Here is a 61740-nt window from a genome sequence, read left to right on the forward strand (position 1 = left end):
GAAATTTCCTTATTATCAACAATTATCTCAAACATCTAGTGATTATATTATCATAATGTTGATACATAGTTGGTGACTATAAGCGCCTCTTTATTTCCTCTATCATTTGTAAATTAAGTGATAGTCATTTTTCATTTGTGGTTTCTTGTCCATGTCGACCTTGTATAGATCAAGGTACAAAGACTCTAATATCATTACAATCTCAACAATGTAGTGTGAAAATCTAGTAGGTATCATAATTATTTTATCTCCTCACCCTCATTAGTACTAGAGTACCTAGAAGCTTCTCAGTTTTCAAAAGTGAACATGGCCTTCAATTAGACTTTTTTTAGGACGATGACTTTAAGGAGTAAGTGGATTATAAACCTAATTGCTCTCAATTATAAAATCTCAATGTAACATATTTCCTTATTAATCCATGAACTCAAGGAATTTTGTTAAAGATTACCTTTACAATACCTTCTTTGTTATATCAAGTTTATCGCTTCTTTATTATATGAGTTTATCGATATCCACCATCATCAAGTCAATGCAGTGTATTTATTACATTAGGGCATCTCCTACAGAGGTTTTTGTAAGTTTTTTATGTTTCATTTTCCTATGAGTCATCTAAAATTAAGAAGCTATGTTCGATTTTTCAAACCCAGCTTCTTGTCTTTTTCTTCCTTTTGTGGTGGGGGCCACAAAAAACCCTCCTTTACTGCAAAAGCGTTGGAGATGCCCTTAGGTGTCTAGAACAATGTTAGATATTCTTAGTTTAATCTCTCTCCAACCCTTTCAAAGTTGACAACATTATTTGTGACAACCTGCAATATATATACCTATCTCTCAAGCTATATTATCCATTATATGTAAGATGCATCATGATATTATATGATTGCATTAAAAATTTATGAAATACTTGTTATTGTAGTATAAACGAAGTTAATAATGCTAATCTACATGAATTTTGTCCAGCTATTTCATATTAATGTAATCCTACATGGGCTTCATTGCCTCCTGCAAACAAAATCCATGTCTTGATTTTCTTCATTTATTCATATAGTACGAACCGACAATTTCAAAAGCAGTCAAATGTTAGACACCAAGATGTGACGTTTGGATGTTGAACACCATATACAATAGTACGTATTATTCATTACAATAAAGGGAATTCCATTAAAATGGGAAAAAATACAATGGATTTTCTTCTCCCTTATGCAGGTATTATCAATCCTTTTATTTGTCCACTCAAGGAAGATCATTGGATCAATATCAGCACACGCTTTCATCTCATGAAAGGAAATAAATGACTAATACCACCTTGTGATAAGATAACACGAACACTCCACTCCTTTAAAATGTTAGTGCAACGGTTGAACCACTTCCACTAACACTATTTATGTCACCACCATATTGCATTTGTTGTTAATACTCATATTCAACATAGGAGGCACGAAACACAAAGAGAAATTCTTAGTCACAGCATTGTCATGACCTTCAAATTCATTGTAGACAAGTTTTGCAGAGGCTCGTCTATCAAAATCTTCATATTATTGTGATTTCTACTTTGATATTTTTAGGCATCAAGTTCCTCCTTGACGAATTTCTTTTGGCAATTTAGGACACTTTGAAAACATCCAAATCCACCAAAAATATGTTGCTTAAGGCATGTGATCCGACTGTCACATCTAAAAATATCACAATGTAAATTGCCAATAAAATGAATATTTAACTAATGTGTGTGTCTCCAAGTTAGTTTGTTTTAGTATCTCATTGAGAAGAACATCAAAAACAATATTAATATAGCTATCACATTTTCCACACCATGTAATCTCACTAATACAATATTTACTAAACATGAAATTATTTTGTCAATTCACAAAATTATCTAATTAACAAATAATTAATTAATATAAATAATATATCAATTATATAATAAATTATTAATTGCTATACAAATATAATAATTAAATAAGTATTATTATTTAGTTAGTTTATATAATTGTTATATATAATTCTTATTAAATGTTATATATATAGAATAGTTCCAAATTGTAATGTCTAGTAATCTTGATCTTGCGATTGTCCACAACTGCGCTCCCACCCCCAAATGCCCTTCCATATTAGAGGCGTTTTTATTACTTGGTTCTTCCACGTGCCACCTTCGTTCCCTATTGCTCTCAATGCATCCACACCACCACTGCTAGCAGCCTTCTAATATCATCATTATCCAGTACTCTCCCTTAAGCCCCCACACTATTTAAATTCCTTCTGTAGCCTCTCATGCCAGGCAAGCATGTGTTAACTAGGAGCACGCGTAACTAATAATGGGAATGCTCATGCGCTACAAAGCCTTGTGCTAAAATTTTTCATGTATCGACTTCACACTAGAATGATATTTTTTGACCATGTTAGGCGACACAACTTGGTACTTTACACCATGGATAAGTCAATTACATTTTACTAATGTTATGTAAAACTAATAACCCAGTGAAATGATTCGAAATTCAAATTCAAGCACGAATCCAACATGTCATCCAATGTTTTGTCACCAAGATGTCATGCAATGCTTGAGAAATTTTGGACCAACAGAGAATCAGGAAGTTTAAAACCTTTATATCAAGAGACATAAATAGTATTTACAGGTCAGCTACAACAAAAGCTGATGAAACCAGATTGTTCGTTCTGTAAATGACACAAAGAAGCAAGAATCAAAGTCCATTAGATTCAAGAATCTGATACCAAGTTAATTCCAATTATCAAATACGAATGATCATCAGATTTTGCACTGACATTGGTATGGGTAAGAAAATTATATCAAGTCCAGATTATTTCAAAGAAAACCTATGTCACATAAGTTCAAATGATTTCACAGAATAAGCAAAACAAAAAGAAGAAAGATGAGCCCGAAGTTAATTCATTTCCCTAATGTTGCAACTGTAATTAAGTACGATAATAGCTACAAAATATCCCCTAAATTGGAGGTGTAATATGAAACATCACACCACATCTTAATCACTAAATATGGTTGGAAATTTCATGTCATGCTAGACGGCACAACCAAAATTATCATTTTGGTGAATTGTCGAAATTTGACACGGTTGAATACTTCCAAAGATTCCCTTGATTGTAAGGATTTAGATTCCCTTGATTGTAGGGATTGAGATTGATTTTTTTTCGATACCTACATGTAAGAAGATTAATAGTAATATAGAGAGATTTTTTCCTCCTCTTCTACATGGTATAAGAGCAAGGTTAACCATTCTCTAACCTAGTTTTTCTTTTCTCATTTCTCTGTCACCACTACCAGAAACCCTAATATTGCTGAGTCGCCTGTTGTTGCGTCACTACCAGCCCTCTCCTTTTGGCCTCATCTAATCTATTGGAACTTTTTGATCAACCGGCTGCTTGATCTCAAGTATTGGATCGCTGGAGAGGGAATCAACCAATACTATTCTGATCTATTACTACTCATCTCTGAATTTTTCCTATGATGATGTCTTCAGATTCTAAACCTAATTTGGTAAAAGGACAGTCCGGTGCACGAAGTTCTCGCCATGCGGGGTCGCGAGAAAGGATCCATTGTACGCAGCCTTATCTTACTTTTTGCAAGAGGTTGTTTCTAGAATTCGAACCCGTGACCTTTTGGTCACAAAGCAATAACTTTACCGTTGCGCCAAGGCTCCCCTTCAAAACCTAATTTGGTACCACTATCAAATTGAATAGGACCAACTATCTCCTATGGTCGCGTTCATTTGAACTATTCCTAGGTTCTCACAAGAAGGATCATATTCTGTCCGGTCATCCTAACTCTAAAGATCTGAAATATTCAGATTAGATTTTGGACGATTGTTATGGACGGGCTTCTCAACAGTATGGAGGAGTCCGTAAGCACTAATGTTATATTCGTAGGAACTGGCAAAGAGATGTGGGATGTTTTATGTGGCATGTATTTGAATGACAAAAATGTTTCTCAAGTCTTTGAATTATATGAAAAACTCTTCTCTCTTCGCCAAGACGGTAACTATTTTTCTACTCTTAAGGGATTGCTGATGAAATTTTGCTAAACTATCCTCTCTCTTGTGATGCGTAGACTTGAAAGAATCAGTGGGAGGAATTTTTGGTCGCAAGGTTTCAATCCGATTTAGATTCTACTCTACGATTCGTTCGAGATAATCGCAAGTGATAGTATTCTCACGTTATCGAATGTTATCTTGGATTCTTCATCTTCAGACATTTCGACTATGGTTGCTCGTGGTCGGGGGTTCTTTCGGGGTCACGGTCGTGGTCATGGAACTGATACCACCCAGAAAAGTCATTTGTGTGTTCACTGTGGCTGGTCCAACCATATCTTAGAGAAATGTTGGGTGGAATTTAGTAAGCCTGAGTTAATAATGCATCTACCGAGGCGATCACAGTAATATGATCTTTATTTCTCATACTAATTATGAGAAATCGCTTCGCTCTTCTGCTAGCACTCCCTCTGCCACTGCTGCCTCATCCTCTATAAGTGTGTTTGCGGTCTTGGATGTTGGATTCCGTTGTTTCTGTAAATATTACTAGTAACAAGTCTGTTTTCTCTTCCTCTTTTGTTTCCTCATATTTATCCTCTGTCCGTCTAAACCAATGATACATATTCTCTGATTACAAGAACAAGTGTTGTCGGGCCCAATGCAAATATTACCCTTAATAACGTTCTCTTTGCACCTAAATTTCCTGTGAATTTACCGTCCATAAGCCAACTAACAAAAACAACTGTTTTGTATCATTATATCCATCCTATTGTATTTTTCAAGATCTGCAAACGAAAAGGATAATTAGTGGAGGACATGAGCATGATGGCCTATACTATCTGGATTCAGTTACACCTATGAGTTTCCGGACACTCTCAGCAACTGTCTCCTTATTGGTGGCATTGTCATCTAGGTCACCGATCTTCTTCCACTCTTAAAAGTTTAGTTCCTGTTCGGTATTTCACCATCGTACTTTTTTTCCTTCTAGAATTGATAAGCATAGTTCTTTTGTATTTGAACTTATTCATTGTGATGTTTGGAGACCTAGTAGAGTTGAGTCTAGAGAGGGCTTTCAATATTTTATAATTTTTGTTGATGATTATTCTCGTATGACGTGGTTATATTTACTCACACATAGGAGTGAGGTTTCTAAGATGTTAATATCATTTTATAATGAAATAAAAACCTAATATTATGTTGTCTTGCACATTTAACGTAACGACAATGCATTGACTGTGTCTATATTCTGTGATTCTCATAGCAAAATTCATCAAACCTCTTACTCATACACTTCCCAACAAAATGGCGTTACTGAACACAAACACCATCATATTTTAGATGTAGCTCATACTGTTCTAGTCACATGCATGTTCCTAAGTTTTGTGGGGTGATGCATGAGAAAAACCTACTTTCTCATAAATAGGATGTCTACTGTTAAATGGGGATATCTCTTTCTCTTATCTTCATCTAACAAATCTCTTTTCTCGGTGCCTCCTCACGTATTTGGTTGTGTATGCTTTGTTAATAATTTTACTCTAGTTTGGATAAATTGTCTCCTCGCTCTATTAAATGTATCTTGCTTAGATATTCTCATACACAAAAGGGATATTGTTGTCGGATATTCTCATACAAAAAAGGGATATCGTTGTTGGATATTCTCATACACAAAAGGGATATCGTTGTCTTAAGCCACTCACAAAAGACAGTTATACCTATGTTGATGTTACATTTTTTTGAGTCTCGACCATACTTTTCTCCACATCTCGATCAGACACATAATACATTGGCATCTCCTCCATTACCTATCCCACCATCCATATCTCCCACTACAAATACTCCATCTACTAGACCATTACATGTTTACACAAGGCATGCTCGGCCAAAACCAAATCCATGTCCCTCACCTCCTCTTCCTGCAGCTCGTGATACTCCTCGCCCCTTTAATATTGATTTTCCTATTACTTTTCGTAAAGGTTTTCGGTCTTGCACTATTCATCCTTTGTCTAATCATAGCTCGTTTGGTTACCTTGGTCATGCGTTCCACGCTTTTCTTATTTCTCTATCATCCACGGAAGTTCCAACTTCCTGCTCTGAGACTTATCAACACTCAACTTGGCGAACTGCAATGAAGGATGAAATGTCTACCCTTATCTCTCGTGGTATGTGGGAGTTGGAAGCTACACCACATTCGATTAATATTGTTGCCTTAGTGTTTACTCTGAAATTTAAAGCTAATGGTAGTATTGATCAATACAAAGCTTGTCCGGTGGCCAAAGGATTTACACAACCTTATGGTGTTGACTACTTTGAGATATTCTCTCCTACTATCCGCCTGAATTCTATTAACTGTCAATCAATCTTGGCCAATGTATTAGTTAGATGTGAAGAATGCCTTCCTTTATGGCGATTTACACGAGACCATTTTTATGGAGCAACCTCCCGGGCATATTGCTCAAAGGGAGAGGAGAATGCTACTATGGTCTGCAGACTTAAAAAGGCTATTTATGGACTTAATTAAAGTCCCAGAGCCTAGTTTGATAAATTCAATAATATAATCGGAGTTGTTGGCTTCAAACAGTACAAATCTAATCATTTTATGTTTGTATTCTTATTATTTATGTTAATGACATCCTAATATTCAGGAGTGATATATATGGGATAGACGAAAGTAAGAAATATTTGCAGGAACACTTTGTGACAAGGGATATGAGGCGCCTAAGTATTTCTTAGGAATTGAAATTACTCACAGCAAATCTAGAATTTCATTATGCCAACCGATGTATGATATAGATTTACTCAAAAAAAATGGGATTGCTTGGGATAAAGACGGTTGATACACCTATGGATATCGATTGGATATTTATTTAAGTGTTTGGAATGATATTGGAGAGTTCTTTGAGCATAAGGCAAAATATAGATGGCTTGTTGGGAAACTCATCTACTTAACAATAATGAGATCTTACATCTCTTTTGCAATCGGAATAGTCAGTCATGTTAAGGATAAGCCGAAGCAAGTTCACTGGGATGCCGCTACCAGGATTCTTACGTACATTAAGAAATCTCTAGGAAAAGAGTTGTCATTTAAGAGAAATGGGCATCTAAAGATCGAAGTTTATTCTGATGACGATTATGCTGGATCTAAGACCAAAAGAAAGCCCCCTTCCGGGTATTGTACTTATGTAGCAGGAAATCTAGTAACATGGCAAAGTAAAAAAACAGACTGTTGTTGCTAGGTCGACTATTGAAGCTGAGTAGAGAACCATGGCTCACACCGTAACCGAAACATTATAGCTAAAGAATTTGCTTGAAGAATTAGGGTTCACCTACAATGAACCTCTACCAATGTACTTTGATAACCAAGCAGCTATTTACATTGTAAGTAGCCGGATTTTTCATGAGAGGACTAAGCATATTGATGTTGACTATCATTTTATTCGCGGGTGTGTAATGAGCCAGAAAATTACTTATTCATTCACATCATCATCCAACCAAGTCGACAATGTCTTCACTAAAGCATTAGGAGAAAAATAACTCTTATAACTTTGTGACAAGTTGGATATGATTGACATATATACTCCAACTTGAGGGGGAGTGTTGAATCCTTCCGAAGATTCCCTTAATCGTATGAATTATGATTGATTTAGATTCCCTTGATTGTAGGGATTGAGATTGATCTTGATTATATTTCCTTGATAGTAGAGATTGAGATTGATTTTTTCTTTTCCCTCCTTATGTATATAAATACCTACATGTAAGCAAATTAATAGTAATATAGAGAGATTTTTTCCTTCTCTTCTGCAGACACTATCAACACTACGATTTTTTCATGTGTTGCTTTCACTAATAGCCAGAACCCATAAATTGGAAGTGTAATATGAAGCATCATACCACATCTCGATTGCTAAACATGGTTGGAAATTTCATGCCATGTTAGACAGCATGACCGAAATTATCATTTTGGTGAATTATCAAAAAACCTGATAGTCACTATAGACACGGGTAGTCTTTCATGTGTTGCTTGTATCAAATATCATACTTATGTTGATACTCAGCATGCTTCAACACACTCCAAAGCATGCCAAGGTGAATTGTCAACACACAGAATTGCATGTTGAAGTGTGTCAAGTGAAATAATATGATTTGATTCATTAAAATGTCCATCTTTATTTTTTAAAGTAAAAAAAAAAAATAAAGTGAAAGAAAATTTTAAAAAAAAAAAGTAAAACTCAGTATTCATCTCAACATGCTTAGCCACGTGTTGAAGTGAATCAAGGGTTGTCACATTATGTTACAACAAAATTTTAATTCAATTGACTATTAATTTATTGCAATCAAGTTAGATTTCAAAATGAACAACGCGTTTTTCCTTTTCAAATTTAGTCTTTCCTTTTAGCAACTCAATCTATTTGTAAATCTATAACAGGAAATAGCTATGTCAAATTTTAGCACATGCAAACTCTTACAATTCAGTCCAGAGTAAATAAAATAAAGATGTTGGGAGATAATAACAATAAAATGTAGTAGATCACAATAAAAATGTTAGCCCCTGCAAGAATACAAAACAATACTAAATCTACACTACGAGTAAAGTAAAAAAAATAAAATAAAACTAAATTTTGTTTGCCTTGTATGTATTCAAGAGAGAAGGAACTAGGAAGAGTTAGATAGGGAAATACCTCTGGAGATATAGCTCGATGAACAAGGCGTGCTTGGGTGTGGAGGAACTCCAAGGTTTCTGCAATCTGAAGCATTCCATGTTTGACCTCTAAAAGCCCCATTTCCTAGACAAGTTGGAAAACATACAAAGCTTAAGAGGAAAATAAACAAAAGACCAATATAAGTCACTATAGAACTAGAATTACTCCCCTATAGAACTTGACACCAATATGAGTCCTTATAGAACTAGAATTACTTCCCTACATAAATAAAGACCAATATGAGCCCTTATAGAACTACAGTGACTAGAAAATGCACTGCTTCTTTGTCAACAATAATAGCCCACCTCTATTGAGGTGATTAGTTAGGTACTGTCAATTTAATATTTATTTATCTGGAATGCCTTTATCTGTTGGCCCATTATGTAATGATTTTTCATCTTAGGGATATCAACTTGATCCGAGTCAAATGAGAGAAAGACTCTTTAGTTTACTAGGTTCGACCATTAAACAAAACACTAGAACCCAAGTATATATAGTTTGTCATCTAACCCTATACTCTTCCTTTATTAGCTCACAACTCTTCATGTGCGAGACTAGGCTAGGGTGTTATTTAAAATCTCACAATACCCCAAGTAAGTTGCAGCGTTGAGGCCCATGGTGGCTCTTGCATCCCACAAAAATGCCTTTATGACTACCTAATCATGTCTAGGTTTAGGCTCACTCTTACCAAGATGTGCAAATCTGCCAAAACAATGACAGTTTCCTGTCTAAGCTCATAAATTCTCTTAGCTGGCCCACAAATTTGACTGTGAAACCAAACTAGGTGTCACATGTGCAGTGATATTTCATAATTTAATTATCTAAACTGACATAAATGTTTGTTGGTATTTAGAAGAGGACCAATTTGACAGTCATGAAATTGTTCAATCAAACTAAACATCACATGTAGCCTATACATTTCTTGGCTTACATGTACCCACCTTACAGGTTGCAGAATATGCCAAACCAAGTGCCATGATGGACAACCACCTCTCCAATAACTTCATAGGTCATCATAAATATTACTAAACACAAAATGAGTAATAGAAAGTAGAAACTGATAAAACTATGGAAGACTAAAAAGATTACAGGGCTGAAAAGAACTAATAAAATTGTTGAGTTACAAGTGAAATTGTACCAATTATTTATGGCCAGTTATATGGATCCTATTACACTACCAAGCTCCATCTATGACTATATCAAAAATAATAGTTCGATAATTGATCATCGAATCATTTTTTAACAAATCAAGTAGATACATGTTGTCTACTGTTGAATTCCCTAGGAAGTTCCTCAAAATAGCAGTTATGATTTTCAACTTGTTTCCTTGCAGTATTTGTCTACTTCTGTGTACTATATAGTAGGGTAAGCATAATATTAGGCAAATTGCCAAACAAGCACCCACAATTATCAATAACAAAGCAAATGTGTTTTAAACTACATGGCCGGCCGATTAATGTTCTCACAAAAAGATTTAATTGCAATACTGCCATAAATTGGTATAGAAATAACCATGTCATATGGACTTCACAAATTGTAAAGCCAGTTATGAAAATCATGATTCATATACTTCTGTAAATAGAACTGGAAATTACACATCAATTTCCTGTGAAAATCATAAGTTGCTAAGACAACAAATAATAATAGAACAGAGTGGTAAAGACCAAGAGAGTATTTTCTTTTAGGTGTTGCAGAAACAAAGAAGTTATAGGGTACAACATAATAAAGAAAAACTAATAAACAAGGAGGAAAGAGAATAAGCCCATGCTATGTATGCTAATTTGAGAATAATTCAAAGAAAACTGAATATCAGATAAGGAGAAAAGAGAAAAAGGTAGAACAGAAAATAGTTTGGTGGGAAGAGGAAAGTATTCATTAGTATATTGATAAGAAGATCACATCACAACCCAGGAAAGCAGTATGAGGTTCGATTTTGGTTCTGCATTAGAAAACCAGGTAATCATCCCCCCTCAAGGGGATTTGGCAATCAGTCTAATTAGGTTCATCATCGCTCTGGAATAGAGCAGCACTTCAATGTTGCGTTTATTCTGAATAGGTTCCTCGCACAAGGCATCATTCTACTCCTATCCACAGCTAGGATACCGTATGAAGAGTTAAATTTGTTAGAGCAATATGTGATCCAACTAATTCAAAAAGAAATCCCAGACCCACTCATACTAAGGCAAAAAAAAACACAATTGGATTACGATTCTATTAAGCAGATTATCATCCCTATATTCAGTTAATCGATGAGAAACTAAAGTTGTTCATTATAAAATATATATATATATAAAGTCCACACCATGCCGTTGAGCTCCTTAGGGACGCGGGAAATGTTGTCTAGCTGGCCGAGGGCGTTGGCGACTGAAGCGAAGATCGGCTCAGTGACCATGGCGATCGCGTTCTTACTCTCGTCGAGGGCCTGGACGACGTGAAGGACGCCAGGGTGGCGGATTCGCACGAGGCGGGCGGCATCGGCCCGGATGAGGTCGAGGAAGGCATCCTCGGCAGCCTTGGAGAGGCCCGCGCGGGAGCGAGTCTCGGATAGGGCTCGCTTGTCGAGGAGCCAGACGGTGACGAGCGGATAAGGAGCAGAGGGGGCGGACGCGCGCGGGCGGCCGGAGAAGAGGCGCCAAACGAGGCCGGGGCCGCCGGAGCCGACCTGGTCGAGGAGATCATAGTCCTGCAGCGGCCGCGGTCCGGTCACCTCTTGCACAGTGGTATGGACAGTCTTCTCGATCACGGCGCCAGCCTTGGCCAGAGCCTGCGTCAGTGTCTTCATGTTCAAAGACATCCTCGCTCCTCCCCTTCTTCCTGGCCCAGATCTGATCACGAGGAGCGAGGACGGGGAAAATCTTGATGATTCTGCAAGTATAGAAGGGATGTGTTGGAGGTTTTGAACAGAAGCTGAGGGGGGAGGGAGAAGAAGGAGGAGGAGAGCACCGACAGAGGTGGCGGTGGCGTGGGCCGGCGGTGGTGATGGCGGTGGTCCTTTGTTTTATCGGACGACTCTGAATAGATGACTCCGCCCCCGTTGTAAGTCGGGTCGTGTTCTAAATCGCAACTCCTGGTGGTTGGGCCGTGGGATCCGTGGTTCCGAGCCGAGCGTCAACTTTCGTTCCCAATCCGCTAGTCTTCTCGGCTACTTCGGAATTAAGTAAACGTATTAGCGATTTTTCATTTTACCCCCGAACTATTCTCAAAATAACTTAGACAATTTATAATTGACAATGGAATATTTTAAATGACAAAGCTTGAAATTAAAATCTTCCATTTTCAAGCCATTAATTAATTAATTGAGAATGGAGTATTTATAAGACAATTAAAATCTTTGATTTTTTCAAGCCATTAATTAATTTGTTAATCAGTTTGCACTTTGAAAATCAATATAAAATGGATAAAAAATACCTTGCAATCAGAATTCTCATTAAAATAAACTCTTTCAAGCATAAATATATTAATATTTTAATTAAAAAATACATACAGGGGATGCAAGCTATTTTATAAAACAATTTAAAGTTAAATTTTTCAACAAAATTAACTCTTTTGAATGCAAGAAATCAACAATATTTTACTAAGCATGTCTAAAGATAAAAATACTGTCAAATTCTTAATTTGAAAGTGCACACAAATTTATTAGCTAGCGCCTTAAAAAAATTGATAACAAATAAACACAAGTTGATTATGGATCATTTACGACTTAATTTTTTATGAAATAAAGTTTGATTAGTTTCATTTAAGGTGCATAGATGTTAATATTGATCCAATTTTAAATAGTGTATATCTATTTTATGCTTCTTTTTTAGGGAAAAGTCCATTTATTAATCAGATTATGCCGCCTTTTAGACATTCAGATAGAACATGTAAAGTTTTTTTATGTCCAACAAAATATTTTTTGGTGAGTAATTTGACCATAAGCTAATTTACAAATCAATTTACATCCTTTTATGTCATTTTTTAAAGTGCAAATTCATTTGTAAATCAGTTTTGTATTTAAAATGAAAGCTTTGATTATTATAAATTTGTGTTAAAGCTCAAGTCTAATCTCTTACAGCTCAAATATGTTTTTAGTTTTCAATCTTAAATTATCTTTAATGATATTGTCTATAGCCTCTTATCTTCAAGTTTTCAACCGCTCAAAATTTCTCGTCTTAAAATCTACCTTGCTAAAAAAAATCAGTCCTTTCTTCTTCAATCAACTTTGATTCTATCTTTTTTTTACTAACCTTCAAGCACTCGAGCATAACATAACAAACTTAACTATCTCAAACCAGGAGTTTCATATGCACTCTAGCTACTATGTCCTTATACACTTAATATACACAATAGTATATAAAATTTAAGCCCATTTCTAAACATATTAAAACAACTTAGTCATTTAGTAAAATATAAATAAGTTGGTTGAACCTAACCATTTGTGAGTTTCATTGCAGCAATAATTTTGGTGTCATTAAATAATAAAAGAATAATATTGATATTTGGGCAAATTGTCATAAACTCCTTAATAGTAAACTCAACTTTCTCCTCAATTTCTACATCAGAATAATTTATTCTCACTCATTGCATACAAAAGTTTCTTTACTTCAACTTCATTTTAACTACCTAATGCACACCAATTTACCTGATTGTCTTCATTTTTTTTAGATACAAAAAGTCTAAAATGAGATGTAATTCCTCTTAAATGTGATAATCTAATATATTTTCTATTAAATTGAACATAATTCTTTTTTCACCTGACCAATCGATTGGGTGCTTATACCAATCGATTAACTTTAGCTTAATTGATTAACTAATCGATTCAGCTTAATCCAATCGATTGGTATCACTCTCAATTGATTGGTCAGGCAAAAAAAAATTGTACTAAATTGGATAGAAAATATACTCGATTCTAGTTAAATTGTGTTGAATTTAGGAGGAATTATACCTCATTTTAGACTTTTATACCTATAAAAAATTATGAGGGCTTCTGCTCCCTTACGACAAACTCATTGATTCCTAATTAATTGGAGCTGCCCAATTAATAAAAAAATATACTAGATTCTAATTAAATAGTGCTGAATTTAGAAGAAATTATACATCATTTAAGACTTTTCTATCTAAAAAATGAAGACAATTAGATAAATCAGTGCATTAAGGAGTTGAAGCAATGAAAAGTATGCATATAGGGAGTGGGAATAATTTTTTTCTAACGTAGGGACTAAAGAGGAAGTTGAGTTTGCTATTAGGGATTTTAGGTTAATTTATTGATATTTTTATAAACATAGTTAAAAATCTATTCACAAATAAATGTAATTAATATGAACAAAACTTATAGGGTAAAAATCAAAAAGACGTCCTACATTTTGTTGACGATAGAATTCATACACTTTATTAATGATAATATGTGATATATAAATACCATTATAAAGTGAAAAATAGGAGAACACATAAAATAGGAAAACATATAAAATACTATAAAACAAATAAGTAATTCCTAACAATAATTATTTTATAATAATTAGGAAACAAATAAGTACTGCCTAATAATAATTATTCTTTAATAACTAGGAAACAAATAAGTATTTACTAATAATAATTATTTCTTAATACTCTCCCTCAAGATGGTGTTCCAGAAATGACACCAATCTTTGTACAAATAGCAAACAGCCGAGGTCGAGAAAGTGACTTGGTAAGTGCATCAGTCAACTGATCCTCAACAGAAATACGAGTAACTCGTAGTTTGGAGGCATGCACTAGATTACGAACAAAGTGATAGTCAATAGCCAATTGATGTCCATGGAGTCAATTGGGATTAATAAGATTCAATGAGTTAAACTCATTGAGTGAACTTGAATTCAACAAGGAAAGGAAAGGTCAATTTTGACTTGACCAAAAGGGAAGAGGAAGGGTCAATTTTGACTTGACCAAAAGACTCTTCATGAAAGATGACTAAGAGTCAATTCATGAAGAAGATCAAGAGGCAAAAGGGAGATCAAGAGCCAAATGGACTTTTGGTATTCCATGGGAGTACAAAAGGGGGAATTTTGACCATTGATTGTAAGAAAGTTCATTTTTTTGTCTTCTTCTCCTTCCTCCTCTTCTTTCTCTTGGTCGATCCTTCTGTAAGGAAATAGGTTGCTAAACATGCAAACGCGCAGTGGAAAAACCTATTTCCTCTAGAAGATCCATGCGAAGGGAAACAAAACTTATACTAAGTTAGATCTAAAGAGCATGATATTATATCTTTGTAGCGTGCACTCGATCTCCCAACTGCTCGGATCTCAACACGATCAAAGAGTTCGTGCCTCTTTCGGTATCCACACAAACAAGTACTGTAAAATACGGTACCCAAACAAGCACTAAATAATAGGATTATTGAGAAATAATCTTATTGAAATTTTTAGAAATTTTTGGGGATTTAATCGGAGCCCGTAGGACGTATTTTGAGGGGATAAAATTATAGGCTTTGGAAAAGGTCTGTTTGGAATACCCAAATTTGGGAGTTAATTAATTCTATTAACCTAAGGTATAAAACCAATACCTAAGTTTATTTTCCCTAATTTCCCTTTTCCTCTTCTTCTCTCGTCGATTCCTTCCCTTCTCCACCCGCGCCGAACCTCTTTGCCCCAAACCACCGCCGAATCTCCTTCCCTCTCCCTCTCGTGTGTTCCTGCAACCGGAGCCGCCGACCTCTCCTCCTCTTCACGTGAGCACCAGCCGCCGCATCTTCTCTTCCCTTGAGCCCCGAGCCCTCGCGACACCGCCTCCCCCGCACCGAACCTCTTCTCCCCGAGCCACCGCCGACCTCTTCTTCCCTCTCGAGCTACAACCGCCTGCTCTCCTCCTTCCCAAGCCCTCACACGACGCCGGCCAAACCCATCGTCAAGCCACGGTCACCGAACCACAGTCACCGACCCTTCTTCCTCACACTGACGGTGCCCTAACTGATCAGACAAGTGGTTTTCCCCTAGTAGGTATAGAAGTTTGTTTTCCTTGATAGCTTAGTATATGAATTAGAGGATGCTCTGGATTTTTATCGTTGCTCGATTTACTGCTCTATGTAGAGATTTTAATCGGCTTTGTTTCTCCCTGTACGAGTTTTAGGATTGTTCTTTTTCTTGATTTCTGATCGGGTTTGGTAAGTGAAAGTTCGTGTATGCTTTGTGTAAATTTTCTGCAAGTATAATCCCCTCTCTAAGTAGGGGTTTTGGGAAGTAGAATTGGGAAGAGGAGGATTTGATCCAATGTTGTTCTTGTTTACTTTGGGAATCGGCAGTTGTTGGGGCAAATTCAGTGAGTTTTAATGTATTTCAAAGATGGTTCCAACCTTTCCTTGGTGAGTTCGAAGTTTCAGATAGATTTGCTTGATTGGGACGAGCTATTCATCGAGTTTTGTTTTCCTGTATTGGTTGTATTCTATTTGAAAGGGGTTCAAGATGTATAGATGGGTTTCAATTTCCTTTGATCTTGTGTTGTTTTATTTGTGAGGTTTTTGTACTCTTGGATGTCGATTAGATTTGGGTTAGATGCGATAAAGAACTGGTTTCTTTCGCAAGCTAGTAGCAGATACGATAGTTGACCGAAAGACTGAATTTAGGAAGGGTTAATGTCTACGATCGGTTAGGGTTCTCCTTAATTAGGTTGGATATTTTGTTTAGTTGTTTAATTCATTCAAATTTAGCTAAATAATATATATATATATATATATATATATATATATATATATATATATATATATATATATATATATATATATATATATATATATATATATATGTTGATTGATGCAGGTCTCTGATTCGAGACGAGCGTCTCGACGTCGAATTTGGGTTGGCATAATCTTCGCAATAAAGGCAAGTACTTCTTACCTTGATTCTGTAGTTCTTTGAACTTAGTGCATGAGCTATCCTTGGATAGAAATTGCTTTTACCTTGACTCCACTCTTATTTATCTTGTGCTTGGTACTTCCACTCGATCTTCAAGATATTCGTTTTTACATCTATACAGTCTCTTGTTGTTGTTCATGATAGGCAGCAGATACTAGATACCATGGTTGTATGCTTTGGCTGTTGTTTATTTATGTACTATATTGAGCATGCTGGCTTCATGTAGCATAACTAATTTTTGCTTATATTGGTATGATGACTATTGTTTGTTTATGTATCGTATTGAGCATGATGGCTTCATGTAGCATACCTAATTTCTGCTTATATTTGTATGATAATTGTTGCTTTTGGCGCATCATATCATGGCATGCATGTCAACGACCAATTCTCCCTTGCGGTCGAGAGAGTCGTTGACCAGGGCCGCATCCTCTGCCAATCGAGAGAGTGGTAGCTGGAATTGATGTCGCTTGTCCTATCGTGCTTCCACTCGGTCATTCATAGGTAGTGATAACTGAAGTTGCGAGCAGCAGGGACCCCCGTCGCAGATGTAGCTAATTAGCTACTATGCAACTGTCCCCTCGGCCACTTGAGAGAGTGGTAGTTGGAGTGGTGTACAGTCTGTCACTGACCCGGCCTCTCGACCATACAGGGGTCATGGTGCAGAGAGGTGGGCGGGAGTGACCATCTGTGCATACGCTATTATTATACTTGCTTTGGCTGTTGTTGTTTACATTGCTGTTATTGCTTACTTACTACTGTTGTTCACTTATGTTGATATGCTTCCTTATGTTAAGATTGTTAGGACCTTCGGATGGCTAGAAAGGGGGGGTGTGAATAGCCTCCTCTAAAACTTAAACAATCTTCTCACAAAAGTCTGTTAGCACAGCGGAAATATGCAAAAGAAAAACTAATACAAGGAAAAGAAACAACCCACAACTAACACAAGTATGTACGAGGTTCGGGGATAACTTGCCCCTACTCCTCGGCATGTCCGTAAGGTGGACGATCCCTTGATCTTTCGGTAGATCACACCCCGGATAGATTCCGGCTAAGAATTTCTCCTTCTCGGTGGAGTAACCTCTCCACAAAGTCACAGAAAATATTTAAATGAAGCATAAGACTTACAGGGATTAGTGGCTAAAGGGTATGAAAAATAAGCTTACAGCCACGATGAAAGCAGAGCGCAAAACCAGAAGAAGTTCCTTAGCCAAGAGCTAAAAAACACACAGCACTCTAGCTTGATCGACCGAGAGAGATTTTCTTCTTCCTTTTTTTTTGGTTTTTGGTTGTTCTCTCGAACATCTCATACTCCTTCTTCTTATGCCTCTGCCTTTTCCATTGCGTCTACCTGTATCGAATCACTGCAACCTGCACCGAATCGCTGCTGCCAACTCAGGCGTCGCCAATCACTTTTCCTCCTCATCTGGTTCTCTGAACTCACACCAATACCATCCATGGTCTTCACTGGTGTCTTTGAGCTCGAACCAATAGCCAGGAGTCAAGCTGATTGCAACCAGAACACAGCCAGATCGCCAGTAACCGTTGACGCTCCAATTGCACCATTTGCAGCCAAACACAGTAGAAAAACCACTTTGTCTTATTCCTCTGATAGACCTTAATTTGAACTTAAGCACTAGCATGATACCTGCAACCTGCAACGTAAAAAGCTCACACCAGATGGTTAAATCAGACGAATCAGAAGTTGCAGACAAACAGACAGTGTTGTGGATCGGTCAGCAGACCGATCCATAGCCCTCTGGACCGATCAGGACATACCCTGATCGGTCTGGGAGGCTTCTGATCAGTCTGTGGACCGATCAGCCTATAGGTGGATCGATCCACAGACCGATCCCCTTATTGTCCTCTGAATCCCATCGCTTCCTGATCGGTCTACAGACCGATCAGATAACTTACAGTGAACTACTGTTTGGTTACTGATCGGTCACCAGACCGATCAGATAACCCACAGAAAGCTACTGTTTGGTTACTGATCGATCACCAGACCGATCAGATAACCATAGTATCACTGGATCGGTCTATTGACCGATCATATATCCATAGTATCACTGGATCAGTCAACAGACCGATCCAATGCCTATGTAAGGTAGGTTTGGCGCTTCCTAGCCCTAAACCCTAAAGGCTTTCTAGTCTAGAGAACGAGCTACCGAGCCCTCTCTGACCTAGTCCGGAGAACGAGCTACCGAGCCCTCTCTGACTTCGTTCGGTCTAGAGAACGAGCTACCGAGCCCTCTCTGACCTAGTCTGGAGAACGAGCTACCGAGCCCTCTCTGACTTCGTCCGGTCCAGAGAACGAGCTACCGAGCCCTCTTTGACCTAGTCCAGAGAACGAGCTACCGAGCCCTCTCCGACTTCGTCCGGTCCAGAGAACGAGCTACCGAGCCCTCTCTGACCTAGTCCGGAGAACGAGCTATCGAGCCCTCTCCGACTTCGTCCAGTCCAGAGAACGAGCTACCGAGCCCTCTCTGACCTAGTCCGGAGAACGAGCTATCGAGCCCTCTCCGACTTCGTCCGGTCCAGAGAACGAGCTACCGAGCCCTCTCCGACTTCGTCCGGTCCAGAGAACGAGCTACCGAGCCCTCTCTGACTTCGCGTGCCAAGTTCCATACTTGGACTTTTCCCTTCCACCTGATCAACATTGATCAGTAATCAATCTGAGTTTAATTAATATCTGATACAAACTTAAATCAGTGTCAACATCAAAACAGTAGCCAGGTCAGACCGTATCAACAATCTCCCCATTTTTGTTGTTTGACAACACGATTTAAGTTTAGATCAGAAATGCTCATATTTCCCTAATTTTAGGGGAATCAAGATCCTCCCCCTAAGACGAATACAACACTAAGGAAGTCAATAATCCTCATGATTATCCTCTCCCCTAAAATTAAAACTTCATTCATCTCTAAACTTAGTCATCTTCTCCCCCTTTGTCAAACACCGAAAAGGTGCGAATTAGGTAATAAGACTCAAAGGACTCCCCCTTAACCCATATTGTCTCTTTCTTTAGCCACACAGAATCCCCTCTAAGTGTAATATCAGACAGTAAATAAGAGACAATCAAGATATGGCATATGAAAAGCATATAAATAGTCAATAAGAACTGAAAAATAAGGAGAAGCAAACGAGTAGCATAAACAGCTAATATCCAGGTCAGACATAATATCTATCAAACAGTATCTGAAACATAGGCAGTCAAAATGACCAACATAAAACAAGGTGTATCAATCAACATCCTCAAGATGAGGAGCAGCATCATCATCTACTGGAGGAATGGATCCCTGAGGCGACATGCTCGAGGGTGGATAGCCCGAGTAATACTGCGGAGGTGGGTAGCTGGCCATCCATCCCAGAAGCACCTGCTGCGTCGCTAACTGCTGACGGTGTAGATTATTATAGCGCTGGTCAATCCGAACGCGCAGCCCATGGAGCTTAGCAGCCAGTAGCTCATCGTGCTGATCAATGCGGCTCTCCAGCTCAGCAATCTGCCAGCGCAGATCAGGATCTGCCTCTCCATACTCAGCAGCAGCAGGAGGAGGAGCAGCAACGGGAGCAGCATCAACCTGTCGTGGAGGTGCCCGTGGTAACTCACTCAGTGCTCTCCCGTCCTTCCAACGAACCGCCCCATTCTGTCCTATGATGTCAGACTTGGAAAATGCACATTTTTCAAGTCTGCAGTCCTGCCTCACCATCTTGATTATCCTCCCCTTGGAGACATCAATCTGTAGGGTCTCAAGCCAATCCGTAATTATATGCCCATAAGGCATATAAACTGTGAAGCTGTTAGGCTCACTATAGGAGATGATAGAAGAGTAAATACTCGACATGATGTCAAAATCAAGACGCCTACGCAATCCATAAAGCATTAGGCAGTGATATGGTCGGATCTCTGACAAGGGTTTAGATGTGATTGGCAGAAGACAATTCGTGACAATCTTAAAGAGAATGTAATTTGGGGCAGATAGTCTTAGGGCTGCAAAGGTAGGAAAATCAACATCTAACTCATCTAGTCCACTTGGTCTAGGATGTCCGAAGAAATACTCATAAATGGAGTCAGATGAGACATCAAAGGGAGAAGGTAAGGGGTCTGGTAAATCAGGATATATAGAAAAGACATTTCCTGAGCACCTCCGGCAAGCTAGATAATCAAAGAAAGCCGAGAAAGAGAAATCAATAGTTTACTTAGCAACCTTATTTTTATAATTAACATCATTAGTTTGATGAAGATTATTATAAAACTCAGATACTAAGTCGTAATTGATGTCCCGTTCTAAGTAGACTAGAGAATCAAGTTTGTAATAGGCAATTATTTCTGACACGGATGGACAGAATTCATCCATGAATTTTCGATCCACAGACCTACAAGGAAGTAGTTTAAAGGTTCTTTGTTTAAAGGCTTGCTCAAAGTGATGGTTTGGAATTCTTCCAGAAACAGATGGTTGAGGTCGGGAGGGAGCCTTAGATTTAGACTTCTCAGACGACTTAGAGGTTCCTTCACCCACTTGTTTCTTCCTAAGGTTTAACAATGTGACACAATGGGGCAAATATGTGAGCACCGGAGCCACCAACAACCGATAACCAAAACAAAATACACAGATACGGTGAGAAATGAAACTGAAATGCCAAGGTGAGTAGCGCTAGGGGAGTATGGAGTTACCTTGGTGTCATTGACGTATCTTTCAGCTAGGACTTTGGCTAGGGCTTCGGCGTGCAAAGAGAGGAAAGGAGTTGAGGTGTAGGAGGGTGTCGGCTAGGGCTTCATCGTGAAATGAGAAGAGAAGGGATCGGGAAGAATTAAGAGAGATGGGTGTCTAGGTGTTGAAATGATCGGACGACTGTCCGATCAGGAGATATCAGGAACCTCCTGATCGGTCCCTGGACCGATCCCGAAAACCTCCTGATCGGTCTGTAGACCGATCAGGAGATGATCAGTAGCCCCTGCGCGTACCAGACTAACTTGATCGGTCCCTGGACCGATCAGGGAACCTCCTGATCGGTCTGTAGACCGATCAGTAAGCTTCCTAGCGTAAAAAGAACCTGATCGGTCCCTAGACCGATCAGATATCAAATCTGGAGAGTTTTTGGATCGGTCGACAGACCGATCCACCCTCTCCTGATCGGGCTGTAGACCGATCAGTGTCTGACACTCTAGTAATTTCAGTAACTGAAATTCGTAAATTCGTAGAAGAGTTCGATAATTCAGAACTCAAGAAGTCCAGAAACTTCCAAATTCAGTACCTAGAATCTGAAGAATCTACAAGCATAACTATTCCCTAAAGATGTGTTGGTTGCTACTCGGAAAACCTAGAGGTTCCACTGTACAAAAATTTTGTACAAAGGTCTGAACCTTTTCCTAGCTACCATGTGTTCTTTTAAATTAAATTTTGGATCGCCTGCGGAACTTAACACGTTTGATCCAAAACTTAATCTATTTGTTCTTTTAGGTTTTGACTTGGATCTCCTGTGGAACTTAATGTAGGATCGAAAAGAATTTAGATATCTCCACAATGACATGATATTGTCCACTTTGGGCCTAAACCCTCATGGTTTTGCTCTTGGGCTCTCCCCAAAAGGCCTCATGACAATGGAGATATCTTTCTCTTATAAACCCATGATCTTTTCCATGTGTTTTCAATGTGGGACTATGTTTGCAACCTTGCAACCCCAACAATCCCCCCCTCAAACAAAGGACCATGGGCTTCCCACGTCCGATCCTCGACCCACCAGGTCTTCCTGCCCCTCGGTCTACCCGACCTACTAGGACTTCCTGCCCCTCGGTCTACCCGACCTACTAGGACTTTCTTGCCTAGCCGCAACTAGGACTTCCTGCCCCTCGGTCCACCCGACCTACTAGGACTTCCTTGCCTAGCCGCAACTAGGACTTCCTGCCTGGTGTCTGGTCCTCTTGATCCGAACATAGGAGCCCCCACTTTCTTTGTTCGAGGTCAATATTGTACTCACATGGTTCAATCAGACCATAGCTCTTGTGCACAGTCGGCGGTTAAACCTTCTGGCAGTCCGGGCTCTGATACCAATTGTAGGATCGAAAAGAATTTAGATATCTCCACAATGACATGATATTGTCCACTTTGGCCCTAAACCCTCATGGTTTTGCTCTTGGGCTCTCCCCAAAAGGCCTCATGCCAATGGAGATATCTTTCTCTTATAAACTCATGATCTTTTCCATGTGTTTTCAATGTGGGACTATGTTTGCAACCTTGCAACCCCAACACTTAACACGTTCGACCCAAGTCACCTTAAGTTATTAATTCCATTAAATATTAATTTCCATAATTGGTTCCCAGTACTGACGTGGCGAGGCACATGGCCTTCTTGGATATGGGAGCAACCACCACCGACTAGACAAAACCTTTTATGGAAAACTAATATTTAATTTCCTAAAATAACTTTAGGTTAACCGAAAAGAACAATCAAATCACAAGGAAAAGAAAAACAAAAGAACACTATATCGAAAACAAATTAGAAACTCTAGAATCGTATGCCTCTTGTATTTAGTATTATTTCCAAAAATAACTAGTATGATGCGGAAAGAAAAAATACTAGTTATACCTTTTAGAAAAACCTCTTGATCTTCTACCGTATTCCTCTTCTAACCTCGGACGTTGTGTGGGCAACGATATTCCGAGATGAGAAACCACCAAAGCACCTTCTCCTTTCTTCAAATTTCGGCCAAGCACAAAGCTTCCAAAAGATGAAGATCTTTTCCACCAACCAAGCTCCAAGGGATGTAGGCTTTCTTTCCTTCTTCCTCAAGCTAGATCCGGCCACCAATTAAAACTCCATAAGCATGAAGAGGTTCGGCCACAAAGAGAAGAAGAAGAGAAGAAGGAAGGGTCGGCCACACCACCAAGGAAAAGAGGAAGAAAAATAGAATAGAGTCGTTCACCTTGAAGTCTCCTCTACCACCTCTTTTATAATCCTTGGTCTTGGCAAATAAGGAAAATTTAATAAAAATTTCCTTAATTCTTTTTCCATTGAAAAGAAAAATTATTTAATTAAAAATAATTTTCTTTTTCAAATACAATGGTCGGCCACCTCAAGCCCCAAATCAAGGAAAGTTTTTATTAAAACAAGAATTAAAACTTCCTAATTTGTTTCCGGAAATTTATAAAAATTTCTCCAATAATTTAATCCCTTCATGATTGGTTTATAAAAAGGAAATTTAATAAATTAAAATCTTTCTTTTAAACATGTGGATAAAAAGAAAGTTATCTCTAAAAATTAAAATCTCTTTTAATCTACAAATAAGGAAAGATATCAAGTCTTTTCTTAATCTTTTGTAGAAACTAATAAAAGAGAATTATTAATTTTTAAACTTTCTTTTAAATCATGAACATGATTAAAAGGAAAATTTTCTTAAAATTTAAAATCCTCCTTTAATCAACAAATAAGGAAAGATTTTAAATTTTAAACTCTCTTTTAAACATGTAGATGATTTACAAATAAGGAAAGTTTTTACCAAAAATTAAAACCATCCTTTTAAACTACAAATAAGGAAAGAGATTAATCTCTTCTCTTAATCTTTTGTAGAAAGCTATAAAAGGAAATTTTTAATTTTTAAACTCTCTTTTAAAACATGATATCCACATAAGAAATAATTTTAATAAAAATCCTTTTTAATATTCTAGTGGCCGACCACCTAAGCTTGGGACCCAAGCTTTGGCCGGCCCTATCTTGGGTTCCAAGCTAGCTTGGCCGGCCCCATTGGATGGGTAAGAAGGTGGGTATGCGGTGGGTATAAATCTCTATATACTAGAGGCTACGATAGGGACCGAGAGGAGGAATTGGTTTTGGTCTCCCGATAAAATTAAGCATCCCGTGCTCACCCCGAACACACAACTTAATTTTATCAATAATAATTCATTCCACTAGAGAACTATTATTGATCTACCGCACCAATCCCAAATTACATTTTGGGCTCCTTCTTATTATGAGTGTGTTAGTCTCCCTGTGTTTAAGATAACAAATGTCCACTAATTAATAATTAACACAACTCACTTAATTAATATCTAGCTCCAAGAGTAGTACCACTCAACTTCATTGTCATGTCGGACTAAGTCCACCTGCAGGGTTTAACATGACAATCCTTATGAGCTCCTCTTGGGGGCATTCTCAACCTAGATTACTAGGATACAGTTTCCTTCTATAATCAACAACACACACTATAAGTGATATCATTTCCCAACTTATCGGGCTTATTGATTTATCGAACTAAATCTCACCCATTGATAAATTAAAAAAATAAATATCAAATATATGTGCTTGTTATTATATTAGGATTAAGAGCACACACTTCCATAATAACTGAGGTATTTGTTTCTTCATAAAGTCAGTATAAAAGGAACGGCCTCAAATGGTCCTACTCAATACACTCTAAGTGTACTAGTGTAATTATATAGTTAAGATAAACTAATACCTAATTACACTACGACCTTCCAATGGTTTGTTCCTTTCCATCTTGGTCGTGAGCTACTGTTTATAATTTATAAGGTACTGATAACATGATCTTCTATGTGTGACACCACACACCATGTTATCTACAATATAAATTAATTGAACAACTACATTTATCACAAATATAGACATTTGACCAATGTGATTCTTATTTCTAGATAAATGTTTTATACCAAAAGCTAGGCTTTTAGTATACATTCTAACAAGATGAACTCTTATGGTCTGAAATTGTCTATAGCCCGAAAGTTTCAGACGTTTAAAAGAACATAGACAACTCAAGGCTTCAAACACTGAAATTTCTGACCTTGTTATGTTCAGTTTCAAATTTGTCAAAATATATCCAAATTGCTATCATTATTTCAACGACTTGTCCTAGTTTCAATCAAAAACATGAAAGGTATCGATCAAAGGTATCAAACAGTCCATCAACCAAAGTTACATAATTTCTAGGTAAAGGTCCAACCAAGTTTCCTTGGTTGGAATATATGAGTAAGATCTAGGAACCAAATGCACATGAATTATGTAATGGTCTTCCCCATACTCAATTTATGTCTCTTCAACCTAATTATTCAAGGGATGCATGATACATTTTGAATAATTTGGCTGATCCTAGCATCTCACCCCATTTCTAGCAAACAAAAATAATTTGTTAAACCTTATAGTTTGTGTGAGATGTCCCCAAGTTGCCCAAATTAATTTCCCAATTTCTCTTGTTATTTTAATTGTCCTTATTGATCATGATGAGGTCCTAATGGCCTATTGAGCCAAACACATTCTCAATTCTCTCCTTAAATGACTAAATTCATTTTCCGGAAGAGGTTTGGTGAAAATATCGGCTAGGTTTGACTTTGACTCAACATATGTGAGCGCAATGTCTCCCCTAGCTACGTGATCTCTAATGAAGTGATGACGCACTTCAATGTGTTTGGTCCTTGAATGATGGACTGGATTTTTCGTTAGGTTTATTGTGCTGATGTTGTCACACAGCACTTGCACTCCCTTATACGAAAGACCATAATCTTCTAGGGTGTGGATCTGTAACGCCCGCCCTCCCTGCTATCAACAAGGGACGGGGCTACGATACTCTACATACGTATTACAGCGGAAGACTTAAAATTATTTTTCTTAACTTAATTAAAACCGAACTACACTAACATGGTTTCATAACATGATAACAAAATAAATAAAAACTTAACATCAAGTCACCCATATTGTATTACATTTCACAAAACCAAAGCATAGTTCTTAAAGGTTTTAAAGCAGGTTCTTGATTAGTTGCCTAGCCACCGCCACACACATCTTCGTTGCCCCTCCTGCTGCTCCTTTAACTCATCCAGCTTTTTCCTTTATCTGTGGTACAAGGAAAGTAAGCTATGAGCACTCATGGCTCAATAAGTTCCTTTCCTACTCACTAAAACCAACAATCAGTACATAATCAAATAATGTCTCAACTTAACATGATCTCAACTAGTCATGGCATAACATATCATACTCTTTAAGCATATCATGCAACATAACAACCATTATAACTAGTCATGGCATATCATCTCTTAAAGCATAGCATGAAACATAACATAATCATATCATGGCATATCATCTCTTAAAACATAGCATGAAACATAACATAATCATATCATGACATATCTTAAATCATAGCCTCAACACAACATAATCATAGATTATATGCATCATGATTTTAAAAACATGTATCCGAAAAACATGTGTATGTCTCATGATCTTTTAAAACCATTTTCTTCTTACATATATATACTTGAACATAATATCAACATATTTAGGGCCCGGCTTGTACCATACATACATAACATAGATGCGCGTGTCCTAAGTATATCCAAGGTAGCAAGTCTTGAATCATACTAGGAACTAGGTCAAGATCACAAAGCATGGCCTAGGGGCGTATTTGAAGAGTCCATCCCTTATTAGCCTAGATCACAAAGCAAGGCCTAGGGGTGTACTAAGGAGCCCATCCCTTATTAGCCTAGATCACAAAGCAAGGCTTAGCCTAGATCACAAAGCAAGGCCTAGGGACTGATTAGGAGTCCACCCTTGGTACAAGCCTTACAAAGTAAAATAGCATGTATAAAAATGCATCATTTAGTCGCATAACATAGCATAAAAGTATGCATCACTTAGGCATACATTATGTCATAAAAGTATGCATCTCTTAGGCATACATCATATCATAAAAAGTATGCATCACTTAGGCATACATCATGTCATAAGAAAGTATGCATCACTTAGGCATACATCATATCATAAAAAGTATGCATCACTTAGGCATACATCATGTCATAAGAAAGTATGCATCACTTAGGCATACATCATATCATAAAAAGTATGCATCACTTAGGCATACATCATGTCATAAGAAAAAGTAGACATATTTTAAACACATAGCACATCATAAAAACATGCATATTCTAAGTACATAGTCTATCATTAAAGCATGCATATTTCTACTCACATAGCATATCATAAAAGCATGCATATTCTAAGCACATAGCATATCATTAAAACATGCATATTCTAAGTACATAGTCTATCATTAAAGCATGCATATTTCTACTCACATAGCATATCATAAAAGCATGCATATTCTAAGCACATAGCATATCATTAAAACATGCATATCCCTATCCACATATCATATCATAAAAAGGTATAAATCACAAGCATACATGGTTAATCATAAGGGTATATCATGTGATTATACTATCATAAGAAACATGGTAACATAGTTAACTTGGGTTCTAAGATTCCTAAACCCTTGGGTTCCTATCATGGCCGAACCCCCTTAGGTCTCAATTTAGGTAAAAACAACCTCCAAGCATGTGAACCCTAAATCATCATCACATAAATTTCATAGGAAGCATTATAAGCATGATTAACTTGGTTTCTAAGTTCTCCAAGTCCTTAAACTCATGTGGCCGAACCCTATCAGTATATAAACAAGGTCCCAAATGTCATGAAAGCATGGAAACCTTAAACCATATTTATATCATTTTTTTCAAGTAACATAGTAAGCATATTGAGCTAGTTCCTAAGTCCTTCAAGCCCTTAACGTATGTCTTGGTCAATCTTTTAACAAGTATTCATTAGGGCTAAAAACAAGCATACAAGCATGTGAACTTGAACTAACATCATGTATAAATTCATAACAAGACATCATACAATAGGTATGGCCGAAACTTACCCTAGCCTCATTTAGGTCACTAAACAACATATAGTATGAGAACTTGGTTTTCTACTTATCATATTTCATGTAGAGTGACATAAGCATATTTAATTTTTGTTCTAGGGTTTCTAGGGCATTTATCCCTTCATGGTTGAAACACACAATGATCCATTTAGGTCATGGAAAAATTATACAAATATGTGACACAATCAACACCTTATCATATTTTCATAAGAAGCACTTTTAACACATATGGTTTCATTTCTAAGGTCTCTAGGTCTTTTAAACCCTACTTGGCCGAAACTCACAGAATATAAACTTGCTTCAAATAGCCTAAAAGCATGAGAAATTATACAAGTTTCATAGCATGTATAAAGACAAGCATATTAAACATACTTGTGAATTGTGTCTTAGGCTTCCTAGGTTTCTTTCCCTTTTTCTTTTATTTTTTCTTATGGCCGAAACCTACCAATCTCTAAACTAGGTTTTAAGTGGCCTAAAGCATGGAAAACCTAAGTAAGTTTCATGGCAAAAATTACTAAGAACATCATATACAAAGTTGGTTCATAAACAAGCTAGGACCCTTGTGATCTTACATGTCATATATCATGTAACTAATTTTCTATACTCAATTTAAACATAAGAGCATTAAACAACTTTCATATTATAATATCACAGAGGTCTTGAGCATATTAGAATTTTGTTCAAGTTTTTCTAAACTATCCATCTTATCATGGCCGAAAATCTAAAATAAGAGTTCATGAATTTCTAGCAATGTACAACATGTAATTCTTTAAGAGAACTCTATATTCTATTATACAAACATGGTTATTTAAATTTAAAGGTCTTCCTAACCCTAAGCCCTTTTCTTGGCCGAAACATATAGATGGATTTCTTTGGTTCTAAGTAACTTTCAAGCAAGAAAACTAATAAAAACCCTTAGTAGTTCATGGGAGAAATTTTGTACTAGTTTAGTTAAACAATATTTTTCCCTAACCTCCTTAACATATTTTTGGCCGAAATTCTAGGGTTAGGTACTCCTCTGATCAAGCATCATTTAAGTATAAAAACATGAAGAAAATCTTTCCTACATAGCATAGAAAGAATATCATGAAATAAGGACTTGTTTAAACCATCCTAGATTTGAAAACCCTTTCTTTAGCCGAATTTTCTTAAATTCTTTTCTAGGTTTTCTAATCCTTATAGAATCCGAAAATCACATAAAAGCCTTGTACCACAGGTGAGGGGAAGCTTACATCCTTTTCGCTTGTGGATCTTAGGTATGGTGAAGAAGAAGTAGCCTCTTCTTCTAGTTCCTTTTCCTTTGATTCCTTTGCTAAGTCCTCCTTGTATCTTAGGCTTTCTTAGGGAAAAACTTGGCTTTGGGGCCGAAGATGGAGGAGAGGGGACTGTGGTGTTCTCGGTGAGGGAGAGGATGAATGAGAGAAAATGAGAGAAAAATAGTTTTCTCTTTTCCTTTTATGTTAAGGGGGAAGAAGTAGCAAAATTGATTTTTGCTTTCCTTCTCCCTTAACCCATTTTCTATTTTTCTTACATTTATTTTATTTTCTATTTATTCTCACCATTCATGATAAAATAAGGGGGAATGAATCCCCTTAATCCCTCTTTAAGTTTTCGACAAAATCAAAGAGGAAGAGGGAGAGAAAGGGAGGAAGGCAAGTTACCTTTCTCTTGCTCTTTTCTTGTTTTCTTTTGGCTAGCTTTTACTCTTACCTTTATCATGAGTTTCCCTCCTTTGCTATCAATATCTTCTCTCTATCCCAATTGGTTTCTACTAATTAACTCTATGAATTATAATATAAGAGGTTCAAGGTTCAATCCTTGACCTTCACTTCTTTTTATTTCATTTTATTTCTTTTTGCTTCAACTCACTTCCTATTATTTTTCTAAGGCAAAATCCCACATTCATATATTCATCTTACAAGTTTAGTGGGTATTACAGGATCATCCACAACAATTGTGATACACTCTCTCCCATGGCAATGTATTCAGCCTCGGTCGTGGAGAGAGCAACGCAATGTTGCTTCCGACTTGACCAACTAACCAATGATGACCTAAAAATTGGCAACCCCCACTAGTGCTTTTCCGATCCAATTTGCACCCAGCATAATTGGAGTCGGTATAACCTATTAAATCAAAAGACTCAGTACGAGGGTACCAGAGACTTACTCTAATTGTGCCCTTAAGGTATCTCAGAATTCTCTTAACTGCAATTAAATGATATTCCTTGGCACAGACTTGATATCTAGCGCACATGCCCACAGCAAAAAATATGTCCGGTCGACTAGCTGTGAGATATAGAAGACTACCGATCATGCTTCGATATTGCGTTAGATAAACTGGTTTTCCATTCTCATCATTGTCAAGGCGAGTGTTTGTCGCCATTGGAGTGGATACTTCCTTAGAGTCACTCATTTTGAATTTCTTGATCATCTCTTGAGTGTATTTTGCCTGATGGACATAAATGCCATCTCGAGTTTGTTTGATTTCAAGTCCAAAGAAGAATGTCAATTCTCCCACCAGACTCATCTCAAACTCATTTTCCATGTGAGTGATAAATTCATTCAAATAGCCCTTGTTATTTGAGCCACAAATTATGTCATCGACATACACCTGGGCTACAAATATGTTTTCACCATCTCTACGTAGAAATAGTGTTGGATCTATTTGACCTCTTACAAAACCCTTTTCTAGTAAGTAAGTTGACAACCTTTCGTACCAAGCTCGAGGTGCTTGTTTAAGTCCATAAAGAGCTTTCTTGAGCTTGTACACGTGGTTTGGAGCTTCTGTATTCACAAACCCCGGTGGTTGTTCAACATAGACCTCTTCTTTAATGAAACCATTTAAGAAGGCCGATTTAACGTCCATTTGATAGAGCTTGAAGCCTCTATGTGCAGCAAAAGCTAGCATCAAACGAATGGACTCTAATCGGGCCACGGGAGCATAAGTCTCATCATAATCGAGACCTTCGACTTGACTATAGCCCTTGGCTACAAGTCTTGCCTTGTTTCTCACGACTTCTCCCTTTTAGTTTAACTTATTTTTGAAGACCCATTTGGTTCCAATAATGGTGGTCTTCTTAGGTCTAGGAACTAAGTCTCACACCTGGCTCCTTTCAAATTGACCTAACTCATCTTGCATAGCTATGACCCAGTCAGGATCGTGCAATGCCTCATCAATTAATTTTGGTTCAATTTCTGAGATCAAGGTGACCTTATTAGACTCATTTCTAAAGAATGATCTAGTCCTAACCCCTTGTTGGATGTCTCCCACAATCTGGTCTTGGGGATGACTAGAGGTTATCCTTGATTGCCTTGGTGTTGGCGGTGTCTCATTAGTGGTCTCACTAGACACAGGCAAAGACTCAGTATCAGGCAAAGGATCAGACTGAGCCCTCTCTTGCCTTTGTTCATCATCATCGGAGTCAATTTCGACTCTTTCTATGTTTTGATCATTTAAACTTAGATTTCTAAGTTCAAATTGAATTTCTCCTACATCCCTTGATTGATCATTTGATTTAGGAATTTCTTCAAATGGTACATCCGAGGACTCTTCAATCAATTTAGTCCTATTGTTGTAGACTCGATAGGCTTTGCTGATGAGAGAGTACCCGACCAGTATTCCTTCATCAACCTTAGCCGTGAACTTTCCAAGATGATCCTTGGTGTTCAAGATAAACACCTTACAACCAAACACCCTAAGATGTTTAATTGTAGGGGGTTTTCTAAACCAAAGTTCATGGGGAGTCTTTCCTAAAAACATATGTATCAAGACTCGATTTTGCACATAGCAAGCTGTATTTACAGCTTCAGCCCATAAGTAGCTCGGTAGTGAGTACTCATTGAGCATGCTTCGTGCAGCTTCTTGCAAGACTCGATTCTTTCTCTCCACAACCCCATTTTGCTGTGGGGTCCTTGGAGTAGAGAACTCATGCCTATATCCTTTTTCTTGACAAAATTCTAAAAATCTATGATTTTGAAATTCTCCACCATGATCACTTCTAATTGTTTTAATTATTGTTGATTTTTCATTTTCAGTTCTTCTACAAAAGGAAACAAAAATATCTATGGTTTGATCCTTATTTTCAAAAAGAAAGTCCATGTATATCTAGTAAAGTCATCAATGATCACTAAGCAATATCTACTACCATTCAATGAAATGACATTACTACAATCAAATAAGTCCATATGCAATAAATCTAAAGCAGTAGAGGTACTTACAACGCTTTTACCTTTATAAGACGTTTTTGTTTGCTTACCCTTTTGACATGCATCACATAATTTTATCTTTTGGTACTTGATGCTTGGTAGGCCTCGCACTAATCCTTTGTTGGCCAGCTTTCGAATATTCTTCATGTTCACATGGGCCAACCTCCTATGCCAAAGCCATGATTCTTCTTCTTTTGACATGAAACACTTAGCAGAGGCATTAGAAGCACTTTTAAAAGATACTTGATAAATGTTATCTACCCTTGTGCCTACTAGTACCGTGTCAAGTGTGTCAATGTGTTTGACCAGACATTGATTTGAATGAAACTCAATTGTGTAACCAGTATCACACAATTGGCTGACACTTAGGAGATTAAAGGTCATCCCCTTGACTAGAAGGACATTCTTGATTTGGAGACATTCGGATATATGAATATCTCCAACTCCTATAACCTTAAGGCTACCATTATTACCAAAAGACACATTACCTCTATTTTTGTTTTGAAGGGTAGTGAAGAGTGACTTGTCCCCGGTCATGTGCTTGGAGCATCCACTATCAACAAACCAAGTTGATAGATGCTGCCCCTTAACAAATGCCTACAAGACACGAAAGATAGACGTTTTAGGTACCCAAATCTTGGGACCTAATGCATCTACAATGAAAGACCTAGGAACTCATGCCTTGGTCACACCCTTCCTAGTCTCATGAACCCTAGAAGCATGTGATCTATGAAATTGGGTTCTAGACACTAGTGAAATGAAACTAGACTCCTTAGGTTGATATCCTAACCCAGCCTTGTTGTAGACCGCCCTTTGGGCATTTAAAATCATATCTAAGGTCTTAGAGCTAGTTGAGAATTTTTCAAGCATTTTCTTGAGTTTCTCAACTTCACCCTTTAAGGCTTTGTTTTCATCCTCAAGGAGCTCTTGATGTAGGTCATCAACCTCATCTTCCCTAAGAGCCTTCAAGTGTTTTACTTCATCTTTTAATGATTTAACTTCAGTTTTTGATTTCTTAAACAAAGTAGATAAATGTGCAATAGTTTTATAACATTTCTCTAAATGCGGAGAGGTTACCTCTTCATCATCCGAAGATGATGAAGCCACGGTTGAGGTGTCACTTGTGTCACCATCACTCCCGGAATCCGGTTCCTCCCTTGCCATGAACGCTAATTGACGTGTGCTTTTCTCCTTCTTCTCTTCCTCCGATGAGCTTGAGGAGGATTCATCCCAAGTAGCCTTGAGAGCTTTCTTCTTCTTGGCCCTTTCCTTCTTCTTCTTGAGTTTTGAACACTCGCTCCGATAGTGTCCTTTCTTGCTACACTCATAACAAGTAACATTAGTTTTATCAACATTTTGATCGATAGGTTTACCTTTCCCTTTGTATCTCCGGCTTCTTCTCATGATTCTCCTTACAAAGTTGGCCATCTCGCTTGATGATGATCCACCTTCATCATCGGACTCGGAGGAGGATGAGGATGAAGGAATCTCATTTTCCTTCTTCTTTTCCTTCTTCCTTCTTCCATCCTTGCTCTTTTCTCCTGCAACTAAGGCAATACCTTTCTCTTTTTGACCCTTGTTAGCAAGTTCATGAAGTTCCATTTCACAAAAGAATTCATCTAATTTAACAATTCAAAGGTCCTTGGAGACTTTGTAGGCATCTACCATCGATGACCACAAGGCATTCCTCGGAAAGGCTTTGAGAGCATACCTTACAAGATCACGATTCTCTACGCGTTCATCTACGGAATAAAGACCATTGATGATTTCTTTGAACCTTCCATGTAGTTCGCTTACCGTCTCGTTCTCCTTCATGGTGAGGTTTTGTAGTTGGTTTAGGAACAAGTCTCTCTTGGCGATCCGAGAGTCTCGGGTTCCTTCTTGGAGCTCGATGAGCTTGTTCCACAAATCTTTTGCGCTCGTGAATAGACCTACCTTGACGAGTTGATCCTTGGCTATCCCACATTGTAGAGTGATCACCGCCTTGGCATCGGCTTGTCCTTTGCGAGTTTGCTCGGTGGACCACCTTGATGAGTCAAGTTCCTTACATTTTTCGTCCTTCGGAGGTATAAACCCTTCCTTGACAGAGAACCACATGGAGATGTCGGTCTTGAGATAATATTCCATGCGGCTCTTCCAATATTGAAAGTCCGCTCCGTCAAAGTAGGGTGGACGATTGGTGCTAAACCCTTCCTTCATAGCCATCTTCTTGCTCTTTAGGGTGTTAATCCAGATGAAGAGCACCAAGCTCTGATACCACTTGTTAGGACCTTCGGATGACTAGAGAGGGGGGGTGTGAATAGCCTCCTCTAAAACTTAAACAATCTTCTCACAAAAGTTTGTTAGCACAGCGGAAATATGCAAATGAAAAACTAATACAAGGAAAAGAAACAACCCACAACTAACACAAGTATGTACGAGGTTCAGGGATAACTTGCCCCTACTCCTCGGCGTGTCCGTAAGGTGGACGATCCCTTGATCTTTCGGTAGATCACACCCCGGATAGATTCCGGCTAAGAATTTCTCCTTCTCGGTGGAGTAACCTCTCCACAAAGTCACAGAAAATATTTAAATGAAGCATAAGACTTACAGAGATTAGTGGCTAAAGGGTATGAAAAATAAGCTTACAGCCACGATGAAAGCAGAGCGCAAAACCAGAAGAAGTTCCTTAGCCAAGAGCTCAAAAACACACAGCACTCTAGCTTGATCGACCGAGAGAGATTTTCTTCTTCCTTTTTTTTTTGGTTTTTGGTTGTTCTCTCGAACATCTCATACTCCTTCTTCTTATGCCTCTGCCTTTTCCATTGCGTCTGCCTGTATCGAATCACTGCAACCTGCACCGAATCGCTGCTGCCAACTCAGGCGTCGCCAATCACTTTTCCTCCTCATCTGGTTCTCTGAATTCACACCAATACCATCCATGATCTTCACTGGTGTCTCTGAGCTCGAACCAATGGCCAGGAGTCAAGCTGGTTGCAACCAGAACACAGCCAGATCGCCAGTAACCGTTGACGCTCCAATTGCACCATTTGCAGCCAAACACAGTAGAAAAACCACTTTGTCTTACCCAAGCTCAGTGGGTAAAGATAAAGAATATGTTCCTACAGCGACAGCAGCAACTCTTGCACCATTGTCTACTCATAGGTCCACTTCGCCCTTTGTCAATGCTTTACTATTTCTCAGCCCCTGCACATTAGTACAAATGTGATATGCACATCCGGTATCTAATACCCATGAAGAAGAAATAGATAGATTGACTTCTATAACATATATACCTGAGGCAGAAGTCTCACTTCTCTTCCGTTTTAGTTCCTCTAGGTAAACTTTGTAGTTCCTCTTCCAGTGCCCGGTTTCACCATAGTGGAAGCAGGTTCCTTCCTTAGCAACCCCACCTTTGGGTTTCAGTACATGAACCTTTCCCTTGCCTTTGGCTTGGGTCTTACCCTTACCTTTAGGCTTCCACTTGCCTTTGCCTTTAGACACCATTAGAATGGAACTAGGCTTTGCCTTCTTAAGGTTTAGTTCAGCGGTTCTTAACATGCTCAACATCTCAGGCAGTGGTTTGTCAATTTCATTCATGTTGAAGTTCATGACAAATTGACTATAGCTATTGGGCAAAGATTGCAAGATAAGATCAGTAGCCAATTCTTGGCCTAGTGGAAATCCCAATCGCTGTAGGTTTTCTACATACCCAATCATTTTGAGTACATATGGTCCTACGAGACTTCCTTCTTGCATTCTGCATTGAAACAACGCTTTAGAGATCTCAAATCTCTCATGCCTTGCTTGTCCTTGATATAGTTGTCTAAGGTATTCAACTATATCATAAGCATCCATGTTCTCATGTTGCTTCTGAAGCTCAGAGTTCATGGTGGCGAGCATAAGACATGACACATCTAATGCATCATCTTGATGCTTCTTGTAAGCATCCCTATCAGCTCTAATAGCAGTAGCAGGGGGTGCCTCAGGAATGGGTTGCTCTAGGACGTACAATTTTCGTTCTTGCTTAAGAACTATTCACAAGTTTCTGTACCAGTTCGGAAGTTAGCTCCATTGAGCTTGTCCTTATCAAGGACATATTGCAGAGAGAGAGTGTTCAACGTGTTTGACGACATGGTTATCTACAACAATATAATGCAGAACATAGTATCATATATCGATCATTTAATTAGGTATTTAATTAAATGATGCTCCCATTGAATTGTAAATCTTGGTAGGAGCGAGTCATGGTTGTGATTTTACCCACACTACTAGCTCCAAATCCAGTCGCAATGACATTCATGTGGGACAAGATCCTTATTATACTCATCTTGAGTTAGTTTTGGCTAATCGCCCAAGACTCGTATAATGTAGGTAGACATCATATACCAATTGCATCAAATGCAACTCTTATATAGCGAGATGAACAAGTCTATTTGTTCATTTTGCCCATCTTATGAAATTCATATTATAGCTCATCTTGAGTTAGCTTTGGCTAATCACCCAAGATTAGTACATTTGAATTCCATCTTATGGGATATGCCTTTAAATTCTCAATCTAAGTGAGACAACTTAAGTTGTATCCAAAGTTTAATATTCGGACATCACAATTCTGTTGCACTCTAGCAAGATAAATTGAGTCACTTTGCTTTGGCAAAACTTGACTACAATTGATCGAGCCAGAAGTGAGTATTAAACTTTTGGTAGACATATATTAAAAAGACCTAATCTTTTAAACTAATCATGTATCAAATACATCACATAGCACACATCACAATTATATACATAAATCAAAATGTGACACGGTTATGACCCCCATAAACTACGATCTTCTCACGCCAATGAGAAGAGAGATGAGTCCACCTAGGTCAAAGCAGCTTCTCCAAGCGCTCTATTTGTTGTCGTGTGTTATTGTTCTTCCTTCCTTCCTTTTCACCCATCATCCAGTAGACTAATTTCTTTCTAATTTGTATATTACAATAACTAAAGAAACTCGAGTTACATTCGAGTGTAGTCTAAATTACAATAGGAATAAAAGGGATGAAGGCACGACACGCAGGCCGTATTATGAATTACAACAACACACACAACCACATAGGGGGATCAAGGGTCATAACCATGCACCATGTCACATATATTCACAATATATTTACTACATAAATTTACTATGATTGTAATAACAAATTATGAACCGCAACGCCACGGCGGTCTCACTGCTATTCCTGAGACCCTACTACCCTTAAGACCGACTATGTTTCGTTCCGAACAAAACACCTTTGGTCGAGACCTTGTTGGTCACATACCAACTATATTTCATTCTCAACAAAACACTAATTTTTGGCCGAAACTCATAATTTTACAGATCATAATAAATCTATCATGCTTTTCTATATCACATATAAAACTCTAAAACTTAGTATATCCCTTCACAAGTGGCTCTAATACCACTGTAAGGAAATAGGTTGCTAAACACGCAAATGCGCAGCGGAAAAACCTATTTCTTCCAAAAGATCCATGCGAAGGGAAACAAAACTTATACTAAGTTAGATCTAAAGAGCATGAGATTATACCTTTGTAGCGTGCACTCGATCTCCCGACTCCTCGGATCTAAGAACGATCAAAGCGTCCGTGCCTCTTTCGGTATCCACACGAACAAATACTCCTCCGTTTGTCTTACAAACGCTCAAATATGGAGAAGAAAAATCACATATGGTTGTGCTAGCAACCAAGAGTGATTTCGGCCAAGGGAGGAAGAAGAAGAGAAAAGAGAATGAAAAATTGAGGAAAAATGAGAGAAAAATGGTTTAAGTATTTTCATCTAATGAAAAACACTTAATGCTCATTAATCTCATTAATGAGCCTTAATTAGTATTCACTCTTCATTAAGAACCATTTTGAAAACTCCTCCTTTCATATTCAATTTTGAAAATTGAATATTGTGATTCATTGAATTTCGAAAATTCAATGAATACTCTCTCATTTCATATTCACTTGAGTCTAACTTAAGTTTAGCTCACTTGAGTCTAACTCAAGTCTAATTCACTCGAGTCTAACTCAAGTCTAATTCACTCGAGTCTAACTCAAGTCTAATTCAATCGAGTCTTACTCAATTAATTCTCATGCAATTCAAATTCAATGAATCACTATTTCATTAATTTGAATTGACTTCCTCGAGTTTAGTTTGAATTAGACTTGATCCAATAAATAGATCCAATTGAGTTTAACTCAATAAGTCCAATTCAGATTAGACTTAATCCAATTATTCATCATATGAATATATCTCCAAATCTACTTGTTCTTTGTGTGTGACCCAATAGGTTCTCGAAACGTTGGCAATGCACCCAAATCAACATTTAGATACATAAGCAATGAGTGGCATCTAGGAAGGTATCATTGCTACCCAAGTAACGAGAAAGTCGAGATCCGACCTAACCTTTTCGTGACTATTATCTTGTATGACTTGACCCCTCTATCCTTGATATCTAGATTGATCAATGAGGCATAAACCGTGTCATCATCTTATCAATCTTTGTGTTTCTTGATCTCTAAGTAGACACACCCAATCAAATAAGCTCAATATCTCATATTGACTCATTTGAGCATGACCATGCTTTCTTTGTATCCTACTAATCAAGGGGCCCACAGATATCACTTTCGTCATATGAAAGGGATAGATCTCATCTACATCACTCACATCCCTCCGCATAATTCCTTGCATACCCAGTGATCGACTTTATTGTCCACCTTGTTACATGTGACGTTTGTCGATACCAAAGTACACAACTTCTTATGTACGGAATCGTAGTGGCTTCAGGTCTAAGGACTATTCATACCAATAGTCATATGAGAATATTTATGACACTCATATAACGATCCATGAAACATTCTCATGGCGGGTCATTCAGTATATATTCTCTAATATATACTCATGTGTCAACCTGATATCTCATATCCATGACTTGTGAGATCAAGTCATCCGTTGACTTACATGCTAGTCTCAACGCATTAATATTGTTCTTGTATATTAATGCTCGACTAGAAATAGTTAAGAGTAGTGTTCTCTACAATATCTTACTATCAATTCAACCAATTGATATACTGTAGATAAGAACCTGCTACCCAAGGACATTATTATACTTATTCAATTGGCACTGAACTGAAATAAATATAATAACCAACTTTACCTTTTATTAATAATGATATATGATATAAAATGAGCCGTTTACAATCATCTCATAATTGGTACTAGAGCTAATACTAACACCTTCCTCATGGCCAAATCACCTTGTGTGGCTAGCACCACAAAGTTGGTTCTTCTCCAGATCAAGAGTTTGTGAGACGAATGGAACATGTTTGTGTGGATACCGTAGAGGCACGGGCACTTGATCATGCTAAGATCTGCATCCAAAGAATGGTTGCTGTCGGGATTATGAAAGACACGCATCAAAGGTATAATCCTCACATGTAAGACTTAATATATGGTTTCCTTTCACATGGATCTTCTGGAGGAACTAGATATTTTTGCTACACTTTTGTGTGTTTAGTGCTTAGTTCCTTACACTTTTTTATCATGAAGAACTTCCTCAAGCATCTTTTCTATCCGAGATAGTTGATAGCTTTGTTGTCCAGGTTGGTAACTTGGCCTTGCCCCTCCACATCGATATTTAATTATTTCTAAAATTTTAATATTTAAATTTAAATTTGTTGAATTAATTAAATCTAATTTTTTATTTAATTTCAGATTTTTTTAAATTAATTAATTTATTTGAATTGATTTGGTTAATGTTCTGTTTGACCAAGTCAAGGTTATTGCCGATCTGATCAAAGTCTGGATTGACTTGATCAAAATCTAGAATAATTTTTAATTCTGAATTTTTAATTGGTATTAGATTTTTCAAATCTACTAAATCATACAAACCTAAATTATCATGTAGATTTATAAATTTTTTTTTCAAACTATCATGTACATTATTTAAATCAAAACTGATAGAGGTATTTTAATAAATTATACTAACCTTAAATGCAACCTCTAATTCTATAGACTTCTCTATTAGGTTGAACTTGAGTATGGATTAACTTTTGACTTATTCCTCCAATTTCTTTAGCTCTTCATGAAGCTTGGATAGTTGAGTCCAGAACTCATAGGCATCTCGATGTTCTCCAATTCTGTATGTAATTTCGTTAGGCAATATTTTTAAAATTAAATTTATTATCTTTCGGTTTTCTTTCGAATTTTGGATGGATCTCTTCAATGCTATGTCATAGTCAAAGTTGTCCATCATAATGAAGCACTCCATTTGATACTTCTATAGGATTGAAAGTGCTAGAGGGTGAGGGGTGAATAGCGCTCATGGATTTCGCGTTCATTTAAATCTCGGAGAGATAAGTGGCAACGGAATAAAGCAAAGAAAACGTAATGCTAACAAGGCCAAGATTTACTTGATTCGGAGTCTGTGATGACTTCTACTCCATGGCACGCACGTGAGAGTGCTTTCAGTAAAAAAAATACTAATCAATCAGAAAGTTATAAGATTGATTACAATTTGAGTACAAGTAACTTGAATAAAAATAATATCGATAACTTGGAGAATCAGATCTTTAGTGTAGTCTTCATCGGAGCAGCTTTCAGGCGTCATAGAGATTTTATCGAAGCAGAGCGTAGAAGCGGAAGATTCTTGGAATGATGTAAAGAAGCTACTGGTCGAAGCCTCCTTTTATAGTCACATCTGGGTGCCTGGATCCCCTCCCGGGCACCTGGACTATGATGACGTGATGAGATCTCGTCAAAACTTCATCCATGAAGTTTATCCACATCCGGACGCCCGAACCCCCTCCGGGCGCCTAGACCATTGATGTGTGTCAACCAGCCATTGCGCTCTAGCTCAGGATGTCGATGAATATTTGGCCATCCCGCCTAGAGCATCTTCAGGTGCTCGGGCTGCCAGGGTGCCTGGCTAGGCACCCTCTCGGGGGCGCCTCTTCGTCGAAGCCTTCCTGGGCACCCGGAGCAGCTCCGGGCGCCTTGACCAGCTTTTTATTGCCAACGTTTTCTTCAAAATAAGGTTAGTTTAGGCAATAAACAATATAGAAGTATGATTTTGACAGCTTTAGGATTGTTCAATCCTGACTTTGAGTTTTCCTGAAACTCTAGGTTGGATTGATACCTATTGTTTCCTCTTCGGGGATCACATCCTCACATACTCTTCTTAGAAGATATTCCTTTTTCCTCTGTGCTCGCCACCATTGGAGGGGGGGGGGGGGGGCTAGGCGGACAACCTCTTCTCTGTTGTTCACGGCCGAACGACGACGCTGCCTCCCCCTTTGTGCGCCGACAGCACACACTCCGCCTCCCTCCATCTATGAGTTCTCCAGTACACCGACAGCCACCCTTCAGCGGCTGTCGCCTGCCACTCTCGACCCATTCTAGAGCCGAGGGTGTCAGCATCGCGCTATAGCCGGCTGCCACCTCCGCGCCATGGCTAGCAGGCGCCAGCTTTGGGGATCCAGTGCTTAGTCGGTGCAGATTCATCGTCGCCTTGCCTCTTGTTAGTTAGAACCCTAGAGCCAATCATTTGATGATTGTTGTATGGACTCGTTGTATCATATTCTTATATATATAAAGGCATTTGTTTATGGTTATTATGCTTACTTGTATTGGTGTCAAATAACTAAGTATAATAACGTCATTGAGTAGAAGATTCTTACCTATATCAATCGGTTAGTTGAATCGATAGTGAGATGATATAAGGAACACTACTCTTAATCATTCCTAGTCAAGTATTAGCATTCAAGGACAATGTTAATGCGACGAGACTAGCATGTAGGTCAACTCGATGACTTGCTCTCACAAGTCATGGATATGGAGATATCAAGTTGACACATGGGTATGCATTGGAGAATGTATACTGAATGACCCGCCATGAGAAAATATCATGGATCGTTATATGAGTGCCATATACTTTCTCATGTGGCTATTAGTACGACTATTAGTCCTTGGACCTGAAGTCACCATGGTTCCCTACATAAGGAGTTGCATACTTTGACTTCGTCAAACGTCACCCGTAACTGGGTAGACTATAAAGGCGATTATTGGGTATGTAACAAATTATGTGGAGGGATGTAAGTGATGTAGATGAGATCTATCCCTCCTATATGACGGGAATGACATCGATATTCTTGATAGAGTGAGACCACTAAGTGCATGACCATGCCCAAATGAGTCAATATGAGATATTGAGCTCATTTGTTTGAGTGAGTCTACTTGGGATTCAAGATTTAGATTGATTAGAGGATGACAAGGTCTATGTCTCACATTGATCAATCTAAATGTCAATGATAGAAGGACACTTGTCATATATTGTGAAGAGTCACAATTAGTAGTCACAAGGTGATGTTGGATCTCAACATTCTTATAACTTGGGTAGTAATGATGTGTTGCTGGATACCGCTCATTACTTATGCTTCTAAATGGGTTTAGGAGCATTGCCAATGTTATAAGAACATATAGGGTCACACACAAAGGACAATTAGATGAAGATTAGGTTCATTTGATGAACCTAAAGGATTAGGTTCATGTGATGTACCAAATTGGATTAAGAGTAATCCAAATTAGGCTAATTGAGTTGGACTCAATTTGGTTCATGTGTTAGATGAGTCTAATTTGGACTTAGACTCATTGAGTCAATTTAATTTAATGAATAGAGATTCATTAAATTAAAATTGATTTGAACCAATGGTTAGATTTGATCAACCATAGGAGAGAAGTGGTCAAGTTTGACTTGACTTGAGAAGAAGATGAAGGGTCAAGTTTGACTTGACCATTTGCCACCTCATTGGTGAGTTGGCATTAAGTGGGCCAATGGTGATGCTCCACATCATCATGGTTGCTTAAGTGGGATGCCACCTCATGGGAGTTATCAAGAGTTGTGACTCTTGGTATCCCATGGAGATAAAACTCCCTCTTAATGTGGCCGACCAAATCAATTCATAGGGTGAGTTTCATTTTTTTTGTGTAACTCTCATCTTCTTCCTCAAGCTCTCTCTTCTCTCCCTCTCCTCCACCTTGGCCGAACCATTCAAAGGTGCTAGCTCACCTTTTTATTTGGTTTCTCCATCTCTTGCTTGTGTGGATACACATAGAGGAGTATCTACTTTGATACTCTCGAGATCCGGCGAACCTTGGACGAGCGGGATTAAGCGAAGGGCATCGCATTAAGGGTAAAACTCTTCTCCTTTGTAGATCTAGTTTAGATCTAGGTTAGAAACTCATACTCGAAGTTTTACAAAATTTATTTCTTCGCAAGGATCCGGTGGCGGAGTTTCGGGGTTTCCACAACGCAAAAAGCGAATTTTGCGGCCCGAAAAACCCAACACCTCTGGCCTGGGTGTTGTGGTCGCGTTCCGACCTTCAAGCCTACGTGCCATTATCTCCGACCTTTGTGTCATTGTTGTGTTACTGCCTTCGTGCTGATGTGATGTTTTAGCTTGTGCACCATTGTTACTATTCAGCCTGCGAGCCGATGCCCTATCTCGGCTTGCGTGCTGATATCATGTCTCAGCCTGCGTGCTGATGTCATAGCTCGCCCTGCGTGCCGGGGTCGCATCTGGTTTCGTGTCATCGTGCCCGGCTCCGCGTCATCAGATCCAGCTCTCCAACCTATTAAGAATCATCTACCCTTCTGGGTCACGACAACACGAGCAGCATCCCGACTAGCTCACTAATTCATAAGAGGGCGCCCCCGGGTCAGGGTACGTTACCGTACTCTTTCCATTCATTTTATTATTCTAGTATTAGTCTATTTCTTATATATTTGTTGGATCTACTTCTAGCATTGAGGTACCAGGGACCGGGACAACTTGATCACTGGCTGTGGAGTTGACTAGAGGATTTATGATAACTTAGTCAACATAAAAGCTAACTCAGCATACCCCCCTCCGGGACATCATGATTCGATCAACATTCCATCCATCTCAACTGATAGTCCGTCTGACTCAGATTTCGAACAAGATCATCCAAATCTACATTTCATCTTTCTCCGTCAAACGTGGAGTAAGCAACTAATAATTAAACACCAAGTGACTTAGTTCCAATTCGATTCAATCCGATTACAGGAACGAAGTTCTTGCTCTGATTTGATCAGTGACAATATATAAATTCAAGTATTGATCTGGTAACTATCTGATCGACCTATTTAGCCATGAATGGTATAATCAAGATGCAAGTCTGCCCCGAGCATAGTATAGTGGTAAGACATTTAATCAAGTACCTACGATTTAAATCTCATTTACGACGCAAACTGTAATGAGATGAAAATTTTGAGACATTGAGTGTCCCCAATCAATTGTGCGGTGGCTTCTCAATCCTCATCAACAAGGTAAAGATTCCTCTCTCGTTTTCTATATTGTTATTAATAATAATAACAGGTAAACCAAACCACGGGCCATTTCTGCATTCCAGCCAGCTATCATCTATTATCGATTGCTGAACAAATAATTAATAAATAAAAATTTGTTTTCTTGTGAATATTATTGGAGAACTGAATATTAATAATTTTTGTCGTCGTTGATTTGATGTGAGAGATGAGAAATTGACACGTGAAGAAGACAAAGGAATGAAAATAAAAAATAAAAAATAAAAATTATTTTAATTATAGCAGCCGACAAAAAGGCACGAAACTTCGTTACCAAACGGTTTGTTGGCTCACCGTCCATCATCGATCTGACGGGCAGGAGAAAGACATCGAAGTTATGATTGAGGACGCGTGAGACGACCACGTCGGGATGGGCCCATATATCTAGTTACTTCGCCTCCCGCGTGATATGATTGGAGGTGCGTAGAGCAATATATAAAGTGACATGTTAAAACGATTAATTAGTTTTGGTAATGTTAAACGGGAAATTAAGCGAGCTGTTGGAGTCTTTAACGCAGCGCTAGAAGAGGAAATCAAAGAGGAAAGTGTGTTAGAGAGAGAAGCAGAGCATCTCCATCGGCGGAGAACAAAACAAAAGAGAAAGATCCACCTCGAAACCCTCATCGTCTCCTTTCCGCTCTCTTTTTCCCTCCTCCAATTTTGTGAATCCGGATCGAGAAGACGAGGGAGGGATGAGGGAGGAGGAGGAGGAGGAGGAGGAGGAGGGCAGCGACTGGTTCGCGCGATGGGAGGAGCAGCTGCCGTCTCCGGAGGAGCTCATGCCGCTCTCACAATCCCTCATCACGCCCGGACTCGCCTTCGCCTTCGACTTCGACATACCCATCGCGGCTGGCAACCCCAGTCCCACCGTCTCCCCCGGTTACAACCTCCACCGCGCCGGCCACGCTCTCACTTCCACCTCCCCCAACCATCTCCCGCCGCTGCCGCCTCCCCCGGAGTTTGAGTCCTCCGATCTGAACTCCGCCTCCGGTAGCGGCGGAGCCGGAGCCGGCGATGAACCGGCACGGACGCTCAAGAGGCCCCGCCTCGTCTGGACACCGCAGCTGCACAAGCGGTTCGTCGACGCTGTCGCGCATCTCGGGATCAAGAACGCCGTTCCCAAGACCATAATGCAGCTCATGAGCGTCGACGGCCTCACGCGCGAGAACGTCGCGAGCCACCTCCAGAAGTATCGACTCTATCTCAGGCGTATGCAAGGCCTCAGCTCCTCTGGCGGAGCCGGTAGCGCCGGCGGAGGCCCGATATCAGCCACCGACCAGTTGTTCGCAAGCGCCCCGGTGCCCCACCATTTCCTCAGCCGAGGAGGACCAGTCGCGGGGCTAGGGGCGCCGGAGCCATTCCTTCCCTACGTGCCGGTGTCTGCGCTGCAGCACCACCAGCAGATCGCCGCCGCAATCCAGCAGCAACACTTCCACCAGAGGCATTTGGGGCAACTCGGATCTCCCACTGGTAGCGGAGTATTTGAACACGGGTTCCTGGACCGGTCGGCGGTGTCCCCATCGGGGATACATGCAGCGTCTGGGATAGGGTTGGTGCAGCACACTGCCTCACCAGCCACCAATTTTTCTGATGATTTGGAGACTTCCGGAAGGGGAAGCAACGGCGAGAGGAAGGTGCTGACCCTGTTTCCAACAGGTGATCACTGATTGCGCTTCTCTTTTTCTACTTTGACTATCATGTTTATTGAATTCATCTTTCCTTATAGTACTAAACTTCTGTCGATCCCACTTCAGTATTCGACCATGTTTGTTTCCTAATTCATGAAGTGGTTTAGTGATTGTTCCGCATTGGAATCCAATACACAATCTCTTGCCTGAGATTTACGGGATATTAGATGAATTTAAATTATATTGAACTAAATTTATTTATCTGTCAAGATGACCTAACTTGATAATCTCAGGCTGCCAGCAGGGGCTGGTTTCTGCTGATTGCTGAGTGCAGTCCGAGCTCCAAGTTCGTACAGACTGAAGGGTCGAGTGAGCAAGCAGTAGATTGATCGACCTGGCAGTAAAGCCAAACAAGTTCGGCCAGACAGAGAGCTGACTGGGCGAGAAGCTGGTAGGGCGAGCAGACAGACCAAGCGAGAGACTGGTCGGGCTAATAGACAGGCCGAGTGAGAGGCCGGTGGGACGAACAAGCAGGTCAAGAGAGAGGTCGGTCGGGTGAATAGACAGGCCGAACGAGCTGGTGTCAGCCGAGCGAAGAGGCTTAGCGGACAAGCGGATAAGCTGACCGAGCGGACGAAGAGGCCGATCGGGCGGACGAGGAGACCGATCGGGCGAGCAGACGTAGAGGCTGATTGAGTTGACCGAGCGTTTGAGCAAGTGGTCGGCCGAGCTTTGACGCCGAGTGGGACCAGCAGAACAGAGCGAGTGGTGGACCGAGGCCTGCGATTGACGCAGTTTCCTTGAAACAAATTTGCCTCACCTCCGGCTATGTTTCAAGGTTTCCTCAAGTCGTCTGTTTTTCAGGATATAATGGTGAACCGTGATTCCCACCAAGTACTGCTGATCACGGTGAACTGAGCGGTACCTGAACTACACAAGCACTCCGCTGAACAAAAATTGCACAACAGAGGAGGAGGGAAAGTAGATGGAGAGCTTTTGCTGCTTTTCTTTTCTATGTGCGTAACGTTTTGTCTATGGTCGCAGCCTCCAGCTCAGACCAATGGGCAGTGTTAATGATCATTATTTGCTAGCTGTGTAATGCAGTGTTTCATTTGACTGCATTAATTTTTCTTTAGTGCATCCGTTATATGAGTAGCAAAAAAGTTTACGTGGCAAAATGTTGGTTATTACCGGTCCAGCATTCGGCGCTCGCAAGTCGTGCCTGCACACGAATTAACAAGGTTCAGTGCAATCCGGACCCTGGATTTGCACCCTCTGCGTACCCACGTATGAGAGAGAGTCTCTCCCCATGCATTTGTTCATATCATCAATGCATATGAATTAATATAAACCAGCCAACATACCAAGAAATTCTTAATTTGAGACTAAAGTCCTATTCACAATAGAGCGTCTTTCCTTTTCCACCTCTTCCCATTCATATTACTTGTATCCAACCATTTATATATGCTGATGATATTTGGAAAATGGGATTGAAATAGAGAACCAAGAGCTGAGAAAAATTGGAATTTGTTTTCCAAGAGAGCTCTAATATCATCAGCTAACGAACTGTGCAATTATTTTGCTTACTGTTGAGAAAAACAATTTTGATTAAGATGATCCCATTCTAGAATCACTGTCAACTGCATCTTCAATATATCACTTGTCCAACCATTTGATCTTGTCTTTTCTGTGATCGTCATTTTATACTTCCACAGATTTTAAATTAACTTGAAATATTTGGGAAGGCTTTCCGCCATTTGTACTTTTGTATCAAGTATTTATCCATAATAATGACTTCTGGTGGCAATAATATATGACTTCTGAACTTTCTATTGGTGATGATGGTGAATGGTACTTATCAAAACAAGAGAACAAATCTAAAACACCATTAAGTACATACTGCAGCATGAAACAGATTAGATCTTTTTATATATTAGTTTACAATATGGGGAAACAAAACAAAACACATCTCTTTTGTTCTTTCAGGTTGACTCAAATCTTTGGTGGAAATCTGTCATATTGTTAAGGGTGAGCATTTGTGTGCTAGTTATTATGGTAAAATCTCCTAGGTTTAGCATATAAGGACAGTTGTTTCATAGGATTGTATGTACAAACAGGTCTAAGTCGATGCAAATTTTCAGCTATACATCTTGACTCCCCAAAACACAAATGATAGAACTTCTATAACTTCAGGAATAGTCTGACTATAAGTTATGATATACCTTCTTGATTGTTCTTGATAATTCCAAGGCTTCTGACAAATGTTTGGACAATGAAGGAAGTTCCTTCTACTTTCTTTTGGGACCTTCTTACTTTCTTACTTTCTTAGTGTTGTGAACTAATTCTGAAGTGCCATGATAAGCAATTATTCTTTACGAAATGATATGTCATAATCTTTTTTTTTAGCTACAATAATAGTACAAATTCTAAGTGTTCAATGCTATGGAGAAATTTTCATGGGTTTTAATTTTTTTTTCTAAATTCTTTTTCTGGATAAAATGAAATATTTGAATTGGAATGTGAGAACACTTTAGATAGTAGTATTTCTCAATATATTAAAGTTGTTAATTAAAGTTGATGAGAAATGAATATCGACCGTGAATTAATCACACCGAGCCCTTAAACGCTTTTTTTACTGGTGATATCAATTTCTCTCTTGGAATTAAATTCGACGTTTGTTCATTATCATCCTTGTCCATGCTGAGATGGTCAATGTCGGTGTGCGCCCTCTATGATGTTATTTAAGTTGCTCGGTTAGGGTCGGTAAGGATCATAAGGCAAATAAGTTACCAGAACAGAAAACTTTTATTCTAACATTTTGGCAAATAAAGCTTTATCTGTTTTTTTTTCTCCTTTTGAAAAGTATTTTCCTCGCCTACAATGCTGTTTATGCTACATGTTAAGGTCGGAATCCTTACACATGAGGCGGACTAGAATGTCTATTATCAGTTCATTGGGTTGATGAGCATCTGAGGAGGATCTCATTATATTCGAGGCGTGGGGCCAAGGATTGAGGGGCAATGATCAAGAGGAGATCCAAAATTAGACCTGACCACAGTCGAACTGATGGTTCGCTCAGAACCATCTATTTGATGCTTCACAAAATCTTGCACTTTAATCTTAATCTTCAAAGGACTTTTACCTTAACCTTCCAGTTACAATTTACGGTATAGAATTATTTGTTACGAGTTGGTTCGCGATTCATGATGATTTTATTTTTAAAAACTATAAATATGATTTTTTTTATAAAAAATTATGTATTTATTTAAGTTATCTATTTATCCACTTAGAATATAAGAGAATTAAAAACACGTATGATATGACGGATGGTGGAGACTCCACGTTATAATCAAGTCCGAAGTCAAGTTACTTGGTCAAAGGTCAAGTTGAGTTGCAGGTCAAAAGGACCAGTTCGGTCTTATCCGACCTCTCCAAACTACTACAGCTTGGTAACCTCTCCAGATGACTCTTGACCTCTCTAATTCTGTCGCACCAAACTTTCTCAGCTCAGTTGCTCCCGACTCCTCTAGTCCAGCCCTAGCCTAGACATCTCCAGGGGTGAGGGGAGAACGTGGGAGTTGTGATATACGAAGAATGTGGAGCGATTAGGACATGGATAACAAAGTGGGGGTTTACGTGGCATCCCATGACTCGAACGTGGGAGAAGGTATAAAAGGAAGCATGCTTCAGCGATGCAAGTATACACATAACACACATTTAAATCTCCTCCGCTTCATTAGTCTTCTCTTCCGTTAGCCCTTGTAAACTTGAGGGTCGGAGTGATTATGCCGAGTTCAACCTCGGCACCCATTCTAATCTCTTGACAAGTGTTACAAAGTTTTAAAAGGTCTTCTTTGTCACTAGCTCATTTAGTCCACTCTCCACCGTGGTTGCTTTCTGGTGACTCACTCGACAATGTTCTTAGATAGGAAAAAATTAATGTCATCTATGGGAACACCTGACCTGAGACGTTAAGATGGTGAAAATCGAGAGAACTGCTAAGAATAAACATGTCACAAGCGGCAGAGCCCGTGAGGAGACAATCACCATGACAAGGGAGGATTTTCAATGACTAGTAGATCATACTATGCAAGAGATATTGTAGAGGCTCCCGCTAGTGAATCCAACCCTTGAGGGAGTGTCTGCCACCTCGATTGAGGTACCTCCCATCTAGAGCCATCAATTTGGATTAGGTCCGTCGGATTGGCTTACCCCTGCAAACAATTTAAGCTGGTTCAGTTAGAATTGTATTAACTCAAGCCCGCCACGGGCCAACTCACCATGGGCCAACCAGCGTAGGCCCGTGACCTGCACGGGTCAACCCGTAATGGGCTTGTGTTGGCCCACGAGTTGAGAAACACATGTAAGCTAAGTTTTATATCAATTTATTATCTTTCTTTCATATAAATTTGAAATAAAAATAGTATTTTTCATCAAACATGTGTACTAGTTTTATGTAAGCGAAGGTTAATAATGTAGCCCACACGGCTGAAACATAGCATAACCACGCTTGACACAACATCAGGATTTCCAGGCGACTCCATAAATCTGTTACCTGCTACCTGACGAAATAACCAGTTTACGGGGTGGTGAGTATAAAGACTCAGCGGATAATAGACAGATAGTGCATGAGTATAGTAAAGAACTAGAAATACAAAGGTATACAGTCTCGTAGAGAATATAGCAGATACTACATTGATATCATACTAAGTGTTCATACCTACAACCATATCCTAGGCTAGTAAGGTTGGGAATAGTTCAGACCTGCTACAGTACTGCTCATAACTACAAGGGTATCAAGTGAGGTATACTACCAATAAATAAACTAGTGTCGAAACACATATCTCAGGTTTATATCTCAACCTATGTGAGCATATCAACATAAGTAAACAACAGTAGCATAAGTAAGAAACAACAGCAATAGTAAACAACAACAGCATAAGTAAGCAACAGCAGCACTAGTAAACAACAACAGCATAAGTAAGCAACAGCATCAGCAGGTATAATAATAACAGCGTATGCACGGATGGTCACCCCACCCACCTCTCTGCACCACGACCCTTGTATGGTCGAGAGGCGGGATCGATGACAACTGTACTACCCAAAGGCCGCCACTACTCTCAAGTGACCGGATGGACAGGTGCTAAGTAGCTATTTAGCTACAAAGCGAAAAGGGTCCTTGTTGCTCGCAGCTCCAGCTACCACTACCCCATGAGTAGCCGAGTGCATCATGCCAGGATAAGCGGCATCTCCTCCAGCTACCACTACCCATGAGTGACCGAGTGTGCGATGCAGCCCGACGACTCACTCACCCACAAGGATGACGTGGTCGCCTACATGCATGCAATGACATGATGTGCAAGATGCAGCGTCATAACATATATATATAGAAAACAAGTATGCTACTTGAAGCCAACATGCTCAATAAGATATGTAAACATACAACATTAAAAAACAAATAAACATGGTATCTAGTTTCCATATATCCAATATCTAATATCTAGCATCTGGTATCTAATATCTGCTAAATATCATAGATAACAATGAGAGACTGTATAGATTTAGAAACGAGTAGCTCAAAGATTGAATGGAAGTATCAAACGCAAGAAAAATAAGAGTGGAGTCAAGATGAACACAGTAACTATCTGAACATTTAGCTCATGCACCAAGATCAATGTGCTAAAGAGATAAAGCAAGAAATACCCACCTTAAAAAGAAGATCGTATCAACCAATCCGACGTCGAGACGCTCGTCTCGAATCAGAGTCCTATATTAATCAATGCATATATTTTATTTAGCTAAATTCATATGAATTAAATAGCTAAATAAAATACCTAAACCTAATTAGGGAAAACCCTAATCGATCGTAGACATTAACCCAAACTATATTTAACCCACAGGTCAACTAGGGTTATCTTCATTAACCCTAATCATTCCATTAATCAATTGGTCAACTAGGGTTAATTTCCATAACCCTAAACAACCCACTATACAATTTGATTTAAGTCTAAACCTAAATAAATCCTAGTAATGACTCATGCTTCACTTAACTACCAAAACCTAAACCAACCTAAATTATTACTAGATAAACACTAAAACATCCACATTATGTGATAGAGTTTGCTAGTTACCTTATGAGTGGAAGCAAGGAAGCACTACGAGTTCTAGCACCAATAGCTGCGATGCAATCCCAGCGAAGGATACAGTCCAGCAGTAGTCGGGATTTGCTAACGTAGCGCCCTTAGGTGGCCTTAGCTATGGATCACCCACAAACAGATATGGTCATAGCTACAAATCACTCCAAACCATCACCGAAACGCACACTGATCCACTGTCATAACTAACCTCAATCAATTGCTTGCGGGAACATAGGACAGAGGAGTGAAGTGTCGATGTTGGCTGCTCACGGCAACGAAGAGAGGCAGATCTAGGGCACGGTGAGCTGGGGCTTGCAGCTTGTTGGCGTCGGAGCAAGGAAAAGGGTCGACTAGGGCATGAGATGGCAGAGAGATAACAACTGACACTAGGATCGGCCAGCGGGGGAGTGGCTAGAGCATGGTGAGGTGGAGTCCAAAGGCTATCAACAGCCGGTGCAGGCGATGATCGGTGCCGAGAAGAACAAAGAGAAAGAGGAAGGTTCGGCGGTGGTGAGATGATGAGAGGAAGTCGGGTTTCGGCGATAAAGAGGAAGAGGGAGGAGGGAATCGACGCAGAGAGGAAGAGGGTGTTGGGGGTTTAGAGAAGGCGCGGGTGAGGATTTAGGGCAAAGTTTTCAACTTAGGGATTTTTAATCAAACCCTAGATCCATTTCTCAATCAACTCCTACCTCCAGGTATTCCAAACAGGCTTTTCTCAAGCCTATAAATGCATCCCCTCTAAATACGTCATATAAGCTCCAATTAAATCCCAGAAAATTTCTAAAAAATTCTAAAAAATCCAATAAAATTATTTCTCAATTAACCTTATTATTTAATTATTATTTGAGCACCGTATTTTACATCTATTTTCTTGTAGTGAGAGTCTTTAACAAAAATATCTAAAAAATTGAAGAAACAACCAACGTAATTTTTGATGAAGAAAATAACTCACCATATTTAATCAATGAAAGTAATCATTAAAATATAAGAAAAATAGATGATGAAGAAGATAATCAATTTAGACCTAAGCCTAATGAATTAGAAGAACCAAGTGTTGACCCTTACACAAGACCATCTAGGATAAGATTTAACCATCCAGCTAACCAAATTTTGAGTGATCCAACCCTAGGAGTATGAACTAGATCATCATATAGAAACCTAAGCTAAATTGCCCTTATTTCTAAAATTGAACAAAAAACTATAGAAGTAGCTCTACCTGACCCTGACTGAATAATTGTAATGCAAGAAGAACTAGCTCAATTTAAAAGAAATAACCCACAAATAAATCTATAATTGACACTAAGTGGATATTCAGAAATAAACTAGATGATAAAGGTGAAATAGTAAGAAATAAGGCTAGACTAGTAACAAAGGGGTTCAGCCAAGTAGAAGGGTTAGATTATGATGAAACCTATGCACTCGTAGCCAGACTTGAATCCATAAGGATGCTGTTAGCCTATGCAGCACAAAAAGGATTCAAGTTATACCAAATGTATGTAAAATCCGCATTCCTAAATGGATTCATTAAAGAAAAAGTTTATGTAAATCAACTCCCAAGATTAAAGGCTTAGACTATCCAAACCATGTATTTAGGTTAAAGAAAGCCTTATATGGACTAAAATAAGCACCTAGGGCTTGGTATGAACGTCTATCAACGTACCTAATATCTAAAGGATTTAATCAAGGCCAAATACACCAAACCCTATTTGCTAAAACCTTAGAAAAAGATATTTTTGTAGATTCCATAATTTTTAGCTCAACTAATACTAAATTTTTAAAAGAATTTACTAAAGTAATAGAAAATGAATTTGAAATGAGCCTAGTAGGAGAACTTAATTTTTTCTTAGGCTTACAAATAAAACAAACAAAAGAAGGAACCTATATTTTTCAAACCAAATATGCGAAGGAGTTAATTAAACAATTTAGAATGGAAAATTCTAAAAATATAAATACCTCAATGACAATTGATACTAAAATTGACTCTGACTTAGAAGGAAAACTAGTGGACTTAAAATACTATAGGAGTGCAATAGGAAGTCTACTATACCTAACTGTAAGTCGACCTGATATTTTATTTACAGTAGGTATGTGTGCTAGATACTAATCTTGTGCAAAAGAATCATATTTAACCAATGTGAAAAGAATACTTAGGTTCATTAAAGGGACCCTAAATGTAGGGCTTTAGTACCCTAGGACTAGCACATTCAACTTAGTTGGGTACTCTAACTCAGACTATGCTGGATATAAATTAGATAGAAAAAGTATAAGTGGAAATGCCAATTTCTAGGACAGTGCCTAGTAAACTGGTCCAGTAGAAAGCAACACTGTGTTTCTTTATCTACTACTGAAGCAGAATACATTACCATGGGAAAATATGCATCTCAATTGCTATGGATGATGCATACCTTAAAAGATTATCAACTAGAATATAAAAATATAAAAATTTCAATTGATAACATAAGCTCTATCAACTTAACTAAAAATCCAATCCACCACTCAAGGACTAAACACATAGAAGTAAAACATCACTTTGTAAGGGATCATGTAGCTAAGGGTGACGTTGTACTTGACTATGTTAAGTCTAAGTCAAACCTAGCTGATATTTTCACAAAACCCTTACCTAAATTTGAGTTTAGTGTACTTAGAAGACAATTAGGTATGTGCTTAGTAGAATAGATTTTAAAATTATTCCTTTATATTATTGCTCTTTCAAAAGTTATGTTTTTTTTAGCCTGGTTTTAAAATTCTAGGAAAAATATTTTCAAAAATTCTAATTTTATTAGCATTTTCAAAAAATTAGACTTACCCTAGGTATCTACCCTCTAGAAAGCATGTACCCTTAGGTTTCAGCCAGAGCATCTCACAAGCATACTAGGAATACCTTGCTTGTGTATAACAAATACTTAGAATGATGTGAGATGCATAGGGTACTGCCTGGACTTCATAATGCTTATATCTGTGCATCAACATAAGTCTGGGAAATAAATACCAAGATAAAGTGATCAAGTTAAGTTATCCATTTTAGTAAAACTAACTGGAACACTTACTTAACCTGACTAATCAAGTGAAAGCTATTACCTCATGGTAAACAGCTAGTAGTTAAAGGTTAGACATTTGTTTAAGAAAAATTAGATGTTTGTTTTTTTACTTTACCCTCTCATGCTTCACTCTAGGACCCAAAACTCAAACCACCTTTTTACATTAATTAAGGGGCAGTTAAAGGAAGTTGAAGTTTTTTTAGTTAGAGTATTCTTTTTCAAAAATTCAAAGTAAAATTTCTCACTATGTTTGTTTTAAGAAAAAAACTTTTAAACGCTTTTTATCTATGCTTTTATCCAAAAACCGTTTAAAAGTTAAGTACTTAACTATGCTTTTTATCTAAAATCCGATTAAAAGCTAAATACTTAACTATGATTTTTATCCAAAAACCGTTTAACTATGCTCTTTATCTAAAATTTTAAGTTTTATAAAAATCTTTTTAAAGCTAAGTTTTTTTTTGAAATTTTTAAATCCTTAACTAAAGACTTATCAAATTTTCTCCATTTTCTTCTAAAATGCTAAAGTGTTTTTCAAAACATAATCTATTTGAAATTTTTGTTAACTCTCTCAAAATAGTTTTTGATATATGTCAAAGGGGGAGAAAAGCTAGAAATATTCTAAAGTTATGAAGAAAAGAAAAGTTAAGTGATTAAGGGGGAGTAAATTAATTTGTAAATGAAAATCAAATCAATTACTTCTTTATAAATGAATCTTTTAACTTGTTCTAAATGCTACATTTAGATATTATTGCATTTCTTTTCCTTATTGCCATATGTTTTACTTAACTTTGAATTATGTTACCATAATAAAAAAAGGAGGAGATTGTTCGTGCAGAAGCACCAGACGATCGAACCTGTGTTTTGATAATGACAAAGGGTTCAAAGTTAAGTTCTCTTGTGATCTAACAAGTGTTGAATCAAGTGTGCAGGAAAGTCCTAAATGTACTTAGGCAAAAGTCTTAGTGGATTCTAGGCAGGTGAAAAATCCTAGGGGGAGGTAACCCTAGGTGGAAAGTCTTGGCGTGTCATTTACTTTGGGATAAACCCTAGAATCAAGGACTCTAGGTGAAAATCCTGGTAGTCGTGAACCAGGTGAAAGACTGGACGGGTCGAGAATCGGACATCCAGCGGGAAAGTCCTGAAGTCTCGAGAGCTGAGCAAAAGTCCAATCGGTCTGGAGGACTGGTCTGGCAAAAGGTAATTTCTCATGAGTGGAGTAGGTGAGGACATGTTCCCTGTTGAGGGAACAGTAGGTGTCGGTTCAACCTAAGATTTCCGAGAAGTCTAAAAGTCAGAATCAGATAGTCCGAAGGTTGTCAATCACTTACATTATTCATATTTTATTATTCTAACTTTGTTTTATTGGGTATACTTTGTTTGTGGACTAATATGTCTTGCAAGAAGGGAGTTGCATAAGGAAAAGTTTGTTGGGATGTATACTATAAGCCTAGCTTTTGTATGAACATCTATTTTGAAATATTTTGAAATGAGAATCACTTTGGTCAAATGTTTGCATTTTATATTTATATATATGCAGTTGTCCATTTAATTTATATTATAGATAACATGGTGTGTGGTACCACACAAAAGATCATGTTATCGGTTCCTTATAAATTATAAATAGTACCCCACAACCAAGATGGATTGGGATAAACCATTGGAACAGTTGTAGTATAATTTGGTATTAGTCTGTCTTGATTATAAAATTACACTAGTACACTATGTGTGTATTGAGCAGGACCGTTTGAGGTTGTTCGATTTGTACTGACTACATAAAAGAATAGGACCTCTGTTATTATGGATGTGCACCCTCTTAATCCCTATATAATAACAAGCACGTATACTTAGTATTTATTTCTTTAACTTATTAATGGGTGAGATTTATTCGTTAAATCAATAGGCCCGATGAGTTGGAAAATAGTACTATCTATATGGTATGTTGTTAATTATAGAAGGAATATGTGTCCTAATTATTTAGGTTGATGATGTCCCCTTGAGGAGTTCATAAGGATTATCATGTAAACTCTGCAGGTGGACTTAGTCCGGCATGATAATAAAGTTGAGTGGTATTACTCTTGGAATCATATGTTAATTAATTGAATTGTTAGTAACTCATTTAATTAACAGACATACGATATCTTAAACACAGGGAGATTAACACACTCATGATAAGAAGGAGCCCATATTGTAATATGGGATTGGTGCGGTAGTTCAATAATAACCCTTTAGTGGTATGAGTTATTATTGATGGACTTGAGTTAGTTGTTTGGGCCGAACACAGGAAGCCCAAGTCCATTAGGAGGCCTAAACCAATTCCTCCTCTAGGTCCCTGTTGTAGCCTCTATATAAAGCCTTGCATCCACCCATCTAAGGGGTAGTTGGTGTTGTTTTGTTTTCGACGCCACCACATCTTTTCCTTGTTTGGGCTGACCACATCTCTTCCACCCAGGGTCGGCACCACCTCTTCCACCAAGGGTCGGCGCCTCCTCCTCCATACAAGGGCCAACACCTCTTCTCCTTGCTAGGGGTCGACGGCTCTTGCTCTCCTTGGTGGCCGGTGGTTTGGAAGAAACGAAGGGAAGGGTGGTTGTTGTCTTGGTAGATCATCGCTCACATGACATCCAAGAAGAGGAGAGGAATACAACAAAAGATCAAGAGGTCTTTAGCTACGAAGAAAGGTACAACTAGTTCTTTGATTCCACTGCGTAATTAGTTTAGTTTTCTTTGTATCGATTTTGAATACCAACACAAGAGGCCAGTGATCTTGTACTTTGATCAAGGTGTGCTTTGATCCATCAAGAACTTGCTTGATTGATAAAACACATGTTTGATTGAACATGCGGGTTGCTAGAAAAAGTTTTGTACTTGTACAATTTTTGTACAGGAAAATTTAAACAGAACTGAATTCTAGTGCCTTCAAGTGGTATCAAAGCATGTTTTCTGGTTCTGTGTGATTGGTTTTCGGCTAAATTATGCACTGCTCATATATAAGTTTAGGCCGGATAATAGTAGGACATGTAAGAAAGATTAACTCTGTGGTTACAGACATCCTAAGTCTAACTATTATGGCTTTTTGTGTGTTGTGTATGATTTGAACCCTCGGGCATGTTGAGGTTGTTTTGTGTACATGATTGTAATAATTAAATGCAGGCAGTCATTGTATTTTTAATTTTTTTACATTCCGTTCGATCTAGATTATATGTAAATTCCTTTGTAAAAAAAGGTAGATCCGCTACCTTAGCGGCCCCCCTAGTGCCGGCCTCACGGATATGGAGGGAGGTTCATGCAGGTACACAGGCCATAGGCGCATGGCGGGGTAAACCCCAGGTCACCAGTTCCTGAGAATCGACCCCTGGCCATTACGCCAGATATACCATGCGCCCACCGTCTGCGCTACGCCCTGGGGGCATATGTAAATTCCTTTGTAGAATATAGGATCGATAGATGTAAATTTTTATTTTTTGTTGCGGCTTGTATCATTGCTATGCGTGGTGCTATTTTGAGGACCGAAGGCGTGGCGAAGAAGGAAGCGAGATAGACGCGACAGCTTGATCCATTGGCGGCATATTGGAGGACAGCGTTGGATGAGACCATAATAGTTAGAAATTTTATTTTCATATTTATTGCCTTTATATGGTGTTTTATGTGCTGTGATGCTATGTGTTGTGATGTGTGTGCATGTTAAAATTTCTCGATTTAAATAACTAAGTAGGAGAGGGATTATTTAAATAAATCTCACAATCTCCATTACTGGTTTGTAAGTGATGCATTCAAACTTACGCGCTGGCTCTAAGTGCATTCCTCCATATCAGATGAGTTTGTTTGCGGATCACTAGATCAAACTTCCTCTATAGATGATTATAGGAAATTATTTAGGTATGTGTGATCTTCTCCATCTGAACGACACAATCCTAATTAATGGACTAAGTATCAAGTAATGGTATATACTTAGGCACATTTAATAGTATCCTCCCCATCGGAGTCACTGCTATTATTTGTGTGGACGAAGATGAACCAACTATTAATTTTATTTGTCATAAAATTAGGTTGATAAGATAATAAAATTAATGGGTAAAACCCCCTCTTACGAATGTTTGAATTAGTATACGTCCACACTATCATGTTATACGAAATTCATGGTGTTTTGAGGTGTTGGTGAATTTAAATTATATTGTTTGAGGAATCAATATTATTTTAAATTCGAAAGTTTTGACTAAACATTTTATTTTGTGATTCTCAAGATTTCAAAATGGCTTTCAATCCTCTTGCTGTTATTTTAAAAGAAAATAAACTTACTGATCCAAATTATATTGATTAGAAATGGAACTTGGGCATTGTCTTAACTGCTGAAGAATACAAGTTTATACTTTTTGAGGTCTGTCCTAACGTGCCTGATAAGGATTCTAGTGAAGAGGAGATAGAGAGATATAGGAAATGAGTTAAGGCAGATGAGATGGCGTGGTGTTACATTTTGGCTTCTATGTCAAATGTGCTGCAACATCAGCATCAGGCCCTACCCACTGCCTATGACATGATGCTCAATCTCAAGGAACTCTTCAGACACCAGAATCGGATTGCCAGATAGGAGGCCATGAGAACTTAATGACGACCACCATGACTGAGGGGACACCCGTGAGGGATCATATGCTCAAGATGATGACTCATTTGATACCCAGGTCGATATCATTCTCCAAACGCTGCCCAAAAATTTTGAGCAGTTCCACCTGAATTACAACATGAACAAAAGGGTTTATTCATTGGTGAAACTTCTGACAGAACTCCAAGCGGTAGAAGGGCTATTTCGTCAAAGTTTTCAAGTTCACATTGCTGAAAACATTTCTGGCTCTAAGTCGAAAGGCGGAAAGAAGAAGAAGAAACAAGTTTGTTCGGCAAAGAAAGTGATTCAACCTCAAGGGACTGGGCCGCGGGAAGGTGTGAAGAAGCTGAAGGGCAAGTGCTTCACATGCAAGCAGTCTGGATATTGGAAGGTGGACTGTCCTCACAAAAAGGAGAACAATAAAGGTATATCTTATTCATTTGTTGTTGAAACATGTTTAGCGGTGTTATCTACCGGTACCTGGTGTGTAGATACAGGAGCCACTGATCATATTTGCAATTCATTGCAGGGGTTCCAGGAAACCAAACGACTACATGAAGGGGAGATCACCGTCTACATGGACAATGCTACGAGAGTGGCGGTTGTTGCACTGGGAGATATTTATTTATCTTTTGATAGTAATAAAACTTTGATTTTGAAAAATTATCTTTACGCACCATGTTTTAGAAAGAACTTGATTTCAGTTTTTAAATTATTTATGGATGGATATTCTGTTTCTTTTGATGACAAAGTGGTTGTCAAGAAAAATAGGGTGGTTATATGTTCTGGTGCGTTGGTCGACAATTTGTATACTCTTAATCCAATAACTCCCACGATGCAACAAATAGAAATTAATAATACATCTTCTAATTCTAATAAGAGAAAGCAACCTTCAGAAATGAACCAAACATATCTTTGGCATCTAAGGTTGGGTCATATTAACTTAAGTAGGATTCAAAGGTTAATAGCTGATGGACCTTTGGGTTCATTGGTAGTGGAAAACTTTCCGACATGTGAGTCTTGCTTGAAAGGAAAAATCACTACAAGAAAATTGGACTTTTACAACACTTAAAAGACAATGCTTTTTTTAAAAAGCGTTGTCGTTTTTTTTTAACAACGCTTTTAGTGAAAAGCGTTGTCTATTTCTTTATTTTCTTACTAATAGACAACGCTTTTTTAAAAACCGTTGTCTATTAGTGATTTTTGTGGGTCAACAACAATGCTTCTTGAAAAGCGTTGTCTATTATCATTTTTTTAGTGTTGTCTATTGTCAAGTTCTCGTCTAAATTAAATCTAGAATGATACAAATCGTTGGATCAAGTAAGGAGTAGAAAAACCCCTAGGTTTCACTCGCACCCACACCTATCTTCCAAAAACCTCCCGAACCCCTCTCACAACTTCTCATCTCTCGCCTTCTCCATCCAACTCCTCCTCTCATGCCCTCTCCGTCCAACTTCTCTCCGGCAAACCCCTCTCCGACGA

At 38.5% G+C, this 61740-nt stretch overlaps 2 protein-coding genes across 5 annotated transcripts; one reads left to right on the forward strand and one right to left on the reverse strand.

The window, feature by feature from the left end:
• Positions 1-8520: 8520 nt before the first annotated feature.
• Positions 8521-11816, reverse strand: LOC122011089 (SCY1-like protein 2). Its single transcript, XM_042567523.1, has 3 exons — positions 10995-11816; positions 8672-8776; positions 8521-8541 (listed from the first exon to the last, which is right to left on the reverse strand). The coding sequence occupies exons 1-3, from the start codon at positions 11484-11486 to the stop codon at positions 8521-8523; spliced, it is 618 nt and encodes a 205-aa protein (XP_042423457.1). The 5' UTR covers positions 11487-11816.
• Positions 11817-45323: 33507 nt separating this feature from the next.
• LOC122009887 (transcription factor MYBC1-like) lies at positions 45324-60846 on the forward strand. Of its 4 annotated transcripts, none has more exons than XM_042566200.1 (2): positions 45324-46514; positions 60788-60846. In XM_042566200.1, the coding sequence occupies exons 1-2, from the start codon at positions 45551-45553 to the stop codon at positions 60814-60816; spliced, it is 993 nt and encodes a 330-aa protein (XP_042422134.1). In that variant the 5' UTR covers positions 45324-45550; the 3' UTR covers positions 60817-60846. The 4 variants fall into 4 exon arrangements, with proteins under 4 accessions (XP_042422134.1, XP_042422135.1, XP_042422133.1 ...); XM_042566201.1 differs by lacking the exon at positions 60788-60846 and adding an exon at positions 48473-48492; XM_042566199.1 differs by lacking the exon at positions 60788-60846 and adding an exon at positions 46780-47598.
• The last annotated feature ends 894 nt before the right edge of the window (positions 60847-61740 follow it).

The sequence above is a fragment of the Zingiber officinale genome, chromosome 8A, assembly GCF_018446385.1.
Source record: "Zingiber officinale cultivar Zhangliang chromosome 8A, Zo_v1.1, whole genome shotgun sequence".
NCBI lineage: Eukaryota > Viridiplantae > Streptophyta > Magnoliopsida > Zingiberales > Zingiberaceae > Zingiber > Zingiber officinale.

What these genes read in the sequence shown, in the direction of transcription:
- LOC122011089 (XM_042567523.1), bottom strand. Translation starts at nt 11,486, where the DNA reads ATGTCTTTGAACATGAAGACACTGACGCAGGCTCTGGCCAAGGCTGGC. An exon ending in CTAAGGAGCTCAACGGCATG is followed by an intron (nt 8,777 to 10,994) that starts GTGTGGACTTTA and finishes CAACTTGTCTAG; the next exon opens with GAAATGGGGCTTTTAGAGGT. An exon ending in ATCGAGCTATATCTCCAGAG is followed by an intron (nt 8,542 to 8,671) that starts GTATTTCCCTAT and finishes GTATTCTTGCAG; the next exon opens with GGGCTAACATTTTTATTGTG.
- LOC122009887 (XM_042566198.1), top strand. Translation starts at nt 45,551, where the DNA reads ATGAGGGAGGAGGAGGAGGAGGAGGAGGAGGAGGGCAGCGACTGGTTC. An exon ending in GCTGACCCTGTTTCCAACAG is followed by an intron (nt 46,515 to 46,820) that starts GTGATCACTGAT and finishes TGCTGAGTGCAG; the next exon opens with TCCGAGCTCCAAGTTCGTAC.